The 72,089-nt window shown below is 37.3% G+C and overlaps 1 long non-coding RNA gene across 1 annotated transcript; it reads left to right on the top strand.

The window, feature by feature from the left end:
- Window positions 1-15,432: 15,432 nt before the first annotated feature.
- On the top strand, window positions 15,433-63,338 carry LOC134756709 (uncharacterized). Its single transcript, XR_010129800.1, has 3 exons — window positions 15,433-15,556; window positions 38,203-38,389; window positions 63,227-63,338. It is a non-coding gene; the product is annotated as an uncharacterized lncRNA (long non-coding RNA).
- Window positions 63,339-72,089: the final 8,751 nt, after the last annotated feature.

The raw sequence follows: 72,089 nt of genomic DNA, 5'->3' as shown, positions 1-72,089 counted from the left end.
TCTAGTTTTTAGCTATTACAAATAAAGCTTCCATTCAGCATTCACTTATTAAGTCTTTGTCTAGGCATATGCTTTTGTTTCTCTTGGGTGAATGTATAGAAATGGCATGGCTGGGTCATGCGGTAGGTGTATGTGTAACTTTTTAAGAAACTGTCAAACTGTTTTCAAGTGGTTGTATCATTTTACATGCCCACCAGCAGTGTATGAAAATTCCTGTTGTTCCACATTCTTGTCAACACTTGGTATGAACGGTCTTTTCAATATTAGCCATTGTAAAAGGTATGGTAGTATCACATTATGGTTTAAATTTTCAGCTTCCTAATGACTAATAATGTTGAACATCTTCACGTGCTTTTTGTCATCCATACATCTTTGCTGAAGTGTCTGTTCAAATATTTTGCCCACTAAAATATTAAGTTGTTTGAATTTGAGATTTCTCATTATATTTTAGATTTCAATTCTTTATCAGATATGTGATTTGCAAATATTTTCTTCTGGTCCATGTCTTGTCTTTTCATCATTGCCTTCTGAAGAGCAGAATTTCTTACTTTTCATGAAGTCCAGTTTATCAAATTTTTGTTTAGTGCATCATGTTTTGGTATTATATCTAAGAAAGTTTGACCTAACACGAATTCACAAAGATTTTCTCCTATTCGTTTTCCTACAGGTTTTAGAGTGCCAGGTTTTACATTTAGCTCTGTAATTCATTTCAAGTTAACTTTTGTATACAGTTGTATTGGTTGAGGTTTAGTTTTTGCCAATGAATCGCCCATCTTTTTAACACCATTTGTTGAAAAGATTGTCTTTGCTCTATTTAATTGTCTTTGCACCTTTGTTGAAAATCAATTGACCATATTTATATGGATCTGTTTCTTCTCAGTTATGTTTCAATGATCTGTTTGCCCATGTTGATGTTAATACCACAATCACTCTAATTTTTAGATCAATCTTGATGTTAGGTACTGTAAGTCCTCCAACTTTATCTTTTTGAAAGTTTTCTGGTCTATCTTAGGTCTTTTGTATTTCTTTCTTTTTCTTTTTTTAATTTTATTATTATTATACTTAAAGTTTTAGGGTACATGTGCACAACGTGCAGGTTTGTTACATATGTATACATGTGCCATGTTGGTGTGCTGCACCCATTAACTCGTCATTTAGCATTAGGTATATCTCCTAATGCTATCCCTCCCCCATCCCCCCCACCCCACAACAGTCCCCAGTGTGTGATATTCCCCTTCCTTTGTCCATGTGTTCTCTTTGTTCAATTCCCACCTATGAGTGAGAACATGCAGTGTTTGGTTTTTTGTTCTTGCGATAGTTTACTGAGAATGATGGTTTCCAGTTTCATCCATGTCCCCACAAAGGATATGAACTCATCATTTTTTTATGGCTGCATAGTATTCCATGGTGTATATGTGCCACATTTTCTTAATCCAGTCTATCGTTGTTGGACATTTAGGTTTGTTCCAAGTCTTTGCTATTGTGAATAGTGCCGCTATAAACATATGTGTGCATTGTCTTTGTAGCAGCATGATTTATAGTCCTTTGGGTATATACCCAGTAATGGGATGGCTGGGTCAAATGGTATTTCTAGTTCTAGATCCCTGAGGAATCACCACACTGACTTCCACCATGGTTGAACTAGTTTACAGTCCCACCAACAGTGTAAAAGTGTTCCTATTTCTCCACATCCTCTCCAGCACCTGTTGTTTCCTGACTTTTTAATGATTGCCATTCTAACTGGTGTGAGATGGTATCTCATTGTGTTTTTGATTTGCATTTCTCTGATGGCCAGTGATGATGAGCATTTTTTCATGTGTTTTTTGGCTGCATAAATGTCTTCTTTTGAGAAGTGTCTGTTCATATCCTTCGCCCACTTTTTGATGAGGTTGTTTGTTCTTTTCTTGTAAATTTGTTTGAGTTCATTGTAGATTCTGGATATTAGCCCTTTATCAGATGAGTAGGTTGCAAAAATTTTCTCCCATTCTGTAGGTTGCCTGTTCACTCTGATGGTAGTTTCTTTGGCTGTGCAGAAGCTCTTTAGTTTAATTAGATCCCATTTGTCAATTTTGGCTTTTGTTGCCATTGCTTTTGGTGTTTTAGACATGAAGTCCTTTCCCATGCCTATGTCCTGAATGGTAATGCCTAGGTTTTCTTCTAGGGTTTTTATGGTTTTAGGTCTAACATTTAAGTCTTTAATCCATCTTGACTTAATTTTTGTATAAGGTGTAAGGAAGAGATCCAGTTTCAGCTTTCTACATATGGCTAGCCAGTTTTCCCAGCACCATTTATTAAATAGGGAATCCTTTCCCCATTGCTTGTTTTTGTCAGGTTTGTCAAAGATCAGATAGTTGTAGATATGTGGCATTATTTCTGAGGGCTCTGTTCTGTTCCATTGGTCTGTATCTCTGTTTTGGTACCAGTACCATGGTGTTTTGGTTACTGTAGCCTTGTAGTATAGTTTGAAGTCAGGTAGTATGATGCCTCCAGCTTCGTTCTTTTGGCTTAGGACTGACTTGGCGATGCGGGCTCTTTTTTGGTTCCATATGAACTTTAAAGTAGTTTTTTCCAATTCTGTGAAGAAAGTCATTGGTAGCTTGATGGGGATGGCATTGAATCTATAAATGACCTTGGGCAGTATGGCCATTTTCACGATACTGATTCTTCCTACCCATGAGCATGGAATGTTCTTCCATTTCTTTGTATCCTCTTTTATTTCCTTGAGAAGTGGTTTGTAGTTCTCCTTGAAGAGGTCCTTCGCATCCCTTGTAAGTTGGATTCCTAGGTATTTTATTCTCTTTGAAGCAATTATGAATGGGAGTTCACTCATGATTTGACTCTCTGTTTGTCTGTTATTGGTGTATAAGAATGCTTGTGATTTTTGTACATTGATTTTGTATCCTGAGACTTTGCTGAAGTTGCTTATCCGATTGAAGAGATTTTGGGCTGAGACAATGGGGTTTTCTAGATATACAATCATGTCATCTGCAAACAGGGACAATCTGACTTCCTCTTTTCCTAATTGAATACCCTTTATTTCCTTCTCCTGCCTGATTGCCCTGGCCAGAACTTCCAACACTATGTTGAATAGGAGTGGTGAGAGGGCGCATCCCTGTCTTGTGCTCGTTTTCAAAAGGAGTGCTTCCAGTTTTTGCCCATTCACTGTGTTATTGGCTGTGGGGTTTGTCATAGATAGCTCTTATTATTTTGAGATACGTTCCATCAATACCTAATTTATTGAGAGTTTTTAGCATGAAGCGTTGTTGAATTTTGTCAAAGGCCTTTTCTGCATCTATTGAGATAATCATGTGGTTTTTGTCTTTGGTTCTGTTTATATGCTGAATTACATTTATTGATTTGCGTATGTTGAGCCAGCCTTGCATCCCAGGGATGAAGCCCACTTGATCATGGTGGATAAGCTTTTTGATGTGCTGCTGGATTTGATTTGCCAGTATTTTATTGAGGAATTTTGCATCAGTGTTCATCAAGGATATTGGTGTAAAATTCTCTTTTTTGGTTTTGTTTCTGCCAGGCTTTGGTATCAGGATGATGCTGGCCTCATAAAATGAGTTAGGGAGGATTCCCCCTTTTTCTATTGATTAGAATAGTTTCAGAAGGAATGGTACCAGTTCCTCCTTGTACCTCTGGTAGAATTCGGCTGTGAATCCATCTGGTCCTGGACTTTTTTTGGTTGATAAGCTATTGATTATTGCCTCAATTTCAGAGCCTGTTATTGGTCTATGCAGACATTCAACTTCTTCCTGTTTTAGTCTTGGGAGGATGTATGTGTCGAGGAATTTATTCATTTCTTCTAGATTTTCTAGTTTATTTGCATAGAGGTGTTTATAGTATTCTCTGATGGTAGTTTGTATTTCTGTGGGATCGGTGGTGATATACCCTTTATCATTTTTTATTGCGTCTATTTGATTCTTCTCTCTTTTCTTCTTTATTAGTCTTGCTAGTGGTCTATCACTTTTGTTGATCTTTTCAAAAAACCAGCTCCTGGATTCACTGATTTTTTGAAGGGTTTTTTGTGTCTCTATTTCCTTCAGTTCTGCTCTGATTTTAGTTATTTCTTGCCTTCTGCTAGCTTTTGAAAGTGTTTGCTCTTGCTTTTCTAGTTCTTTTAATTGTGATGTTAGGGTGTCAATTTTAGATCTTTCCTGCTTTCTCTTGTGGGCATTTAGTGCTATAAATTTCCCTCTACACACTGCTTTGAATGTGTCCCAGAGATTCTGATATGTTGTGTCTTTGTTCTCGTTGGTTTCAAAGAACATCTTTATTTCTGCCTTCATTTCGTTATGTACCCAGTAGTCATTCAGGAGCAGGTTTTTCAGTTTCCATGTAGTTGAGCAGTTTTGAGTGAGTTTCTTAATCCTGAGTTCTAGTTTGATTGCACTGTGGTCTGAGAGACAGTTTGTTATAATTTCTGTTGTTTTACATTTGCTGAGGAGTGCTTTACTTCCAACTATGTGGTCAATTTTGGAATAGGTAAATGTTAGGAGGAAACTGCTCCAGAATTCCATTCACATTTGCATACAATACAATGCACATAATCTCTGAAGGTGCACAACAGTGATACTGGCCACCTTGCAAAGATGATACACTTCATTTTAAAGTCTTTTCTTGCCTTATTAAACTGGCCAGAACCTCTAATATTATATTGAGTAGAAGTGTTGAGAGTAGGCATTCTTGTCTTTTTCCTGATAAGTCTTTCAACTGAATAAAACAGTAGCTGCATGGGTCAATCTGTCTTTCCAAAGATCACATTAATCCTGCATTCAGTCACAGCACAGCCAAACCATTGAAATAATGTTGTCTTTTCACATCACAAATCATCCGAATCCTTTATAGGGATATGAATTATTTAAACTGATGATCTCTTTTCAGTACAACCACTGGACAAGAGGTAAATAATATGCATACTATAAGAAGAAATTGTATAGGAAGTTTCCAGCCAGAAAGGGCTCTCAAATATCTCATTTATTTAATTTTTCTTTACAATTTCTAAAAATTCCAATATTTTTATGTTATTTTAAAAAGTAGATACAATGTAGAATAGCAAGATAAAAATATAAAACTAAAAGTTGAAATGGGAATTAAATAGCATATGTCATTTAAGTTTAATTTTGATAATGACCTAAATTACCTTAAAGGTAAGCAGTTGTCAGTAGATGCTTCTTACAGGCAGAATTAAAAAAAGAATTCTCTAAGTGTATAGACTGAAGGCAAAAATCAAGTTGACTAGAGCTGGAATTAAGGTTGATAGTGTTATCCAGAGGAAGGCAGCACCACCAGTGATGAATGATCCATACACACACACACACACACACACACACACACACACACACACACACACACACACACACACACCAAACACAGTTTTATTGAATACTTGCCCAGTCTTACTCTATAATTATACACGATAGTTTCCTAAAGAATACCTCTGAGGGTAAGTGAACTGAGGGCAGGCTCCTTTACTCCCTAAATTAAAAGGCAAACGTGGATCAATCTAACTTTCTACAAAGTAATTTCATTGGCATTCACTACTTCCTCCATAGATGTTATGACCACCAACCCAATGAGATTGTTAGTAAATAAACTTTCCAAATACCCTGAGGCTCACCACAGTAAGGACTCTATCCCTGTTGTGGGCCCTATCCAATTGATACCCTCTTTAAGTGCTTGTATACATTTCATTTTTTTTCTCTGCAATTTTATTCCTTTCTAGATGGACATAGCTCTTTAGCAGGGGCTGTGGAAGACCCTCTATGGATGGGTGATGAAGTACTTGCTCTTCAGAAATGTGCAGTGTTGTGGGGAAAAATATTTGCATACATGAAAGATCTGCATGTAGTCAAGTGATAGAATTGGATGATATTCTGTAGCCAGTTATACCCACCTGCCTTTACACACAGAAAAGATTCCATTGAATTCCCATTGTGAAAGAATCACATGGCCTGCTTTGTGGAGAATAGATTATAGAGGGACAACTACAGAAAAAAGGAAACTAATTAGGAGGCTTCAATGAGAAGCCAAGGAACAGATGAGGGTGGCTTGGACTAGGGGATAATGGTAGAGAGTATATGTATTTTGGTCTTAACATTCTCTCTCTCTCTCTCTTTCTCTCTCTTTTTTAAACATTGTAGCATCTTTGAAATTGGAATGAGTCTTGTGATTGATGGCTTCTTACTATCACTGCAGAACAGGAGACATAGAGATGTAGTTGCCACTTTTCTGCACATACACATAGTTGGTTTTGCATTTTTATTCTCACTCAATTGCATCACAGGTTCCTGGAGCTTTGCAGCTTCAGTTCAAAATCTGCAGGAAGCAGAGCATTGCATTGCCCACTACTCTTAATGGCACTATGGATGATATTTTGTGGAAAACCATGTACTTGTATGATTCTGAATCGAAAGTAATTAAGAAGCTAGGTTTTGAAATCAATAATCTTTTTGGAAACTTTAACCAACTTATTTCACATACACTTTCCTCATACTGAATAATGATATAAGGCAAGCTTATGTTTACATAAGTGTAGAGGTCTTCAAATACATATAAAATAAAAATTCTAAGCAATAGCACTGGTCACAGATTGCTAGATTATTTTTCTTTTTTAGGGATGGATAAGATAATCATGTACCTCACAATTGCTGGTAGCTTAGATTCTATAAATTACTGTATTTTGAGGGTAGATTTAATGAGAAGAATGAGAGGGAAAGAGTCAAGGATTACTCCAAACCGTTTTGTCAGAGCAACCAATAATCTGGAGCTCCCAGTAACATAGAAAGGGAGAATTGTCCAGGGAGGAGAGTGGGGCAGGAGCCCTTCTTGGGGCATGTAAGATTTGAGATGCTTCTTAGGCATCTGCGTTAGTTTTCTAGGGCTGTTGTGACAAAATACTAAAACTGCATGGCTTAAAATAACAGACATTTATTGCCTTACAGTTGTGGAAGCTAGAAGTCTGAAATAAAGTTGTCATCATGCTCTTTCTGGTGACTCTAAGGAGGAACACTTCCTTGCCTCTTCCAGCTCCTGGGGTTTGCCCACAAGCCTCATCATTCTTTGACTTGTCCATGCATGCCTCCAGGCACATTGCCCTCTTCTCCCTCTGCATCTTCACATCATCTTCTCTCTGTTTGTGTCTGTCTCTGTATCTAAATTTTCCCTTTTATGAGGACACCAGTCATATCAGATCAGGGTCCACCCTAATGACCTCATTTTAACTTGATTACCTCTGTAAACACTTTATTTGCAAATTAAGCCACATTCTGAGGTACTGACACTTCAACATATCTTTCAGGGGTTGGGGAGAGACAAGTCAATCCATAACAACATCCAAGTAAAGAGGTCAAATAGACAGATGTCAACGAGGCAGTCTAAAGTCAGGAGAGAGGTTTGATCTGGAGACAAAAATGTGGGAGTCATCAGCATTCTAAATGGTATAAATAAGACTGGGTGAGATCACCAGAAAGTGAGTGTAAACAGAATGAAATCGGAAGTCATTTAGAAGTTGGGAATTGTGGAAGAAGTGTCAACATGTCATATTGGGAAGATGTGTTCTAGTGCCTCATGTAGGTGGAACTTATAAACCATAGTGAGTCTGCCAACCTCAGAAGAGCTTTGAACTAATTTTTTTAAATGCCTGTTACCGAAGAGAATAGGGCTCAGTAGATATTCCTGAGTCAATTTGTCTAAATAAAAACTACTCTCAAAAACACAGTCAGATAACTGGTGCTAAATTTCAGTAGAACATCCCATTAAAACTCACTAAAGAATAAAAGAAAATAGGCATGGATTCTGCATAGTGCAAAAGAGTCTAACCTTAAGTGGGCAGGCTTTCAGTTACAATATATGAAAATTTTTTGGATTATACAGTCACACAAGTAAGTTTTCCAAAAGTCAAATTTTCTAGTTGTGATGGAATTTAGAGTTGAGTGTGGTTTTCTAACATCCTGCTGACAGACGAGGAAAGGGAGGTCTGGAGCTACCCAAGGACTAACCCAGCTAAGATGGCATACCTAAAAGGACAAGACCCAAGGCCAACCGAGTCCTTTTACTTCCAGTCCAGTGTGCTTTCTAGCACACTGCATCATTACACAATTGGAAGAAAAAACACCAGAGAATTTTATGAGAAGAGTCATAACTTTCAACACAAATCAAAGCCTTATTCCAGTAACAACAAAGTAAAAATGTATAAAGACCACAGTTGCATATCAGAATGCCATGGATATTTTATCACCATTTCATGGATCTTTAGAGTTTCATTGGACAGTAACTTAGCTTGAGAAATTCAGTTTAAATGTTGTTAGAAACAATAATAAGAAAAAGTAAAGCTGCATCCTCCACTTAGGGCAGTTTGGTGTGAAGGCAAAGAGGACACTGAAAAGACTTCCATGAGGCAAATGCTTAAGTCTTGTTCAGTTAGTCTCAATAATTAATAAACATTAAGATTATTTGAGTATGAAAATATGACCATTCTCTCCAAATAATATGATCACCCCTCCTTGTGAATAACCCTTAAACTTTATCAATATCTTTCACTTTCGATTTGGTATAGGCTCAAACTTATAGCACTTCCATAATAAAGGTTAATCTCTCTCTCTCTCTCTCTCTCCTCTCTCTCTCTCTCTCTCTCTCTCTCCATCTCTCTCTCTCTCTGTGTGTGTGTATGTGTCTGAGAAAGAAAGTTCCTCAGTAAAAAGCTACTCACTAAATTAAGTAGTAAAAAAAAGTTGAAGCTTTGCAGTTAGACCTGAATTCATACTTTAGCCTATTACTGATCAGCTATGTGACATTTCCAAGTTTCTTGATTTCTCTGGGGCTCAGACATCCTTAATTTGAGAATTCGGATGATATTACTCACTTGTAAAGATGGCTGTGCAATATAAATGACTTAGTTAAGATATATGAAATCTTAACACAGCACTTGGTACTTACTAAATATCAAAAAATGGCTTCACTGTAAATGTTTGTTTTAGCCATTTTTCTTCCTGTGGACAACATCTCTGCCACTGTTTATTTTCTAGTCTATCCAGATCAGATTGTTTTGTACACCATATTGTCATAGGTAGTAAAAACCAATACAAATATGTTTTATAATGTTGTGTTTCTTTTTATTCAAGAATCATAAACATTTACAATCCTTCAGACACCTTTTTAGTTGATCTCTTTTTGTATTTCTTGATTCCATTCAAGTTACAGAATAAGTAGCTCTTGTTTATGTATCAGCATGTATCTGTTTACTACTTAAGACAAATACTGTTTTCCTTCTATTGAGTAAAAGAAAGAGTTGCTTTTATAGAGTATAAATCTGAATTCATTTCATACCTTTACTTCACCCTAACTGCACAGACACCACCTTAAGGGTATATAGTACACAATCAATTTAGGAAAAAATGATTTTGAAAAAAATCCCATTTCGTTGTGGTTTCTCACATATTTTTAAATGACTTAAGCTATTTTTCAAAAAGCTACTTAAAAGCTTTCTAACAAAAATTTAGATCTTTCTTCTATACAATCACCACCCTGCCTATGACTAACTGATCTTTGAGGTTTAGACAGTAGCTTTGCTTAAGAAATATCTTCTAAATTTTGTCAGAAACATAAATAAAGTGTAATAAAAATGCCCCTTCCATTTGAGGAAGTTTTGTAAAAAAGCGAAGAGGAAATGAAAATGATTTCCAAAAATGTACTATTTTGCTGCATGCTCAAACTTGAGTCCTTTTTGCCTTGTGTTCATTTTAAAAAGAGCCAGTTAGACCAAGATGAGCAGATCACTTGAGGTCAGGAGTTCAAGACCAGCCTGGCCAACATGGTCACATGTCTCCACCAAAAATACAGAAATTAACTAGGCATGGTGGCAGGTGCCTATAATCCCAGCTACTAGGGACGCTACAGCAGGAGAATCGCTTGAACCCAGGAGGCAGAGGTTACAGTGAGCCAGGGTTGCGCCACTGCACTCTAGCCTGGGTGACAGAGCAAGACTCTGTCTCAAATAAATAAATTAAAATGGAAAAAATAAAAAGAACCAGCTGAGGATGATTGGGTACCACAAGTTCAGCACCTTCAGCTTGAGGACTTGAGGTCTTTAACGAGAGTGGGAGCTGGCTGTCGTCTGTATATCTGATGGTTCCGGGAACTTGTCTAGGGAACACTTCATCACCAAAGAAACACTTCCATCACATCAAGTCTAGCACCTTCACATGTACAACTCATTTGACAAGCACCAGATGTAAATAAGTCTGCACTCAGGAGCAGGAATATGTAGAGTCCTAGCACCTTCTGTAAGAATTATAAATTGCCCAATTTCAGGATGGAGTGAGATGCTTTAACAAAAGTTCAGAACAGCGGCAGATCTGGCACCAAATCTATTGCATGCTAATTGTTTCAATGAGATAATTTTGAGGTAATTACACTTCACCAACCCACAAGTAACCTCGCTCAAGCTGTACTTAATCCAGTGTAGCTTGCTATTTCCAAAAGGTCAGGAAATCTCTTTCCTCACCTCTAACTGCTCACCTTTCTTGGGTGCACTATGGGGATGCATAATTCCAATGGAGTGGAAATTCAGTCGGTAAATGAACCCTAGACATAAATATTCATGGCAAAAACTTTTGGAAAAAATTCAAGAAATGAGGCTAAGTAAATCACACCCCACCTCTAGAGGTGACTAAGATATGCTCTGACAATTTGCATGGATTTGCTTAAAATCTTTGCTCTGTTATTTAAGAACTATTTTCATGGCAACTGACACATCCCCTGGGCCAGTATTTGGGCACCACCTTTATGCTTTGGCTTATTGAAGAAGAAAGCAAGTGCATTTGGAGCCTCTCAAATTCTTCTTATTCCTGTGACACTTTATTCCTTCTCTACAGTTCTGGTCCTTAAAATAATTCAAAGATTTAAACGTTTTCTAATGCGGAGAAATATGCCTCAACTAACATGAAATTACTTGGAAGCTTGGAATTTGTTATACACTGTGAAGCCTGCTGTTGAATTCATTCATTGCCAAAATTGGCTAAACAACACTCAAACATTGATTCTAATGTATTCTATAAATTATAAATTCTACTAAGTCAATAACGCTGCTCCCCTTTCCCATCCAAAAATATGTATGTAGGCGTGAGATGTGTTTTATTATTTAAAACAGCCATCCTCTAGTAATAGCAATGGCTTTTCTCTTTATGACTTATATGGTTTGGCTCTGTGTCCCCACCAAATCTCATGTCAACTTGTGATCCCATGTGTGGAATGAGGAACCTAGTAGAAGGTGATTGGATCATGGAGGTAGATTTTCCTCTTGCTGTTCTCATGATAGTGAGTGAGCTCTCCCAAGATCTGGTTGTTTAAAAGTGTGTAGCAATTCCCCCTTTGCTCTCTGTCTCCTGCTCTGCCATGGTAAGACATACTTGCCTCCCCTTCACCTTCTGCCATGATTGTAAGTTTCCTGAGGCCTCCCCAGTCTTACTTCCTGTACAGCCTGCAGAACTGTGAGTCACTTAAACCTGTTTCCTTCATAAATTACCCAGTCTCAGGTAGTTCTTTGTAGCAGTGTGAGAATGGACTGATACAATCACAAACACCAGACTTAATTTTCATACTCTTTAACCCGAAGATGCTCTCAAAAAGGTTACCTTTCCTTCAAGAATCAACACACAGAAAACTCCTGGTGTGACTACAGTTGCAGAAGCAGTATGTAAGGGGAAGACCTTTTATGACACTTTACTTTGTACTTTATCTTCTTATGCCTTGGGAAAATTAGTAACAATTTTCCTTGTCAGGATGAGCTATGCACTAAGAATCATACTGGGAGGAACCAGAAATTTAGTTTTTTTTAGCGTTTGATCATCAAACAGTGCAAGTAGCTATGGCTTGTGGTCTTTTGTTGTTGGACTTTGCTCAGTAGCAGTCAGTGTAAACTTGCCTGTCATAATTAACCAAATTCAGGATAAAGCAGAATTTCTTAATTCTATGCAATTAAAGTTGTTAAAATATTGATATAAAAGTAATTGTTTTGTCTTATTTTTGTTCACTTGTTTATTTGTTGTACCATTGACTAGTGTGGGGAAACCCCTTTAATCCAATGAATTTGGTGATTGGATTTAAGAATTAAAATCACAACTACCAGATAAAACTGTGAGAGTTCTGCTATGATCCCCCTGGTGGCACTCTTTTTTGGCAACACTTTAAGTATAGATTAGCTTAGAAGGAGGCATGTGGCTCTAGTATGCTCCAAACCAAACGCTAGTGGAAGACAAGAATGTTTACCTTGTTCTTTATTGTTTTCTCAATTCTGCTACATGATATAAAAAGAAAAATAATCTTTTTACAAATTCTTGTGGTAATCCTATATGTAATTATATAAATAGCTTTGAAGAAGTCTACTTGATTACCTTCTTGATTAACACACTAAAAGGTCATCTTATCCTTCTACTACCAAATTGTAAAAGAAAGAGGAAGACAGCACATATGTGTTTAGTGGCCTTATAAATGTGATGCCATATCTCTCATTTTTCATGCTCGATTGTGGCAAGACCACAGGGCTGTAGAACAGGACTATGTCGTCCTATGCTTGTTTTATGTGTGACCTTAGGCAAGTTGCTTCCCCTCCTCTTGGACTCAGTTTCCTTACTCTTACAGCTGCTGGTCCAGCAGGTATTCAGGAAACAGTTTGGAAAATGACTCCTTTCTGCCTTAAAATATAATGTTTTAGGTGGGCAAAAATGAATGTTCCTTCTTTGGGATCTGGGCCTTCCATCTTAAAAGATCTATTTCCCATCACATTTTCTATAGTATGTGCTTATGAGCCTCACGTGGAAAAACAAGTAGTTAGCCTTTGGAAGGGCTACAGGTATATGCAACCTTCCTGACATATAAATTGTTTTAAAACGGGTTTGGTGAGACATGAATATACCATTCCAAATTCAAACCCAAACTCAAAATTTTTCTTTTCTGTTTCTTATTTTCCAGGGATTTCCAAGAATAGCCATTTCATAGTTCAGCTGTGAAATAAAATCCTCATATCACCATCCAGGGATGTTGAACCATAACTAAGGGGAGCTAGAAAATGTACAATTTGCTCTAATGGCTTCCACTATGATCTTGTGAGGTTTTTATTATTATTACTATTTTTAGTAATCATCTCAGTGATATAATCAGAGCAAAAAAGATTCTAAAGGCACAAATCAAAGAGGAATCTTAGTTTTCAGTAGGAATAGTTTCTCAGTCAGTCCCGTTTCTTCAATCTTCTGGTTTCGTTTAAGACGTGATGTCATAATTTATGATGTTAAGCTGACTAGTGAAATGTCATTGTAGAAGTGATGTTTTAATTGATGATGTTAGGCTGGTTAGCAAGAAAGTATCAAATGTCACTTTTCTGACATAAACTGGCAGTTACGATTATATAATATCAATTATTCTTTGGAAAACTGCATTAGATCAGTTAGAGCTGAACCAATTTAGTTTAAGCAGGTTCATATTTTTTTTTCTTAGCTGCTCATCCAGTTCTAATTATTAGGAGTAAAATACACTTTGGATGTAGTTTAGACTTTGATAATGTCCTCTTTGGAAAGGTAATAGGTGTCTTACATGGCCTTTGTGTTGCAAAAGAGGTACAAGCAAAGTCTGTAATGACCTTCCTGAAAGGAGGCTGCACCTTGAATTGCTTTAGCAAATCATCCTCCTCCCAAATTACAACTCTTGGAATTATTTTAATTGTTAATTGCAATTTAAGTGAAATATGACATTGTGAAGGAATAGTTTTTAAAAAGTCATAGCTTATTTTGGTTTTCTATGCATGTCAGCTGCTAAGTTAATTTAAATTTAACCATAAAATACTAAGCACACTTGCCTGTGCCCTTTCCTTTGCTTTACTAGTAAAAAGAAAAAAAAAGAAGTGAAGAAACATTTTCTCAGATTCTTTCTCCTTTACTAGGACATCATTTTGAAAATGTGATGAGTTAATTAGAAGGATATAGGAACTCACAACTCAAAAACTGAATGATAAGATTAATATTAATAACAAATACCATGATATCAATAGCTACTATTTGTTGCAATTACTATATGCAGGCACTGTGCTAATCCTGCAGATGCAGTCCCTTATTTATTCCTCACAACAAATCTGTGAACTAGATATGGTTGGTATCATTTTGCATAGGAGAAAAAAGGAGGCTTACAAGTACTTTGGCATGAATCAGAAAATAAACATTTTGTAAATGTTAAGTATTTTCAGGAGTATTAGTATCATTTGGTGGAAGGTAATCATGGGGAAATACATCAATGGAGGGAGTCACCTTTCTCAGCCACTGTCATCATTATACCCAAGGTGAAGCATGGCAGCTGAATCCCAGTGTGAAGGTTCAGTGCTAGCAGAAAGAAGAGCAAGGAGAAGTTGGTGAAGCTGGGGCAAAGTGAGGATATGTGTGCGTGCAGGTGTGTATGTTTGTACATAAATTTGCATGTGCATGTTTGTGTGCATGTATGTATGCACAGGTGTGTGCAAATGTAGACTTGTATGTACACGTTTGTGCACATGTACGTACATGTGTGTGCACCTATGTTTGGGGAGTGGGAACCAGGATGGGGAGGAAGTATAGAGTAGTGCCAATACAGGAGTGATATCAGCCTCCTTGAACATATCTAGTGCAACCTGACCATCTGGTACAGATTTAAAAACAGGCCATCCCTCTAGAGCAGAGTCCAGGAGGTGCCATGTTGAGCTTGGCATTAACTGTCCAATTTCTGGATTTCGGGCTGGTCCAGCAGGGTAGACTTATGGGAGAGGGGTCAGAGGGACTAAGGCAGGAGGAAGGCTCTGAGGGGGTGGTGTATACTTACCACATGGCACAGCTATATTTCAAAAACTGCATAGCAGATACGGTCCTACCATTCAAAGCTGAGGACATAAACTCATAGATTATTGGCCTTCTCTTGTCCCTCCCCTATCTCCTATTTCCAGTTCTATCCACAATTACTCCAAAATGAGCTGTCTTCTTTCCACTGCTATAGAAGGGATTTCCTCCAAAACATTGAGCTCATAGATCTTTTTCGAACACTTCAATTCTACAGGAGTGCTTTCCTTCTTACAGGTATTATGCCTTTTTGTGGGTGTGTGTGTGTGAAAACTAGAAAAAATTCAAACCTGGGGCTGAATGTGTCCATTGGAATCACAGAGGAATGTCAAGTTGTAAGACAATATCAGACATTCTAGAACTTGGGTGAAAGGTTTTCACATTCCCTCTCAGGCTCTGTCAAACCACATAAGAAAAATAAATTAATCAATAAACGTGTCAAATGAGAAAACATCACATTCTTGTCCTTGGCAGCATTGTATGGCTTCATGATACTTCTTCATGGCAGATTATTGTATGTGCCTCGGTCCAAGTCTCTTCCCTTTGTTCTCTTCTCCTTCTCTACCTTGGTTTCACCTTGGTTTAGGAGCAAAGCCAAACTATTTCATTTGGAATCTGATGAAAAGACAGAAATGGTTCCTGGGATTTTGAACTTTCCTCTCTTACTCCAACCTACAAGATAGGCAACTCCGGAGGAGGTAGGACAAATAACAACTAACACTTGTCTAGTGCTTTGTGATTTTGCAAAGTGCTTTTATGGATAAACTCACTGTTTCTTACAACAGCTTTGTAACATCATGATTATTGTTTCCCCTGACAGAAAACAAAATGTCTCAAATAAGTTAAGCAAACAGCTTATAGGTTTTCTGAGATACCATGATGTCTCCAATGTAATGTGGGATTTTTTAACCTATCTTCACTCTGGTTATTAGGAGAAATCCTCAGCACCCATGCCAGGACTCTAAAATCCTGTAGGCTTGAACTTTCCTTGATTTAAATAGTGACCACGACTCTCTTGCTCAATCACTCACTCCAGTTCTAATGGGGACTTGAAGTCAGTGGGTTAATGCTTTTTCCTTTTTCCCTTTTTCTATCCCAGGAAATAAATACCTTTTGAGATATGTTTTATTGAACAAATGCTGATTGAGCATCTATTATGTGCCAAACACTGTCCTGTGGCTTGGAATATGATTGTTAGCCAAATCATGCCTTTCTAGAGTTTGCGTTCTCATGGAGTGAGGCCTAAAAAAATTTTAATAATGAATTGTGGCACTAGGTGTTCTATGACAGTTCTTTTCATTAGAAACAAGTCACTAGGTTTAGCTCACAAACAAGGAGAGAGGATTACACTGGGCATATGTACCAGTAGTTGGTGGTCTTTGGAAGCCATTTTAAAGAGATTTCTATAAAAGGATCTGAGAATGTCTCTCAGAGGCCCAAAATATCCTCCCCCAACAATAACATTCTTAATAAAATCTACAAGCCAACTTCTGCCTTCATATGATTTTCTGTGCCTCATACCTTCAAGTTCTATCTCTTAATTTCTACTATGAAACAAGCAACTAAAGACTTGAGGTGTTACCCTTTTGAGGGTTAATTTCCTCTCCACAAGGGTTTTCCACATCTGAAAATCTTTTTATTAGATAACTCTTAAGCATCATATCTGATCTTCTAAGCCACACATATATCCTGTGGCAGCCACTGTTGCAACCAAGAGTTCTGTGTAGGCTCCAGTCAGTTTCCAGTAGGTATGGTTTTGCTTCAGGCCCAAAATGCACACCTCTTGCCTCCAGCAGGTGTGGAGTTTCTTTACTGATGTCACTGCATTGAGAACTATAGAAACTTAGTGTTCAAGAATATGCATCCTGAAAGTGAGAGTGCTTAATACCAGGTTAGAAGAAATGTTCACCAATGGGGACTGGAAGTCAATGGGTAAATGCTTCTTCATTTGACTTTTCCTGCCTCAGGAACATTTTGCAAAGCATTTCATTCTGCTTCTCAGATGAGTTCACAGGACTGAGCAACTGGTCACCCACGGTGATATACTTGCATGGGCTCTCTCTCCTCCCTTGTTTTATTCTGGTTCCCTGGAACTACATTTCCAAATAAATTACTCACACATGGCCTTTTTCTTACACTTTGCTTCTTATGGAATCTAGGTGAAAACAGCCTTTAAGGTTTAATGCTTCAAAAAAGAGTGAAATCAATGCATTACTGATGATGAGATTCTGTGCTATATACAATACACCTAAGCTTCAGTAGTTACAATGGCATTTTATGAGGTATGTAACTTACATGATGTTGCCCGTGCTGGGCACTGGAATATTCATTCTCATAGACAGTTACCACACTGGGCTCATGCATTTCTATTATGGTAGTTAGAGGGTTTTTAAAATTTGAGCCATATAAAATGAAGATGATGATAACAACAAAAACAACGAGTAAGACTCACTCTATAATGATAATCATATGATATTTTGTAAGTATTTATACATATGCACTTATTCTGGGCAAAGTTCTCAGGATGGACACCAGCAATGACATTTGGTACAGGCTGAAACTCAGGGGCAGAAGGGTCAGTAGGTCCTGAGTTCTCTACTCACCCTGCAGGGCTGTGCTTGGCCAGGGAAGCTACTGGATGTACCATGAAGCGATTACTCTATTGAAGGAACCTCAATCTCTACTGCTATCCCTTTTTATAAGGCTACTGTGTGAGAATACTTAGCTTAGGACCAATGTTTTTAAGGATGTTCTGAAAAAAATATAGATGACCAGCATCTGGAAATCTTAGGGTTTCTGGTTACTTAGGAAGTGATTTGGGTGTAGTCTCTCATGCAGTCTCACACCCCACTACCAAAGAAGGAGCCCATTAGTCCCAGCTAAGTCATTTTAAGGGAAGCCAAGGTCATTGTCAGAGAGCTCCAAGGTTATTTATTAGAAAATCCTACCCACCTCTTTACAAAATATAACAGATACACAGTGGGCTTGGGTGATGATTTTCTACTTCCTCACAATTAAGGATTTAGTGATAACCTTTAGCCAGTGTGGTCAAGAGAACATTCCTGAACTGCTCCTCATTCTTTATTTGCCAAATTTGGCTCCTATCCCACATCATTTACACCTCTTGGTTGGACAAGGTATGCTTCTGGTTTCAAAGGCTTTATTATTGAGTGTTATCCTTCCTTAGGCCCTTCACAAGAGCAGAGTCATCAAGTTGAGTCCTCATCAAATGGTTTTCATGGAAAGCTTTGCCTGCATCCATCATCCTCTGTGGACTGCTAGCTGTGGCTGGCTCTAGGAGGTTGCTGTACCTCTCTAGCTCTTAAAGCCATCCTGCGATGTCTGCCTTCTCCATTGCTGGATTAATAGGTTCTCCTATGGACTTTGAAATAGGCTTGCTTGGTGGGTATTGGAGCCATGCAGGAAAAAAAGGACATTAAAACATTTCTTTTACAAAAAAAAAATTTTTTGCTTGCATTTGGAATTGAAAAGAAGTTTTTTCAATTCCAAAATTGAAAACTTTTTGTACTATGACAAGGTGCTTTCTATGAATAACACCATTAAATTCCCTGTCAGCTACCCTGGCATAAGAGGAGATCCAAGGTACTACCATTTCATTTCATTGCTTTATAGGTTTCACTAGGTAACATGATAAACATGTCATGTTAGGGCAGCGATATTGTGGGCACCTGAGAGATCTTCTCAGTTCCTTTGGTAGGAAAGCTTCTAAAATGGCCCCAGTGATCTCTGCCTCCTGGCATCTCTGTCCTTCTATAGACTCCTTCCCTGGTATTTGGTCTGAAGCTAGTGACTTGCTTCTAATGCAGAAGTGATGGTGGCTTCCATCTGGAAGGCACCGTCTCTTTTCTCTTCATTTTGCCTTCTTTGATGAAGCAGGCTCCCATATTAGAGCACGTGACATCATATGGCAAAGACTTGAAGGAGGTCTCCAACCAACACCCAGCAAGGAAAGAAACCCCCAGCCCAACAGCCACGAGGAACTGAATCCTGCTGACAACTGAGACAGTCAGCTAGAAAGCACATCTTTTCTGTTAAAGATGAGAGGACCACAGGCCTGGCTGAAAGTTGATTGCCTCCTGAGAGAGACCCTAAAGCCGAAGACCCAGCTCATCCAGCCCAGATTCCTTATCCACAGCTAAATAAATAGTTTTGGGGTACTTCATTACACTGCAATCAGTAACGAATGCAGTCCTGCTCCAGTTACAGGGGTTAGGAGGCTGTCTCTCTTTTGTGAGACATTGCAACAGCATCCTCTGGTCATAATGCCCAGGAAATGTCTGTAATCTATGATCTCCTTTGAGTGCAGGCAGCCATTTTCCACTCCTGGATCACTAAGCAACATTCAACCTGTCAGAAACTAGGGCATACAAATTCTATTATAGCCACTATATTTAACACAGGAGCCTGGATAATAAGGTCAGAGACGTATTTTAGAGCCTTAGCCTGGCATCACATCTTTTCTGGACTAAGGGCATTTTATATGGTTCTGATTGAAAATAGCAGTTATTTTTCCCCCTGATCGGTTACTTTACTGAAAATGTACATTGCTGCCGCTCCTGACAAGGAGGACTTGTATTAGACACCATGGGCTTGCACCTGAATACCCAAGTGATGCATTACATGAATATAATTTACATAATGAGCCAGGCAAAAGGCATGTGTTAGAGTGTACATGCTTGTCAACATTTAAAAATATTGCAGTCTTGACAGAGAGCTGCCTCTTAGAGTGAAGAAAAGAGTGACACTTATCCCTCCAGCCTTCAAACTCTTATCTGTTGCCATGCCACAAATATTACTCATGGAGGAAATTCAGATAATTCACGCCAAGAAATAAACCTGTTATAGGTTCAAATGTTTATAAAACTAGCATATTGGACTTACCTGGCTACCTTAGAGCAGATATTTTTTCTAATTTTTCAATAAATATGAAAGATTAAATTCAAGCACCAAGTGAATTTTATGGTTAAGTCACAATTTATAAGTGGGCATTAATTAACATCAGATAAAAATGAGATTCCTAAGGAATTACATTTTGCCTTCTCATTAGTGGCTGTTTTATCACTATAAACCTTGCTAGAATGAATAATTAAGAAATTATAATAAATAACTATATTATAGGAAGGTCCTGGGATAATGAAAACTACAGTGTTTGGCACAAGTTTTAGTCAATAACCTCTAGATCTGGGTCACATGCCATCTCTTTGGCTACCTTTATAACCTAAAGATTGATTAGGCTGTAACAATTAAACTCGAATTTCAGGATTATTTTAACTTTTTATCAGGTTTGAACTTCTGAGGTCAGGTAAAATGAGCTCTAGAGATTCAGGTGGAGTTTTCAGATTACTGGTAGTTTTTTTGTTTTGTTTTGTTTTGTTTTGTTGTTGTTGTTGTTGTTTGAGACAGGGTCTCACTGTTTCATGCAGGCTGGAGTGCAGTGACACAATCACAGCTCACTGCAGCCTTGACTTCTTGGGCTTAAGTGATCCTCTCACCTCAGCCTCCTGAGTTGCTGGGACTGTAGGCATGCACCACCATGTCTAGCTAATTTTTAAATTTTTTTCTTTTTCTTTTTTTTATAGAAACAGATACTCACTATATTGCCCAGGTTGGTCTCTAACTCTTGGGCTCAATTGATCCTCTCCCACTTTCCACCTCAGCCTTGCAAAGTGCTAGGATTACAGGAGTGAACCACCATGCCCAACCTACTGGTAGTTTTAAATAAACTTGCTAGTGGACTTGAATCAAATGCATACCACATCAGCCGAAAAGTGAAATATTTCCTAGTTTGCTTTTTCCCCCATATTTTGAGATTTAGGGATTTACTGTTATGATATCAAAATATATCTCCTTGATAGAAGAAAACAATATGCAAAAATGGCTATTTTGCTCCTTAAAAATTCCACCCAACTCCATCTCCCCAAGATATACCTTGTTTTTATTAATTCTACCTTTTTAAAAGGCAATACAATTTATAAAATAAACACTTTTATTGTACCTTTAAAATTTTTAGTTCTTGTCCTAAATAAAGTGTTTAGAGGTATCTTTTGATACTGCAAGTACTACTGTTACCTTGATCTAGTCACTAAGTATTAATAAGTGCAGCACCAGACCAGGGGCCACATCATCAGCTTCCCAGGCTGACTCCTGTACCTCAAATAAGGAGGCCAAGAATGCAAAAGGAATAAAAAATTCTGACATGCTGTGGCATTTATTTGCCCTATAACCTACTGACCTAGACAGGTTTTCTGGGGTAGGAAAGCATAAGCCAAATGCTGACCTAAATGGAACCTATCAATCCTGCTCAAATATTAGCCAGCTAGTAATTACCTTACACAGTAACGGTTGAAATGCCAAAAGAATCAAAAGGCCTTTCCTTTTGGAATGAAAGGTGGTCACCGCTACTTTCTGGAGGATGTGGCCCTTACCAGTCTCTGGTGCTATCCTGCAAGTGGACAATGATGGCGTTGATAAGTGGGGCTTCCCCCAGCCTGCTGGCTTTCTCTCTTGACCTTCACTTCCAGTGTCTTCCCACTTCAGGTCCTTGCATTAGAAGTTGCTTTTGCTAGAAGGCTCTTTCTCACTGTTCTTCAGATGATCTTCATTTGGCTGGCCTCTTTCATTTAAGGATCCATTCAAAGGCTACTCTCTGTGATTAACCATTCAAACTTTTCAGTTACCTTTGAGTTTTGGGTGGATGCATTTCTTGAGTCTCAAATCGCAAATCCATTATTTACTAGCTACATAAACTTAGACAACTTATTAAGACTATCTGTACTATAATGGTAGATGGATGTATTTATGTTTATCCTTCATTATTCCAAAAATGATTTAAGATAACAAAGTCTGTTTATATTATTTGGGTGTTTCCCATTTGTAGTACCTTGACATTTCTCTTTTTCTTCTCAATGGCCATAATTCTTCTCAATAACCATAGAAAAAGGGTACTTTTTCTATCTTAATATAGAATGGAGAATAAGAGAATTGAGGCACAGCCTTAACAGGTCTGGTAAAAAGGATGTTCTATCGTTGAACTCTAAAAATATTCATTTACCTTAGATTGCATACCTTTCTCTGAATTAAACAGCCCAATCAGTATGTAGAATACCAAGACAAAAAAATATCTAAACACACAGAGCCAAGAGGTTTCTGGATAACGAAAGAAATGTAGAACTTCTTTTAGGATTAGGATTTTTTTTTTTTAGAAATGCATTGTGATTATGATGTTCAAATTCCCAATTTAAGAAAGATGAGGTAGGTGATACTACTATGTCCTTTGTTAGATAAAGAAAATAGTGACAACAATAAAAGGATTTTATAATTTAGGTTTTAAAATCCCATTGAGATGATATGGTTTTACCTGATAACCTCAGCTACATATCTGACCAGCTGCAATTATCTATTTCATATGAGTAAATACATTCCTTCTTTACATTTGTCCCATGTAAGAAATCCCCACCCACTAGAATGATTTTGTGACACAGTGACCTATTGAACAGAGGCTCCCTTTAAAACTGCACATTCCATTGCATGTTTTCAACCTTTATCTAGGGCTGTCATTCTCTTTGTAGACTGCACATTAAAGTTACCTGAGGAGCTTTTAAAATATGTCCATGCCTGAATCCTAACCACAGAAATCCCAATTTAATTGTTATGTGGTAGAATCCAGGCAATGGTATTTTAAGAACACCTCACTAAGGTGCAGCCAGGTTGTGCAACATTTTGTGCACAGCCAGGTTGATGATTTTATTTTCGCACAGCCAGGTTGATGATTTTATTTCTCTTTCTCTCATGGCAATTGTTGAGCACATTCATAGGACCAGATAGTCTCAACCATGTTCAAGTTCACATGTGGGGCTTACGCAACAGGGAGATCACCTAAGACCCCAAGTTCTTTCCATCACAACTCTTTACTCAGCATGAAGAGGAGAGGAGTCTGAAGAGCGTTTCCTTTTAGCAGGCTTGGCTTCTCTGTGTTGGCAAGGTGCCCCGGGAGAACTAGCTTTCAGGCATGCACGCAATGGAATGCAATATGGACCTTGACATTAATCAGACTGTGTTTTTTACTCTTCTCTGCAAAAGCACAGCACAACCATAAGGTGAAAAGATGGGGCAGTTTCCTCCTGGCTGGATTCCCCTCTCTCTCTCTGTTGTTGGGGAACATGAAGCCCTGAACTTCAAGCACTTATAATAATGTTTAACAACAAGCAAAGAGCTCTGGTCAAATTTCTGGAGGGAAAAGCAGTGAGAGGTTGGAAGTCACCATTTTCTTCCTGTTTAGGAAATGAAGCTTTTAATTATTTCTAGCTATGCTATCTCTACTGAGTTTTATGTCAGGAAATATGCACCTGGTGATAGCCTGTTGCTGAAGTAAACTTCAGGCTTTTTTCCCTCTCTTCCTCTTTCTGGTTTCCTCCTGCAACTTGGGTTCATGACAGCTTGTTGTTGGGCAGGGCATTAGCCTTTTGTAATTTATTGCTTTTAGATTAAATCTGGGGAAACTCAATATTGCAGTTGAATGATTAGAGCAATACCCCTTGGAGTAATAAATTTTCTTTGGTGCTGTGCATCTCCAGATCATGTTTCCCTTCTAATTACATTTACATAAATGATATTCTGTAAAATTAAATTAACATTCAAACGGTTACACTGGCAGGGAGATACAAAAATTAGTTACCAAGTTGCATCTCTTAAAAAAAAATCTAGTTCTTTTCGTAATATGAATCACTACCCACTCTCAAGTGTCAGCAATCAGCACAACCTCGGTGCCAGAACTGCACAGGGATGTTTGTCACCAGTTAATGGAGATGTTTTGTTTCTTTCTTGGAGATTTAGACTGTAAAGCCTCATTAGACAGTGAGTATAGTGACTTTTTAAACTTGGCTGCTAATGAATTGCTAATTTTTCTTCAAGCTTCTTGCCTTGAAATTCTGCAGTGATCATGGGGAATGTCCAAATTGAATATGCACACAGAACTTTGTTACGGTCTTTGCCTTCCTCGCCACCCACCCAGAATCTTTTTCAAGCTTTGGTTTTCCAGCCTAGGCATTAACAGAAGGCCTGTCACGGGTGACATCAGGATCTCCCTACTCTTTTATTATCTATTTACCACTTCGGGATGTTTCCATTATAAAGAGTTTGGGTTTCTTTAGAAGTTGCACTACTTCGAGGGTTTGAATCAGAATAGTCAGAAAATCTACAGCTTCCTTGACTTGGCTAAGAATGTTACCTCCACCATGTTTATCCTCAGAACAACTTCAGAACCATATCCATTGTGACTTTCAGTAAAACTAATCAGTGCCATGTCTAAATGGATGATCCATCCATTTTACAGCTTGTTGATTGATACAAAATCTCATTTTATTTATGTTAAAACATATACATCTATCTATAGGAAGATGTTTACCAAAACATTAGCAGTAGCATCCCTGAGCAGTGCATTTTTCTTATTTATTATTGCTTGTATTGTTTGAATTGGCTATGTACTATTTTTATTAAAAAACCAAAACAAAACAGTAAGTTACTGCAAAAGAAGCATCTCTTCATGTCCTTGAAGTTCAGGTGAAGAGATGCTTACATGGAGTGCTGGTGGCACGGGCTGCAGCTGCTTTTTTCTCCCTGTTAAGCACCAGAACCTGTGATTCCTCATTACCTGGATTTGGCAAGACTTTGGCCACAATTATACCCCTAGATCATAATTACATGCATTGAAATGCCTGATAAAATGTGACTGTCAGGAGTCCACTCTCACAATAACCTTTTAGTGACCATCATTGTAACATAAGATGATGCAATTAAAAGAAGAAAACAAATACCTCTTTTCAAAGAAGCCTGTCCTTCCCAGATCCTCGCCCAGATCAGTCTACCTGGACTCCACCACGTCTAACAGGATTTCTCATAATCTCCTCTTTCTTGGGCTTACATTCACTTAAGACTCAATTATTCATTTCACATGCTTGTATTGAGCACCAGCAATGTGCCAAGTACTGTGATTGTCACTGGAGATAAAATGGGAAGCAAAAACATATGTAGACTAGGCATGGTGGCTCACACCTGTAATCCCACACTTTGGGAGGCCAAGGCGGGTAGATCACTTGAGGTGAAGAGTTCGAGACAAACCTGGCCAACATAGTTATACCCTCTCTCTGCTAAAAATACAAGAAAAATTAGCTGGGTGTGGTGGCATGCGCCTGTAGTCCTAGCTAACCGGGAGACTGAGGCAGGAGAATTACTGGAACCCAGGAGGTGGAAGTTGCAGTAAACTGAGATTGGGTCACTGCACTCCAGCCTGAGCGAAAGAGCAAGACTGTCTAAAATAAAATAAAATAAAATAAAATAAAATAAAATAAAATAAAATAAAATAAAATAAAATAAATGTAGCTCTTGTTTTCATAGAGATTACAATCTGCATGGAAAGACAGATGTATAGATGTTAAATAATCATATTGATAAATGTTTAATTACAAACTGAGAATAAACACAGTCCTAAGGAAAACATAAACTCAGAGACTGTATCTGAAACTGAAGATGAGGGGTGATGCTTGAGATCAGAGAAGCCTTTCTAAGCAAGTGAGACTTTAGTTGAACTGAGATGTCAAAAATGGGTCTAGGTGAGCCAGGAGTCATGGAGGGTAGTCCCAGGAGGGAGGAGGTGACTTTGCCAGTTCAAAAAAACAGCATGAGCTCATGCCCTGCACCAGGAGGGAGCCTGCCATGTTTGATACCAAAGGAGGGCCATTGTGGTTGGATTAAAGGAAGCTTGGGGAGAAAGGTAATGAGGTTAGCGAGACAGGTTAAGTGAGATATACAGCAAGACCTGAGGTCATGCTAATGATTTTGGTTTTCTTATCAGAGCAACATGAAACCATGGAAATGTCATAACCATGGGGGTAACATAGTCATATTTCCATTTTTAAAGATCACTCAGTATGGGAAATGGATTGTGGAGTAATCAGAGTGGCTGTGGGGAGACCTCTTAGGAAGAAATTACAGTTCAGTATTCTAAATAGGAGGAGTAGCCACAGAGATGGGAAAAAAGTGAATGAAGTCAAAACATAATTCAGAGGTAAGTTTGGTAATAGTTTGTGGTGGGAGAAGGATAAGCCAGTGGCAAGAATGTCTCTTGGGTGTCTCGCTTTATAAATAAATGAGTAATGGATGATGGAACGATTAGGGAACATGAGAACAGACCTTCCATGCGTGACATTGTAGGAAAACTTCACATACTCCTTTTACCCTGCCATTGATAACGACTTGCTGAACTTACCATTTCAGCTCCCTCTTCCATCAGCTGCCACAGTCCCATTGTCTTGACTCTTGAGAAGAGCTATGAAGCTATCAAAGATGATGCTTAACTTGAAACTCAGTTCTTCTATCTGGGCTTTATCTGGGAAAAAGGGCTTCCTGCCTTCTAATTGATTTGTTCATTATTTCTGTTTGTATCAAGAGTTGATTTATAGTATATCCAAATACATATACTAATGAACCATGTCATAATGGAGTTCTACACTGTGCAAATGCATGTAATTCATTTTATACCTCTCATGCAGCACTTATATTATGCCATAAATCACAGCTATTTTCATACTTGCTTTATCTCCCCTATAAGAATTCAAGCTCCTTGAAGACAGGGAGGTTGCTTTGTTTAGTTTTATGCCTTGCATAGTACCTAACATAGTGTGACTCACATAACTAAATATCAATATTTATTCACTGATTCTGTCTTCAATGACCAGGGGCTGTGGGCTCCCTAGGAAAAGCAATTGCAGTTATCCAGGTATAGGGTGATAAGAAATTGAGGTAGAAAATAAAGGAATACCAATATCTAGCATGGAGTAAATATCCAATATATATTTGTTGATTGATTGAATTTTAAGAAGAATTGACAGGTAAAGAGGGAAAAGGTCAAAGTGAAGGATGGGAAATATACACATAGTTAATAAAAAATGCCACTCTCCTTCATACCTTACCTCGGGTGTATGCTGTTCCTTTGCCTGCAACTCAATAGCATTGCTTCCTCTGCTTCCTATGGTATTCAGCCCAGTGGTCACACTGTGAATAGCCCTTCCCTCATTGGCTTGTCAGAGATGGCAGTATCTTCCTTTACAATCTCATTGATCGTACAGACTATTCTGTCATTCAACACCTTTTTTCCTATTTGACGTATACACCTCTCTGTTCTCATGGGACTTCACAGGGTCGGCTTCCAGCACAGAAGAGGTACAATAACAGGACAGATGGGTAGAAGGATAGAGGGCTGAATAGGGATCAACACATAGTTGAGCTTAATTTCAGCAGTACTTACGATACTATCCTACCTCTAAAATACATAAATGTGATTTTTTACCTGCCTGACATTCCTTTTTAAAGAAAAAATAACTTTCAAAAAATTATAGAATTACTTTATTCTAGAATTACAGAGTTCAGGTTAAATGTAGCTACAGCTGGGATATGAGTCAGAAAACAAGAATTCTACATTTTGTGTCTAAAAGCTCAATGGCTTTGGACAAACCACCTAAACAATGGTTTTAGTGCTATTTTCTTTAAAATAGGCATAATAGTCTATCAGGCAATGCGTGTGGAAGCAAATTATCAGCCGGGACTGGACAGACATAATGGAGTGTCACACCAGTACTGGTTGCTGCTGCTGATGTGAGGGAGGTCAGTGGTAGTGACCATCAATCTGTCATTCATCCCATACATGATTACTGGGTGCATAGCATGCCCCTGGTATGGTGCTAGGTGCTTTGGAAAGGAGGAGAAGTTTTAGAAGATGTGGTTCATGTTCTCAAATTATTTTTGATACAGATAACAGAAAAAAACTCAAGCAAATTAAAGACAAAATATGTGCAAGTGCAGGATCACATACAATCAGATCATTTGTGCCACTGCAGTTTTCATAAGGAAGTGGGTGAATGAGGGTATGCTTTCATTTTTATACCAGGAGAGGCCTCCCTTCCTTTGCTCTTCATAGCCACCTTTGGATTTGTGAGCCCTCACATCAGGATCTACTAACAGGTACTTCCCTTCTTTGTCATTCACCTACTTTTTTCACTGCAACTCAGTTCTGAATACCCCATGCACCTGAGACCTTCGGCTCACTCCCTCCCAACACCATCTGCATGCTATGAAGGACCAAATGTTTCTGCAGCCCTGGCTTTCCCAGGTGGGATGCTGAGTGCAGCTCTCAGAGCTGGATCCAGCCTGCTGGCCTCTCAACTGCCTCCATCTGGGCCTGCTATTAGTGGATGGATGCCCAAAGCATGGGCTCACCCACCCGAGGTGAACAAATGGGACCAGTGCTCCAGAGCTCCTTGGGGAGAGCTATGAAGACTGGTCACTGGAACCCTTCATTGCCTGTGACTTATACACCAGGGAAAGTTAGAGAAATTTATGAGTGGGCACCATATGCCAGCCCAACATCTGCTTCCTCATATGGGGCATGAATACAAGACAGTGCTAAGTACATTAAAGATGAGCCTCAGGCATGTACACAGAAAATGCACTTTAACTGCTTAGGGGAATGAAGATTCCAAGGCACTATTAGGAGGAGTTTTCATACTCATTTTTTCAAATTGTAGAACACAAAATATAAATATAGGTAATGCTGTTCTCTTTAAGGGTGCTGAGAGTCCCTGAATCCTTTCCTTAGTCTTCTTCCAGGGGTCCCTGAGCTACTCCCATCAGTGCTGTGATTCTAAAAGACACAGTTTCAAAACAACTCTTTTGGTTGGTTGAGAAAGGAGAGCTGACTTTTTTTTCTTTCAGTATTTTCTGCATTAAACCCTGGGGAAAGACATTTAAACATAAAATGTTTGGATGAGAGGTCATCACAGATTGGACCTTGTTTATCAGTATCTCAATGAAGTCAGTTATGAAATTGAAGTAAACAATCAACATTCTTTTGATAAGCTGAATGCTTTGCAGAAGAGAGGGAAGTACAGTGCTGGTATCTTGATGTTGTTCTTTAAACTTTCCAAATCTACTGGACAGCAAAGTCGTGTTTCTACTATACTATTGCTCAGAGCCAGGTTGTAATATCCAAGTCTTTGTTGATAGTGTCACGCAGGCAGTCATGAGAGCAGGAGGAAAGTGGTGAACTACAGTGATAGTGTCACCCTCAGATTTTGCCGCTTCGGTTTTAAAAATGATGATGATGGATGTCACTTTGGAGCCTAGATTTTCTCAGGACTGTACATGACAGGGTTCTTTGGAGTAATATTATTTAAATATTTGTCTGAAAGGAATAAAAGTCATTGTAATATTTTAGCCAATAAAAACACATATTCTGACAACCCACTGTTACATAATTTGGATTTGGTTAGAATTTGAAAATTTCTTTTTGAGGGTAAAATGACGAGGTAATAGTAAATGTCCAGGCTCTTTCACTTGTGTGCCGTTGGACAAATTGCTTCTCTGGTCCTAAGTTTCTTCATCTCTGAAAGGGGAATAATACAGGGATATGGTTTGGCTGTGTCCCCACCCAAATCTCATCTTGAACTGTAGCTCCCATAATTGTCACATATTGTAGGAGGGACTTAGTGGGAGATAATTGAATCATGGGGACAGTTTCCCCCATACTTTTCTCATAGTAGTGAATAAGTGTCACAAAATCTGATGGTATAAGGGGTTCCCCCTTTTGCTTGATTCTCATTCTCTCTCGACTGTCACCATATAAGACGTGCCTTTCACCTTCCACCATGATTATGAGGTCTCCCAAGCCACATGGAACTTTGAGTCTATTAAACCTCTTTGTCAGTCACCCAGTCTCGAGTATGTCTTTATCAGCAGTGTGAAAATGAACTAATACATACAGTAATATAACTCAACTTATAGGGTAGTTGGAATGATTAAACCCAAACTTATGAAGCACTTGGAAAAGTGGCACTCAAAAAAAATTGCAATTATGAATCATTTTTTAAAGGAAGTCACTGTTCAGGCAGCATGGCATAGTGAATTATATTATGAATCAGGCATGTGAGTTCTAATCCCAGTTCTACCACTAAATGTGTCTGTTAATGCCTTGGGACTTTGGTCCCTTGACCTGTAAAAAGGCGTGTTTGGGCCAGTTGAATTTGAAGGTACTTCTGATTCTAACAGTCTACAGAGTTCTGAACGATTTTGGTCAATGGATTGCTAAGAATTTTGGCTTTTGAACTGATTGATAGTCAGCATATGACACTTTGACATAAAATGGTGTGCTAATTTCCTCCCTTTTTGACATCTCACTTCCTCTATTTATTCCTGTTGTCCATGAATTCCACCACTTAAAGGAAAATTAAGAAGTAGTTTCACTTGCAATAGAGAAATAGTGAATTTTCTTAAAAAGTTTCATTTTTCTGCTATTCTATTTTTTAAAAATTAGTAGCTTAAAGATATGTATCTGATGAGAGGAATAGAAAAAATGGTCAGTTTCCCAGCTCTTCCTAAATTAAGATTTCACAATATTATTTTATTAGTTTGAAGTGAATTTCTAGAATTTTAGGCATCTTTATAGTATAAATGTTAGGTTGAAAACATTCTAAAACAAAATATGATGTGTTTTGCCATTTTGATGACTTTTTATTCATTTTTTAATGTTTCTCTTCTATTGATTTGGAAATTCCAAAAATAACAGAGTTTGAAGTTATACTATGGGTTTGAGGTGTTATATGACAGTATCATCCACTTCAGGACACTTTATTTGTTGGAGTCAATATTAAATCTTCTATTTATATGTTTTTTTATCTGATTATACTGTTATAATTCTGTATATGCTTTATAAAGAACATGATATATTATTGTTATGTACAGTAGTACCTGTGGCACTGCCTGCTCAAACATTATTTTGGTTGGGGATCTAATGGAAAAGGTTTGGAGGCCACCTCTTTGGATAAATATAGCATGCAACACTGGTCCCAAAGGGCTGCAATTTTGATCAAATAGTTTGATGTTCATAAATTCAGAAATTGAGTGTTTATTGAGCACATGCTGTGTGCCTGATACCATGCTAAGCACTTGCTGTTCATATGATTTTTTTTATAAGTTGCGCTTCTTAAACTGGAAGTGGTAAGTTTATATGGCACATTGTTGGGAAAGATCAAACACATGGCCATAGGATAGAGTTTATTTGCATCAGATTGTCCTCTCTTTACTTGAGTGGCTTTAATCTTTTACCTCCACTCTTCATGCATGCATGTTTGGCAAATTGATAAGTGTGAGACAATCATACGCAATGTGTATGTCTGAAAACAAATGACAAGAGACCTTCTCACAGGACTGACAGGGGGAAAGTTCATGCCTGCAAAGTTTGGCACTTTGTGGTTGGCTGGCTGACTGCTAGGAGAAGGAAGATTAAAGAATATTGAAAAGAGGCTGGCTGGAATCAGAAATAATGGGCTAAGTTTTAGAAGCCAGCTGGAGGCGGTTCAGTGTTCCAGCTATTCAGCTACTCTCCCAAGACAGTGTAACGTGCCATCATTAAGGCTTAGAATTCATAAGAGAAAGAGTTAAAGTTTAGGGTATCTTAGGACCCCAAATTAATTATACATTTCTTATATGAGGTAGAATGTGTATATGACTTTTCCCAAGGCAGCATGTGGGCTCCTAAACTTACAACGTACATCTATCTTTAGGGAGCTTGTATTTTATTGGAAACATGGTCCTGAAGGGCTGCTGATGCATGTGAACAAGTACAGTCTTGAATTTGGAGTCTAAACCATCTTAAACAAGGTTGGTGGAATTTGTAGGGAAGGTTAGAAAGAGAGAAATAGGAAGGCTAACGAGGAATAGCTTACCTGATTCAGAGCTCAAAAATGCAAGTCATGCACAGATACAATGATTGAGTTACCCATATGATTTAGACCAATATCAAATACTGTCATGGAGCTCAGGTCAGACTAGGAGTTTGTTCAGTGCATCCATTAGATAAAAACATACTGAGCACCTGCCACATGCTGGGCATTGTTGTTAATCCTTGGGATACATAAGGGAACAAAATGATAACAAAGAAAAAAGAAAATTGTTAAAATCCTTAACATTTTGTAGCTCATATCCAGTGAGGTGTCAATGAAGGTGACAATATATTCGTGACATTTTAGGACAGAGTAAACATGAGTCATAGGTGAGAATTAGCAATGTGACAGTCCACTCACTCTATGTGGTACCTCACCATGACGCTGTGAGTTCTCTTCAGAACCATCGATGGTAAGAGAGGAAGAGCCAGGTGTAGACAGAGAAATGGTATCAGAAAAATCTATATTCAAATCTTGGCTCTATCATTTATTAGTAGTCTAATATTGGTCAAGGAATAAAACTCTTTGCTTTAGATTCTTCATCTGTAAAATGAGGATGAGAACACCCATCTCACTTGTCTGTGGTACAGATTAAGAAACCATACACAAAATGCTCCACAGGAGGTGACTTATAGTAAAAACTTAATAATTTATATATTTCCCTTTAACTTCAGACAAACCTAGTTATCTATGACATTAGATAACTTTCTCCCATACTCTTAAGAATGGTATATAGGCCATGTTATTACCTTTTTTGCATTTGAGGTAAACCAAGGCAAAGAGCAGTTGGGTGAATGTTTTGACCATGAATAATTCTGATCTCTGTTCATCAGACAGCCTTCTGTAATAATCTTGATTAATCTGCCTTTTTCTTTCCATTTTAGTCAACCATTTGAGGTTGACCATTGAGGTTTCTGCCATTGGCAATCTTTTTATATTTTTCTATTCATTTTGATCAAAATGCTTCTTAGTGGAATGGTTGAAATGAAACGACCACAAAGACTTATGTGCAAAATGTGGAAGGAGACAGTGAGGGTCTGATGTTCTTAAGTATGTCTCTGCAACTCTGCAGGCAAAAAAGTAGGTCCTACCTCTGGGATAGTAGGACCTCTGTGGGTTCAAAGTTCCAGCTCAAGGTGAGAAGACTTGAGTAACTTCATAGGGATGATGGGACTGTTGAAGGAAGTAACATCTAGAATGTCAAGCATTTTGCTTGACACATAGTAGGTACTGGCTTTTCCTTCCTCTGTGCCTGGCAACACCATAAAATAAAACTCGGCTTTCATGAGATTATATGGTAGATGAAGCAACTTTGAATATACATTGTTCTATACCAAGGTAGGAAACATGGTAACTTCATATGAAAATGAGGAATTTATAGAACAAAAGAACTACGTTCTTCAGTAACACTGGTATTCTTGCAGCTGGAAAGACATTTTTCTTAAGTGGTTGGAGCTTGTCATTTGGCTAGATACATCCTATTTATGGTGACTTTCTCTAAAGCTCATGATTAATGTGGGTTTTTAAAAATTGTTTTTCTTTGTGTTATGTTTCTCTCCAGTATGCCTGAATGTTGGTTTTAATTAAATTTAGGAAGGAAGAGAAGGGGGGTTGGGTAGCCTGACAAAGTTGAAGAGCATCAATGAAAATCACATTTATGTTTTGGAGCATGGAATTTGAAAATGGAATAAATAATACGAAAGAGAGGACTTCTCCAAATGGGAAAATAATGAATATGCTTAAACTCTTTTGTACAATTCTCATTTTGGCTGAAGATGGGATTCTTCATTTGGGAAAAAGTTTTTTTATTTAATCATTAACTCTATGTATTTTATACATACCACCCCAAGAATCACCTTTCTTTTTGTTTTATTTTTCTCCAGAATAAGTCATTATTTTGTAGAAGTGAATTTTGCTCTTTAATTAATCATATGTTTACTCATGCGACTTTAGCTATAATGTAATTGAAACTTGGAGCAAGGCTATTCTGCACTGGGCTAAGGTTAATTATGCGGTGATGAAACTATATTACTTTTGGCTAAAATTTACCTTTACTCAGCATACTGTTTTGTTTTTTTTTTTAACAAAAAAGTACAAAGTAGTAGCATAAATAAGATTACTTAGGAAAAAAATTGTTTTCAAGCACTTAAATAACCTACCTTCATTTATAACGGCTATGCTAATTAGAAACTAGTCTCACCTATTTCTCAAAGCAGTTCCTTAAGAACTTTCACTCAGCAATAGCATGAATGGATAGACCTAGACGAGCTGAAATTATTGTGGGTATTTGGGAGTCATAAAACAGTATTTCTTCAAAATATTTCCTTATCTAGATTTTTTAATGGTTTCAGCCTGACCTTCCCCTTGGCTAGTTCAAATAAGTAAAATTGGTCTGCATTCCTAAATCATTCCTGAATGTTCTAAGTTCCAACTTCCAATCAGTGGTGTTTGCCTGGCAGTATACTTCCTTGTGGGCTGCCTTTCACCTGAGGCAGTAACCAAGCTCACAAAGAAGGCTGATTAACCCCCTCTCTGAAATAAGATTAGGGTTTAAAGTGTGCATTTTTTAATGAAAGGGAAAACTCTAAATTTAAGGCAGTCATGCTTCTTGTAGGGAGGTCAAAGAGTGAGTAGATTATGGGGTGCAGGAGATGAAGAAGGGAGGAGGAAGATTTATGTGCTCTGTGGTATTTGAAACCAACTTACGATTGGCCCCTGGAGTCCAGAGATTTACATATTGTGTAGTTTGAAAAAATGGATGTGAAATTTTAGAGTAACACTCAAAAGTGCCTCTTATAAGCTTTCTTGGTCAATAGACTCCCTGATTAATTTTAAAAAGAAAATAAGAAATTGAATATTGAAAAAAATTAATTTGCTTGAATACATAACCATTTATCTGGCAATATTGGGCAATGGTTAAAGGTACAAATTTAAGTATTCATGAAGCTTTGTGAATTTGGGGAAATGTCTTAGCTTATTTATGCCTCACCAATATAAAAAGGGTAATAATAGTAATGAATTAAACCCTACACACTCAGCGTAAAAGAATTCAACGCTATATGTTTGTTAAAAGAGGAGGGAAGAGAACAATAATTTAAATTGCAAGAATGATTCCATCTGCCATTGAACTCAATATGTATTTTGCCTGGTAAACATGAGACAGGAGATATGAATCTGCGTTTTCCTCATTTTGTCTTATTTCCTGAGGTCCTCTTGTGATGTAAGCATTTCAACTAGCTTAGGGTGCTTCTATTGTTTAAAGATACAGTGTACACTTTTGTGCAATAGGATCCTAAATGCATAAGCTGCTATTTATACCTGGGGATCCACTGACCAGTGATGGAGGTCAACTGGCGGGGCCCCTCTTTTTGAGAAATGTTTTATCTGTCATTAACATGATACCTTTCTTCCCTACGCCTTTTCTTTAAGAATATGGATGGCTTATGTTTTCTGCTTTACATGTTGACTTTAGAACTTCGCTAAGTATGATGTAGCTCCACCTTTATGGCTACTCTTAAAAGGTAGTTGGTTCATAGAAACTGAAAGTAGAAGAGTGGTTAGCAAAGGTAGGAGGGAAGGAGAAATGGAAAGTTACTGTTTAATGGGCACAGAGTTTCTGTTTAGGATGATGATAAAGTTTTAGAAATGGATAGTGGTGATGGCTGCATGACATTGTGGATGTACTTAATACCACTGAACTGTATGCTTAAAATTGGTTCAAGTGGTAAATTGTATGTTATGTATATTTTACCACAATAACAACAAAAAAGTAGTTGAGTAATTTCTGTGAGAAAATAATGCATAGCAAGCAATTAGCACAAAGTCATGAAGAGCTAATGCAAATCAACTACAATTATTAAGGGGATAATTTGGTTACTATTACTATTCGGCTATGGTTTATACATCAGGACTATCTACCTGATTTTATGCCTTTTGACTCAGCCTAATTTATACACAAGTAGTGATAGGTTGAAATGTTTCTCCTGGCCCCTAGGTACATTTTGGGACATAAATCTCAGAACTCCTTTCTGGATCCATTAAGTCCTTGCTCTCTCTCTCTCCTGCTGCCCACATCTCCTGTGTTCCTGTGTGTGCCCAGTGTGGGCATGCTTTTTGGGTTTTTGCTTCCACTTCTGTCTCTATAATCACTATTTGGACTTGTCTATGTTTCTCTATTATTCTTTATTCTAAAAATCATTTGGGATTCCTTTTCCCGTTTCCTCTAATTCTTTGCCCAGGATCATTTTCTATGTGATGAGCCTCAGTCCTCAATCCTCAGTGCAATGATTAGCGACTCAACTGAATGACCTATATACCAGGCTCGGTCCCAGCCCTCTTTCAAGATGATCAGACATGGTTTCCAGAGTAGGGACCCAGAGGCCTCAGGAGCTTCCTTTTAGAACCATTTAAGGCTAGTCTTCTAACTGGGACAGAGTCCCTGCGTGTGCCTGGGAAAAGTAAGAAAACAGAGATTGAGGACCTGGTGTGAAGAAGGCCAGGAATTAGAGAAAATGCAAAGGGAGCCAAGGTCAGAAAAAAATAGTGGAATAAGAATGATAGAAGGTGTTGAGAACATAGAGAAACCACACTGAGGTCAAGGAAATGATCAAAGTTCTGTATAGACAACTCTGACCTGGGACTCAGTGGCTAATTACCTCTCTGAGCATAGCCAGCTGTTTAAAGTTGCAGACCAATTCACTCCTCTACCAATCTTCTCCCCTCTTAAAATGGCTGCAGCTGAATCTGCATTACAGTGTGCAGAATCAGAGAGAGAATGTAACTCATTGTCTTATTTTCAGATAAGGCATGACCCAGAAAGGGAAAATGCTCTGATCCAGCTAACCCAGCTGTTCAAGTGTGTGCGGGGGGAGGAGGAGGCAGGGGATCTGGACTTCAACTCAAATCTCACTATTTTGAGTAGTCCCCTTGTGCTGCATGGACTCCCATGGGTGAGGGCCATGATGATGGAGTTGTGTAGAACCATACCGAATATAGCACCATATGCATTGTAGCAGGTAATAAATGCTTCTTGATGGTGGTGGCAATGAAGATGATGATGTTTATGACCATAGAGAAAACTCCATTTAGATGAAATTAAATGATACTGCATGGATGAGAGAGGAAAATGCCAAGCTATTTAATAGCTGACATGTAAGATGAATTTGGTAATGAAGCTCGGGGACTTATCAGGCCAGAAAACTGCATTCTCTCATTATATAGTCCTTAATGACCCACTTATTACTAATATAAAGGGAAAGATATACATATAAACACATGTTCCTGAATGTTTGGCTGCAAGAAATGAAACCAGTACACCAGCTTGAGGGGTTAGCAACAGACGCTGTTTCTGTATGAATGATCAAATTTGCTGTTTTCCAGCTGGAAAATGACAACTGAAGTAAAAGGGTAAAGGATGATGTGACTATACTTATACAAAAGACAGGAGAGAGTAAAGAGAGCAGGTGGAGCTGGCTAACTCTAAGAATTGCTATGGGGAAACTGGAAGAGGAAATAGATTTATTTGGAAGCATGACTTATGTCTTCTTTTGAGATGTGCACTTCTAAAAGTATTCAGCTTTTCACTTATATGGCATTTATTTCTCTGACAAACTGAATTATCCAAGATATCACTGAAAACTATCAGGGAAACCAAAATGGAAGCCACATCTGTTGGCAAAAGCATATGCACTTCATTCTTTAAGAGTTCTTCTTAGGTCCTTGCTCAGAATTCATTCACTCTTATTTGACACCCAGTCTTAAAGAGTTACCTGGTTTCCTATCTCATAGCAAATTATAAGTAGTGCAACATAAGGTGTGAATGGCACATTCTTTAGGAACAGAGCAAGTGACACATGACAACTTGAAAATGAGAGGAAAGAAAGAAAACCAGGAAACAAATAAACAAAAGAAACTTAGAATAAAAAAGACCATAGTGATGTGTTGTCATTTACTGCAGAGAAGTTCCTACATATCACTTTGCTCCTTTGGGGCATTGCTGATTTATATCATAGCCAAAGGGACTTTGTGTCAGTCATGGCATCTGAACATTTAGAGGGTTAGACCAGACAATCTCCAAGGCCCCTCCAAAAAAAAAAAAAAAAAGTTTTCAAAAAAGATTTTGATGCTATCTTCACTGCGAAGACCATATTCAGACATGGTGTAAAAATATGGGCCCCTCCTCCTCCCAAAAATGTTGGCAGTTGAAGCATTAATCTCAGTTATCTGGAAAGGTGTCTTCCTGGGAACACTATACCATGCTGCTGTCCCATTGATGTGGCCTTGTTTTGGCCTTGCCAGAATTAGAATCTCGTGTCTACCATGTATTAGTGAATGACCCTAGGCAAGGTACCACCCATTTCTAATCCCAGGTTCTTCATTTGTAAATTGAAGATTATAATATCTACCACATAGAGCTGTTCTAAGTCTTAGTGGCTTGAACCGATATGTGTCTAGTGCTTAGCTTCGTGGCTAAAACATAGGAAATGATGAATAAATATTTGTTATTGCTGTGTTGTTGGCAGTAATAATAACAACAATTTCCCCTTCTACTTTAGTTTATGTCCATGCTGCAGGTATAAAGGATGAAGTTGTAGGGCAGGAATTCTTATGACACTTGGAGCAGCTACTCAATGGAAATCACAAACAGAATGAGTTTCATCCACATGTCAAGACACTACTACCAACAGAGCTATTTCAGGACACCTTCCTAAATAACTAGCTGTCTCTTCCACTTAAAGCAAGGTCTGTATTAGTTTAACCTTATTCAGCTTATATGGTAATTTTGTAAACTTTATTTCGCTTGGCCTTCACAATAAACTTGTGAAAGAAGTACAGTCCACCCCTTATCACAGATGAGGAATGAGCTATTTAGGATTTAAATAACTTGTCTATATTTAACCAGCTCTAAGACAGAAATAAACTTGAAGTTTACACTCTGACTCTAATGCTGTCTCCTTTTGGTAATGCTGCCCAAATACTACAATTGATAGCTTACAACAGAGTTGTTAATGATTTGGGAAATAATTGGTCTTGGGACTATGTGGGGTTTTTGCTGCTTTAGAGAATACCTTGAAACTGCATAGAATTGGATGAGAAATTCACAGTAATTCAGAGAAAACTGAATCAAAGCTTTATTTTGTCCAACAAATACTTTATCTATAGATAATTTGATAGTACAAATAAACTATGAGAATTTTTTCTCCTTAAATAATTGGAGAGAAAAGGATGTTTTCAAGCATCTTTAAACTTATTTGGAAACATCATTGTCATATAAAAATCCAACTACCAGTTACAAATCAGCCTTGTCTGAGTTGAAGCAAGTCTGCAGAGATCTAAACTGGTGAAGGGCTAAGTGGAATGTATTGGCTTAGTTGGTATGGAGTTTGATATAAAAAAAGCATATTTTATGTAAAATAGTGCATCTTTTCCCTTTTACCTGTTTTCTTATTAAATCAAATAACCCTTTCTCCCAATTAAAAAAGCAGGAAAGAGGTAAGGAAGAGAGGAAATGAATATTTATTGGGCATCTAAACAGAAACATATATTTTAATAGGCACTTTTACATGTTAACTCATTTAATTCTAAAAATAGTCTTCTGCATTAGGTACTGATTATTCTTTGAATTCAAAAAAATACATCTTCAGGAATTTGTACAAGAGATACTCTGAATGTATTTGTGATCGTATGTGAAGGGTTAGAATCAAGTCACACACTTCTCAAATACATGTTTTGTTTGGCCTGCAATATTGCTTTTAAAATTTTGAGCCAATTTCCAGCTTAGAGAAAAGTCAGAAACTCTGGCAACAGTGGGCCTACATCCAGAATTGCACCAAGTGGCTGGAGTACAGCAAGGATGCCCTTTCCACAGCCTGTGATACCTACTTTGCCATAGCCATGCTCTGGCCTGTTCTGCTTGGTGATATTTTCTCCCATGTCTTTGTCAGTGTTTTGATGGAGATCCATAAATGATTAAAATCTTCTGCGTGGATTGTTATTGAAGAGCTTTGAATGTACTTATTTGTTGACCACATATGTCAATTTTCAGATGAGAGCAAAACTGAATGGGGGGCAGTTGTTTGGAGCATCTTCTGAGGACTGCACTGTCTAATGGAAATCACCTTACCTTTTTGTTTCTGCTGCACCTCAATGACACTGGGGCAGATGTTGAAAGCCCCTGCCACCCTCTTCCATTCCTCTCTGCCCATCTTCAGCAAATATTTACAAAGCAGTTGGTGTGTGCTCAGTAGTGTGAGAGAGATACAGAGGTGACTGATGTGTACCTGCCCTCAAGGAACATATAGCCCAGAAGAGGATTAAAACATAAGAGGATATAACTGCAATGTGAGAAGCTCTATCTATAACAGAAGAACAAACAAGGGTCCAACATATACAGGAAAGGCTGATTAATTCAGACTTAGGGGATCTGGGTGGGTTTTTATAGCAAAAGTATTATTTAATTAAGCCAGAAGTCTGAGTAGACATTTTTATAGTGGTAAAATATACGCAATATAAAATTTACCAGTTTAACTATTTTTAAGTGTATAATCAGTGACATTAAATACCCTCAAAATGTTGTACTACCATCACTACCATCCATTGGGTAGGCTTTTGATGGGTAAAGAAAGTGATATTATCAGGTTCAATCACTCACATGCATTTGTAGAACAACATGAACTAATTTACTCATCTGCTGCCGCAACCCAAAGAGGATTTGAGGTATATTATAAGAAAATGTAGCATACAATAAATCCAATCTATAAAGTTTAATAGATAATTAGAGCAAAGAAATGAATTGTAAGGCTAGAAGACAAATTTGTTCACATAAATTTTCTATAAGTTGGAGACAAATTTGTGTCCAAGCTTCATAGCTGTAAAAGCGAAGGGAATCATGATTTAAAAAAAAAATCCTTTAATGTAAAATTGTTATTGTAGAGGTTTTTTTCTGAAATCATTTGTGCTCCTTTCATATATTTGTTTTACCTTATATTTGCACATACTGGGTTGCTTCTGATTTTCTTATTTAAAAGTAGCTGGGGATTTTTAAAAGATATGCTACTTCTTTGAGATATTTCAGAGCTCAGCACCTAAGTAATTTATTTATTTTAAAAGGAAGATTTACATTAATTTTATTTAAAATGATATATTTTATAATTTTTACAGCCACAAGGATAGGATAATAGTAATAGTAATGGTTAAGAAATGCTTGCTATGGGCCAGAAACTGGACTAAATATTTTGCATATATGATTTCATTTTATCCTCACAATGTCTCTATGATGCATGTACTTTTTTCCCCTCTGCAAAGTGAGGCATACAGAAGCTAACCGGGTCTCATGAGAACTCACTATCATGAGAACAGCAAGGGGGAAATCTGCCCCCACGATCAAATCACCTCTCACCAGGCCCCTCCTCCAACACTGGGGATTATAATTCGACATGAGATTTGGGCAAAGACACAAATCCAAACCATATCAGTAACAATAACAATACTCTAGAGCAAGCGGTTGGCAAATATATTTTGCAAAGGGCCAGATAGTAAATATTTTAGGTTTTGTGGACTATATGGTCTTTGTCACAACAACTCAACTCAGTTGTAGAATGAAAGCAGCCATAGACAAAAAAGAAATCAAACCGAGTGGCCGTGTTCCAATAAAACTCTAGAGAACAGTTCACTGGCCCTTTGTAAGAAGGGATCAAGGCTGTATTCACCCACTTCTCTACAGTTTCCTACAGGCCTTTGCAGTCCTCTGGCTTCTTAATCGAGATTGACTGGGGTTTCCAGATCATAAGGTCTTTTTAAACATATGTCATGTAATTCGCATATTACCCCAGTGAATGGATTGTTCCCTGGCTTTATGGATGAGAAACTAATATCAGGCACTTACAGGCCCCTGCTCAAGGCCACTAAGTGACCAAGAAGAAGCGCTAGTGTGAAGCCAGATGTTCTGACTTTGTAGGCAACTTCTCCTGCAATGTGTATCTTTCTATCTGCACAGATCATAACATGAAAAATTAGCCTCATTTTGAATGACTTCGCTGATAGTGCCTATTGGCTACTCATACTTTGGATATGTTGTTTACTTACTTATTCATCCATTAAACCAATATTTATTGAAAGCCTCTTTTATGTCAGAAATGAAGCTAGATCCTAGTGATATAAAATCTGTCAAAAACTTTCTCTTAGAGAATAGCAAAGAAGAAACATTACTCAAATAAGATCAAAAATAAGACATTATTACTATTGTAGTAAAAACTGTGAAGGAGAAATATCTGTGAAGGAGAAGTATTCTAAATGTTTGAAGTCTATTATAGGGATATTTTATTCAGTCTATAGAAGTCAAGGAAGACTCCTCCTAAATAAGGGATAATTAAGAAGTAAAAAGAGAGGAAGGATTTAACAGGGCAACACGAATTGAGGGTGTAAGAGCTAGCTTTCCAGACTGAGGAGCCAGCATGTGTAAAGGCACTGTGGCAGGAGGGATCCAGACCAAGGTCATGTTATGGTTCTGACTGTCATCTTCGAGACCTCCCTGGGAGTACCTCTTTACCATTAAAAACAAAATGTAGTCATTAAAATATTTACACAGAGGAACAATATGATCCCATTTTCATTTTGAGAAGATTGTTTTACTACGGTAGGAAGAGTGGCTTGGACATAAATGGCTTGGTCTCATGCTTATGAGACCTCACTAGGCGTTACGGTGGCAATCACAGTGGATACAGAAGTGGATAGATGCAAGAGATAGCTGGGAGGTAAAATCAGTAGGATCAGTGGTGAACTGAGTAAGAGAGTTGAACTAGTGGAGATACTAAGAATGCCCCCTGGTTTTCTAAACATGGAAGGCTGGTAGCTCACTCACTGAACTGGAAGCATTCTTCTGGGATCTTTTAAGTGGAAGTATGAACCGTGTGATTAGCCTTTCACATTTTGAGTTTGACATGCCTTTGAGACATCAAGGGAAGCCGTCAAATAACACTTATAAGTCTTGACTGTTCAAAGGAATAATCTAGAATGAAAATTTGTGAGGGATGCCTGGTAGCTGAAATCAGCCGAGGTGTATCCATCTTCTCTTCACATATGCTTCAGTTTTGTTAAGTGAGGAGAAAATATTTCTTATAGTCTAATAAAATAAAATCAGTAAGTGATTAAACCAACTCAATGGGGTGGAAACAAAGACTCTCCATCACAAGGGACTTTCTAATGCCTATAGTGCAAAAAATATACTTTTAGGTTTGAGAACAAAACTATATTTTCTTAGTTAAGTGGAGATAAATTTATCCCAACTCACATTTGGAATTCAGGAAAAACCATGAGTAATCACCTAGAGCTTGCTGCAAATCTTTGAGACTGTTGTAGCTGAGAACCAGGGTGAAAATTTTGAAATCTGCATTGTGTAGAAAGGGCTTGTTGCTTGTTTATTGTGCATCTTTCTCTCCTTATGCCTCCTCTTTGCCTGAAGCTACCATCAGGAATGAGACATTGCAGTTGCCATTTTCTGGTGAAGTATGTAAAAATAAACATGAGCTAAATGCACATTTATGCAGCGTTTAGAAGAGAGGCACTGCAACTCTACATCTGATTTTACTTCTTCCTTCTTTGCTTTCTTTGGTTTTTGTCTGCAGTTTCTGCTGCAGCCATGGGTGACTTTCTTTGGTTTTTGTCTGCAGTTTCTGCTGCAGCCGTGGGTGACTGCTGTATGGAATCATTAAAAAAATGGAGTCAGCTAAAAGAGGCAACTGGAAAAAAATAAACACTGCTACCTGGAGGCACAGATATTAATTCTAACTCTTCTATAAACTGTGATCTCGAAAGAAAAATGACTTGATTATTTAATTTCACTATAAAATGCAAAAGGAAGTTGGTTAAAGTATTCCCTAGAATCACGCGTCTCAGAACAAGACACTTAAACCAATCACCCCCTACCAGTGTACCTGGCATCAGAAGGATGCTGGAATGGGGGCTACCCACACTCTTAGAACAGTACCTGGTAGATAGATAGTGGGTCCTCAGTAAATATTTCATAAATGGATGGATGAGTAACAAGTGATCATTGGTCTCTTTGAAGTTCTCCTAGGTCAAAGAACTTATTCAATTTTTCTTTCTTCTTTCATTTTAAGACACCTCTCGCCACATCTTCCTTGTATTAAAGTTCACTCACAGTGTGTCCAGTAAATGTTTGCTGAATTTCTCTTTAGAAGATATCTGAAATCTTTTTCCAGAATTCCTACCAGTTATTACTAAAGCACCTACAAACTCTAATAGTAGGCACTGCCAAGGTACTTTAAAAATAAAATCTTCCCATAGGAATTTCCAGTTTTAAAAAATCTTACAGAATTCTAACATGAGCAGCCCAACTCTCACCCTGGAGATTTTGTCTTCTCTTCCTCCTACATACATCTCTTATTATAGTCACTGCCTATCTTATCCTAGAGTCCTTGGTTAGTGGCATCCATGTAGCAATTCACTCCTCCTCACATTATCCAAGAAGCTTGCTAAACTCTCCTCTGGGGAATCAGCGGCCCTGACTGGGGATTAGGAATACATACAAATGAATTCAACGCAGTCATTCTCCATCCAGCAGTGGGAACAGACCCTAAATAGTCACAGAGTGATGGGAGATGCTATACCAAGTGTCATGCTGCTAAGAGGAGTGGGGTGCTGACTGCCCAGGGAAGCAGTGAAGACAGCTCAGAGAAAGGACACTGGAACAGAGCATGGAAGGACGAGTAGTAGTGGGTCAAGAAAGGAGATGAGGGAGGACACCATGAGTAGAAGGGTGACAGTGGCATGTAAGAACAAGTATATTCTAGTAATAGGGAGAAGCCAAGTATTGTTGAAATCTGGTCTCCCCAGACCACCTCCCCAGGGTGGAAAAGCAATGTCTTCATGCTGAGCTCTGGTTTCCCAAGTTCCTGCTCTAATGCCACCATCTGTACCTGAGCTCTCCTGGCAAGATGCTTTAGGCTACCCTTCACGCTGGGCATAACAGGTGTTACCAGTGGTGCCTATGCCTAAGGTAAAGCTGACAAATATCCCTGTTCATGAGAAAAACGGAAATCATATCTACCTGGTATAATGAATTACATTTCTTGAGGGAAGAGGTTTTTCTTCACACATTTGTGGATTCTCAAGAGATGGCATACGATCACACATTATGGGAAACTCCAAACTCTGTTAGCCTTCTGTCATGTCAGTGCTTATAGAACTTTTTATTTATATTTAACTTATATCATTGAAGTTACCTAAAATTGAACAGGAAAGAAGTTTCTTTTGGAGGCTCCTTATATTGATTTATTTGATTTGGGGGAAGAGAGCATATTGGTTTTTTTCATTCAGTAGAGTTACATCTTAAAGTTTAAAAGTAACATTCCAAATTTGGGGACTCTCATCTTTATAATTGTATGCACTACTTCTTTTTATTGTTTCAAATGGGCAGTCTTTAATTTTTACCAGATTAAATACTTTGATAATTACTGAATTTTAATTTTCATGTAAAACACCATTGCCACACCACTTTTCCCCTGCTTTATTTTTTTCTTTCTAGAATAAAAATGCTAATTTTTTAGCACTCTGGCACTGTAGCCACACAGCCCAGATTTGAGGCTTGACCTTGAAAACACTATAGAGTGACATCAATTTCGCAGTCAAGTTACCATAAGGATAGTTCTAGTGCTGGGCAAAACGGGTATATGTCAGCTCACAGGTGTCTCAGGCACACTCTCTCTGTTTTAGTTACCTTGGGTTCATACCATTACGTTTCCCTTGATGTGTGAATCTGAATTTAAACCAGCCTTATCTTAAGCCAATCCTTCAGCTTCCCTCAGGGAAGACTTCAGCTTGGGTTGAACTGAGCCTTTTCCTTCCCAAGGAGACTTGACGACTGAAAGGCTCCAGTAACTTAGTTCTTTCTGCATTGAGGAATTTGTTAGGATAGTTGCCATATATTTAAACACTGTAATAAAAAGCCTGGAGCATTTCCAATCTATTGAGTCCCTCCAGTTCTTTGTGCCACTGTGCCTCTGAGATTTACCATTTGGTTCTTTAGAAGTTACCTGGACTGGTAATTCTCAAATAAATACCTGGTGCAATGGCTGGTGCTAATGGGCTGCAGAAGAATCTGCTGGGAGTTTGGCAAAAGTAGAGAGCTTCTTGGGCTTTACACAAAGCAATTCTGATTCAGTAAATTTACGCTGAGGCCCAGGAATATGTATTTTTAGAAATCTCCAGGGCTTTCTGGAGTCAAGTTCAGTTGCCAGAATTTTCTGAAGTTCTTCAACTCTTATCAAAGATGTCCTGAAGGTAAATGAATCACGAACTCTTCCAAACCATGAGATGCTTTCGTTTTTCTTCTGCTTATGAGAATCATAATGTGCCTCAAATTGTGATTTGCAATTAATTTCTAGTTTTATTGCATGGTATTAAAAAACAAAACATAAATAATTATTACTTTGAAGAACTTCTTGAGATTTTCTTTGTGACTAGAATGTGATTTTTTTTTGTAAATGTACCCTTGGCACTTGATAACTAAAAGATTCAAAGGTATAAAAATAGTGATGAGATCATTCAAGTCAGTTTATTATTTTATTCCGAGTACTTGTTTTGTGAAAAATTGAGAAAAGTATATTAAAATTTCAGTGTCACTTTTGATTTTCTCTGGTTGAACTTGGATTTCTGTTATTTATGTAAGCATATTAATACCATCATTGAAATTTCACTTGTGTCAAAAATATTTAATTTTTAAAAGATTATATGTTCTATCAATATAAAATTGTGTGCCATTTAATATGCTTTTTCTCAAATGCAACTTTATTTTACATTGGTGTTTCCACCTCTGTATTCTTTTAGTTTGCATCACGTACTTTAAAACTTTTATTATCATTTGTTTTGGGCATGTTTACTTCATTGAGAACTAGGCTCTGAGGTTACACTATGTCTTGGATCTTGATTCTAATACTTACTTGCTATGTGATCTTGGGCAAATTTCTCAATATCTATAAGCAGTTCAATGAGTTTAGGTAAGACCTTCACACATGATACTCAATAAGTATTAGCCATTATATGATAATGGTAATAATAGTAGTAGTCATGGTCGTTGTGTAAAAGAGTAGAAGTAATATCATCCACTATTTCATTGTATGCTATTTTATTATCCTGTCTTCTTCTATTTTTTAAATGTCTTTTACTATTGCTTGTTTGTCCCTTAAGTTTTCTCTAGAGATATGAAATCTATATATTCTTTTTATGCTATTGATTTACATATAGTAATTTAAATTCTACATATTTAAAGTCTGACTTAGCTCCATGTTTTCACCTGTCAAAAATGAAAGGTAGATATCGAGCTTTCTTTTGAGATATCTAAAAATAAATTGCTTTTATATTCTTTAATTTCCTGCCTAATTTACCAGTTTTCTTTTTAAATAATCTTAGATCTAAATGGTTGTTCATTTTTTATATGATGTGTATTCTTTATAAAGAATTATTTTGACATTTATATTGGCTTATAACCATAATAACATTTATTTAAACATTATTTATCTTAAAGACTCATTACTGTTTTTTTTCACATTTTCCTTTCCAGATACTTTATACTTTCACCAGTGAGTTTAAGCTAATCATTAAGTAATGTTTTTACATTTGGATATATGGTTGGAATATCTGTTTTCCTACATGTTTCTGTTAGTATTGCACACACATAAATGATTGTCTGGATTTAGAATTTCTAGGTTATAGTCTTTCCTGTAAATAGATGTAATTCAATTATCTTTGGGCATTTAGTATTTCAAAGAGAAAATCTGATGATAATTTTATATACATATGTGTGTGATATTTACATGTTTATTACAGTTCATATATTTATATACACATATATGGGTGAGCATTATCTATCTATCTATCTATCATCTATATAATCTTTTCTTTGAAGATAACAGAACAGTAATGAGATGTTTTATCTTCAAAAATCAACAGTTTTGCTCAGCAATTGCTAACTGGGGGATTACTTTTCATTAATTTTACCTAATATTTGATGCATCTTGTTGAAATTATTTTTTTATTTTTTTCTAAATCCAGAAAGTTGTCTATTAATTCACTATCTATTGCTTATCCTCCATTTACTATTTCACCTCTTGTAGAATCCTTAGGGAGTTCTTATATCTTCCCTCAGTCACGTATCTTTTATTTCATCATGTAAATATACTCATGTTTTCTCTGATTTTGGGAAGAGTTCCCCCTCTTACCTTCTAATTCTCTTACTCAGCTTTCGGTAGTATTTAATGTGTTGATCACACAATCCTATGTGTTTTAAATTTATGAATCATAATTTTCATCTCCAATGAAACATTCTAGGTAGTAAAATTTTTCTTTTGCATGATTGCCTGCTCTTGAGATATTAAAGCAACATCCTCACAAGTCTTATTAAGAATACCAATTAGTGCCTTTTTAAACTTGATGGTTTCACAGTGAGTAAATGGCAAAGCTATATTTCTGATCCCAAACCCTGAATTCTTAATCCCTATGTTTTACAGTCCCTTGTTTTAATACCTGTAAGTATAAGATCTTTCTTTACTTTAAAAATTTTTTTTAAAAAGGCACATTATGTTCAGATGCTCATAGTTTCATTAAATTTGACTGGTTAATGGTGAGCCTTTTTTTTTACATCTGAAAACTAGGCTCTTTTCCAGTTTAAAAAGGTGTCCTATTACAGCTTGATTATTTCTCTTGTGTATTTGTCTATTTCCTTCTCAAAAAATAGCAGTTGCCCCAGTGCCTTTGCTCAGAATTCTGGGAGCACTTCCTTGGTTAACATCTATCAGTTGATAAGCTTTTCTGTGGCATGGATCTTGCTGATGAGGAATTTCATTTTCATAAAGTTAATCACAGGAAATGAAAGTCACTCTGCATCCTGGAAAGAGTGCTGCTCTGGAAGGAAATGTATCACCTTTCTATGTCCAGTAGATGGGTGCTAATGAGGTACCTCACCTCTCTGTAAGCCTTGGTGGTCTCCTTTCAAAATGGGGAGAATAATAGTTGCCACATCTGCCCACAAGATCAAGGGAAATAAGGCATGGGATAGTGCTGCAGAAGTTGAAAAATACATCCTTAAACGCTCAGAAATTTTAAAAGCTATTTTTAGTGCCAGATCCAGGACAATGATCAATGCATATAAAATATCACTGCTGAAAACAAACTAGTCTGAAACAAGTAGTCCAGGACCATCATGTTACAAATGAGAAAGCTAGGGTCTAAAGAATTTAAGTGACTTGCTCGTGGTATCCCAGTTAGTAATAGACAGAGAGTAAAACCCTGCAACTCTCCAGCAAAGAGATCTGTGTTATTTTTATTTGTGCTTGAGACACATTTTTCACCCAGGAACAATGTGGTAAAAGCCAGGTCACTTGCTTTAAAGGCTCTTTGAGATTTTTCTGAGACTTTTTTTTATATGTAGATGTGTTAGAGAGTTAATCTGGGGTGTAGGAAGTGAACTAGCTTGGCTGGATGCTACAGGCCACTTCCCTGGGTTTTCTGAAATGGTTCTTCCTGGCCTGGCGCGGTGGCTCACGCCTGTAATCCCAGCACTTTGGGAGGCCGAGGAGGGCGGATCACGAGGTCCCGAGATCAAGACCATCCTGGCTAACACGGTGAAACCCCATCTCTACTAAAAATACAAAAAATTAGCCGGGCATGGTGGCGGGCACCTGCAGTCCCACCTACTCGGGAGGCTGAGACAGGAGAATGGCGTGAACCCGGGAGGCGGAGCTTGCAGTGAGCCGAGATCACTGCCACTGCACTCTAGCCTGGGCAACAGAGAGAAACTCTGTCTGGAAAAAAAGAAAAAAAAGAAATGGTTCTTCTTGCTGAAGGATAAGAACAGCTTCCCCAGGGAAAGTACAGTCTTCACAGATGAGTGAGTTCCCTAACTTTTTTCTGGGATGCTCCTGTTAGAGCAAAACTTGAAGTAAAGAAACTAAAAAAAGCAAAATCTTACTCTGTGGAAGAGATAATCAAACAACATAATTTCAGTAATGTTCTAAGATATCCCAAATATTATAACCAGCATTATAACTAACGTGATAGATTAATATGCAACACAAGGGAAGGATGATAAACTACAGCAAGCCCCCACATAAAAACCCACCTTTTCTTCTGGTCGAAACCCCCAGATGTGCACCAAGTGATCAGTTTTTCCATTAAAAGTTCAAAAGATGGAATCCAGATGTTTCTTTCAGCTCTATGCCCTTTGACCTCTCATACATTTACTTGCTCTTGGAGTTTTTGGTCACATGACTCTCTGAACTTTATGTTCTACCTAAATAGCTCTGAAATTTACTCTATGATAATGGAGCATAGAGTTGTTTGGGTTGGGGATCAATTTCATGTCTATGAAGTGTTGCTGAAACTTTAAAGTTTTTTCTTTCAATGTTTTTTCAAAAGACTGTGTTTAAGTCATGTTATCACTAGTCTATCTGGAATTTTAAGTGCTAAACATTTCAAGTGCCAAATGTTTGACCCACTTTGGCAATAAAGGGTTGCAATGGATGAAGGTACTAGTAGAAGATAAATTATCTTTCTTAGTATTGCAAACAGAGCATTCATAGACACATCACTGTGATGAGGTGGACAAAATGTTCTAAGAAACAAATTGCTTAAAAGGTATTTCTTGGCTTTCAATAACCAATCAAAAAACCATCTACACTTACACAACGTAGCAACAAAAATTGCTTTGAAGAAGATAAACAGCTTACCACCCTGGACACAAATGTGTTAGTTCCTAGGCATAGGATGGTAATAGGATCCTTTGAAAATTTAAAACAAAAGCATGTGGAAAATTACACATTTACAGTGGCAACTATTCAATGTGATGTGGAAAGTCAGTTGTAATATATAATGATAACTGAAGAATGCGGCATGTGAACTTATTTTTTCTCTAGCTCTATGAGCAGTTCCCAAATTGATTACAAGTAGTAGTTATAAATTTAGATTCCTGCTGTGGAAAATAACAGTAAAGCCATGTTCATTTTTAACATTTTTCAAAGGTCCTTAGAAATGCCATTTTTCATACCATAAATCTGTGGTAGTTGAATGTTGGGTTGCTTTCTCAAAGGAATGTTGAGAGTACTGTTGCAGTTTGCTGTGGTCAAGCTTGGTGGAAAGAGTCACTAATGGGGACCCAAAAGGATTCTTAGCGTATCTGACCAATGTTGTTTTTGACAAAATCATATTGCTACAACTGAGAAAGATTAGAGAAAAAAAAACAGTTATCTGAGACTAAAATGATTCTTACCAATTATATTTGGCAGGTTTTCCCCCTTTAATATTTTGTTCCTGGAAAGGCCTGTTCTGGAAAAAGAGAGATGCCGGCTTATCCATGTAGGGCAGATCCAACTAGGGAAAGCAAAATAGCACCTCAACATTATTCCTCTCTGAAAATCTAACTTATTCACTAAGTCTTCTGATACACGGTTTGTTTGGATAGGAGGCAACTGATTCCCTGGTTCCCTGGTTCCCATGCCCACCGCGAGGCAAGTTAGTCCACAGAATAGGAAAACCGACCTCCTATTTGTTTCCTGGGACTAGGAAGATGACTTTGCCACTTGAAAAATGAATTATTTTCCTACATTTCTTATCACCTCTGTTATAGGTGACGAATGTAAATTACAAAGTAAAAAATATTTATCTATAGTCTTTAAAGCTATAAAAACAGTTTTTACAGTACTTTTTTTATTTTTAGTGTAATAATTAGGTAACATATATTGCTACTCAATTTACCCACTTTTCATTTCATCTGGCTCTGTGACTTGCATTTATTTCAATGGCATTAACTAATACAGATGGAGTAATATAACAAAATTGACAATTGGCAAATAGATCAATTTCAAGTAAGAGGATTTCTATAGCTAGTGTTCTACTAGCCAGGTAGTAAAATAAGGCAATTATTTGGTAATTTAGGTACAAGTAGAATTCTATTTGTTAAAGAATGGGAATCAAAATGATATGCATAATTGGCTGCATATCTTATTCATTCATTTACTTAATCATTCATTTATTTGACAAATATTTATTAAGTGCCAAAGGATAAAACATAGTTCTTTGTCTTATAGAGCGTATAATGGAGTTAGGATGACTGGATACACATGTAAGCCATCATCTTTACGTGCTTATTGTCACTTGGATCTGGCAGGTTGACTACTGAATAGTACCCGACTGGCACTAATAAAATTGCTAAACTGCTGTATTTCAAGTTACTTCTATTTTGCAACACTTTAATGGAATTATATAATTGTTTGAAATTGACTCAAACATAGTAAAAGTAGATTGATCCATAAATTTATTAATAATTAAATTAGACATTTATACTGTCACCTTTCTTAAAGTAGCAATTCTACTTTTAATGCCTAGTCTGCTTCCCAAAGGACTTTATTGGCCCCTTGTGGGACACCTGTACCTTGTGGGTGCTGAATGTGTCATTGCTCCAGGAGATCATATTGGACAGAACCCAATGCAATGCCACACTGGTCTTCTCTTCCACACCTCCCTCACGTGATTCATGGGAGACACGCTTGCATCTCTTGTCTTGCCAACTCAGAAAGTGAAGGCCAGTCTCTCCGCCACTACCTTCCACCACCAATGCAGGCAGCCAGCCAGCCTTCTCCAGATCACATGAGAGGTGCTGGCGTTCCTGCGATCACAAAGGGCCCTCGGACGCCTGAGGCTGCAGGCAGACCCAAATTCACCATCCCAAGGGTCAGGCATTAGTCAGGGACCCAGCTCGTGTTAAGTAGTTTCCTGAAACTCTGCTCACTTGGTTTATGTGAGTATGAACACCCCCTTCCACTCACCCACAGGAAGGGAAGATGAAATGACAACACTGGAAACTCTCAAAAAAAAAAAAAAAATCCTCCCCACTCTTCTTGAAAAAAATCCTCTTTCCTCTATAATCTATTTTATCTGCTGCATCTGGTTGAGTGGTCAAAGAGCTCTGAAACAGTTTCTGAGATCATTCTTTTTATCAGTCTTTATAAGCACAGGAGAGCGGGGGTCCATCTACCACCCCTTTGTGCATCATATCTATCACATTAGGGTCTCGGTGAAGACTGGGACAGGGAGAGTCCCAGGCCAGCTTTCATTTGTGGTAGTATTTGGAATATAAGAAATGAGTGATTTAATTTTTCTAATATATATGAGGGGCCGCCCTTTCTGAATAAAATAAATCTGCTACTTATATGGTCCTGTCCCTTGGAAGTCTACCTCACATTTAGTCCATTCCTCTATCTCAGATAGGTAGAGACAATTTATTGAACTTTGTAAACCACAGAATTTGAGGTGCGTGGCTTCTAGGTATGGCCCCAAAGCACACTGATGCCTTGGGAAATCCAGATTCTCTGTGACCAGTATGTTCCACGGGCTACCTCAGAGATTCCCGAGTTTAGCAGATTATTTGCCAATAAATAATCAAAACGCTGTTAAGTGTTGAGAGAAAGGGAATGAATTCCAGGCTGAAGTGACCATAGAAGGCTCTCCTCAGATGGGGCTACTTCTTTTTAGCCATTCTTATAGCTCCAGGTAATGAGTCGCAACCAATTAGCAATCCTCCTAGAAGGTCTAGGATAGTCATTCATGATTGACTGTAGCATCAATGAAAGCTTCAGGCCTAAAATCAGCCCAATGCTTAAATTCTTATAAAGAAAAGAAAAATACGGCTTGGATTTTAAATTTTACACTGTTCGGAACTTAAAAAGAGTACTTAAAACACAAGTCACAAGGATTGACCAGGGCAATTCAAAAAAGCTTATTCAAGGGGTGTTGGTGCTTGCAAAAGATCAAATCATTTGTTGATTTCATAAACTGTATAAACTATGTTAACATTGCACAAATACTTTTTGTTAAGACTAGCGATGGACATATCAGGCCTTGCTGCCTTTCCCACATGAAGCAGTGTAAATTAATTGGTCCCAGCTTACACCTCTGTTGTCGAATCAACACGGTCTGGCCGCCTTTTGTGAAATGCCAACTAATGGATCAAAGCCTCTGGAGAATGACCCCTATTTTCCCCCAGATATGTGTGGTTTTCTGGAAATCCATATCTCTCACCTCTTTAAATGTCTGTGGGTTATTGTGAGAAGACAGTTCCCATCATTTTTACTTAGGCCCATCTTGTTCCTAATGCAGCCTGTAAGCCATCTGAGTGTTCCACGCCCATGAAGGTCATGTTTTAGTGGGTTGTCCATGTTTCTGCCCAGTGACGTGCATTCTAATTCTGGCTGTCCCATCTCTGTTTCTAGTTCCATCTGAAGCAAGCCCAGGTTGGTTCTTTGTGGCTGCCTTAACCTTCCTTACTATACATGTCACTGTGCAGACCATCTGTTTCCTAGGAGAAGATGCTAGGAAAGAAAGCACCAGTCAGACATTTCAGCCATATAGGGGCTGAGTTAATATTAATTATTAATATTAACATTAGATTAATATTGTGAATGTACATAATATTTATCCTTTTAGCCATTCATAGGTATACAATTCAGTGGCATTAAGTACAATCACAATGCGCTAGAATCATCACCGTTATCAACACCCAACACTTTTTCATCATCCCCAACAGAAACTCTGTACCATTAAATAGTAACTCCCCTTTACCCACTTTCTTTAATAACAATGAAAGATACCCAGGTGGGAGAGGAGACTGTTGAGTCAGGGTCCTCTTAGCACTGCTTAGAAATTCCCATGTAGACAATGGATGAGAGAGGAAAAATAATAGACTAAAAATCCAAATGCTGTCTCATGTAGTATATAAGGAAAAGCTGGGGAAATGTGCCTTTCTGTTGATTGAAGTCATTTTCAAGATTTCAGTGTTTTGGTTAGCTTTTATTTTCTTTCTTCATATCCAAGCAAATTAAATATAAGCAAAAACTGGAGGAGACACCACTATGGCCCTGACATGGAGGAGAAAGGGGATGTTCTTGACTACCTAACATATGCCTTGCTTTCAAGACAAGCTGCAAAATAGGTTACTTGGGCAGGCAGTGCACTCCAAAGATCCTGGCTCAGGGCAATGGGACCAGATGACAAGTTGATAAAGACCAGGGCTGGCCTCCACCCCCTCTCTGCCTCTCAGGAATGACCCTCCCACCGGCACGGCTGTGCAAAAGGACAATCCATTTTAACAGGCTGAGTAGCTCCAGGGGCTCAACAAAAGCAAATAAGCTCCATGTCCCACAGTAAATCGTCTCTAGCTGAATGATGTCTGGTTCCTTTCTGGAAAGAATGTTCTTCACTGAGTTGTAGTTTGCCAAGGGTCAAATATGACAGAAATGAAGTGTTGCTAATAGTGATTGAAAAGGATTCCTACTGTTTGTGGCCAGTGCTGGGTAGTAGAAAGGCCAAATTTGTGGGCCAGAAAACAGCAGGAGACAGTAAACTTTCCCCGAGACTTACTAAACTTTAAGTCACCTCTGCTCCCCCAGCCATTCTGTCAGCCCTGTTTGGGGGAAACTGATATTATAATTGCTAATCTCAGTAAGGGCCTAACGTGCAACCTGAAGCTTTTTTCGGCCTTTGGTGCAATTAGGGCGGAGGGCAAGGCCCACAGACACCGGCGGGCTCCGCCCCCTCCTCCCAAATTGCCCCACTTGGGTTTCCTCCACACCCTGACATCCTCTGTAGACAGGTAACTGAGTAGTGCTGGCTCCCAGCTTTCAGGGAGAGAAAATTATTCCTGCTCAAGCTGGCTGGGAGCTATTAAAGGTTTAAATGTCACCTCAGAAGAACTCTTTGCTAACCTTTAAGTGGTGGTGTCTCCAGGGCTGTTTGGGGCAGGCTTTGCCCCCTCCCAGGGAGTCTGGAGAGCTGAGAACATTTGTATATGCATTTCCTCCACCCCTCCTTTTCTTTTTCTCCTTTCAGGGAATTATCACTCTACCTTCAAAGGGGGAATTTGTGGGACAACTGGCACCTGCTGGACTGGGCTTCCCAATGAAGGCTCTCTTGGCTGAGTGTATAATTTCATTTAATCCTAAATAGCCCCTTTTACCTACTGTCGACAAATTCCCTTTAATCCTAACCACCACTTACAAGAATATTTACTATCAAAAGGAGACAAATCGCTATTTAAATGTGGATTTACTCAAGTCTGAAACTATGACAGTGACATACAGTAAAATGATAATATGTAAATAACAACTGGAGACAGATTTATCTTCTGAGAAAGCTGGGCAGAGCAGTGGATTAAAGTCATATGTGATCTACTTTGAGTGGACTCAATTCAGACACAGCGTTCAGTTATGACCAACAATGCCATTCATTCTGCTTACTTCAATTCATTTGGCCCTAGTTCTCAATGACCCTCTGTTACCATGCATACACCTCCGATAAGTAGGCCTTGATGTTTACAGCACTTTGGAGAAGAATAAATGCAAACTGCACATTATTTATGGGTGTGCACTCTTAGCTTAAGAGGGATTTGTCAGCAGTGTGAATACAGGTAGAATAAGTAGGTGTGTGTTAGCGCAGATAGCCTGGTTTCCAGAAACTAAGTAGAAAGAAAGGAGCTAAATAAAATATCACCCCAAGACAACAGCTTTCAATTATTGCCCATGATCCTGAATTCCTCCCAATGAATTGAAAGGAAATCTATACCAGATGGCATTTTTCTGAATCAGCCAAGTGCACCAGTCATTCCCTCCTCTTAGTGATGGGCAGCAGTGCCAAGGAAGAGCCGGCCTTTCCTTTTCTGCCTCTGCTCACCAGTCACAGAAAGCAACTTTGCTTTCTAGGGATGAGTTTCCTAATTGCACTGAAATGTAATTAGAACAGTTAGAAATGGAGGGCCTTTTTTTCTAAAAAAGCAGAAATCAAGCAAATTGTGCCCTGTGTTCTTTGGCAGTGGTAGTCTAATGAGTCTAAGCCAGAACTGGGAAAATATAGAACACACATTATGTCACTTATTGACATGGTGATAATCTTCTCAATTGAGAGTAGCTCAAAACATGTAAAGTCACTCACAACTCTTAAATGTATGGAAGGTGGGGCATAAAAATCACTGTATTGTAATGCAGCATTAGAATACATTGTAGTGAGCCCACTCATATATTACAAGGGAGAGCTGGCCTATGTTAATCGCAGTCTCCCTTAAATTATCTTGTCCCAAGACACCAAGTCTGAGAATGAAGACACATATATTCCATTGAAAAAGCCAGAATAGATCTGACACCTCTAACTTGAACAGTACAATATCTGATATTGGAGTGTTTGTAGGTTTCTTTTAGAAAATTGTTCCCTATATAATACCCATAGGGTTGGATCCAGTATATTCTTCATTCACAACTAAATATGAGGAAGCTAAAAAAAAACAGGGGTCCTACATATACTTCCTTCTGCCAAGGAAAATATATTCATGACAAAGAGACAAATATCCAGTTAATTTATTCAACTAATTACTTTTTTAATATATTTTCTCACCATATAGTATAATTTTATTAGTGGATAAATTATTTTATTGTGTTGTTTACTATCTTGGCAACTAAAGTTGATCCTATTTTAAGCATGTGATGATCTGAAACACTTATTGGTGAATAAAGGGCAGAATTTTTTTTTTTTTTTTTTTTTTTTGGCAAAGATTCATCACTGATTTGGAGAAGAAGCAGGAAAGGATGGGGATGAGGAACAAGAGATCAGTAATAAAATGTGATTGACTATGAATGACAGATTTGTTTCCAAGCTATGAAACTCTTCCTCAACATGTTATGTAAAGGTCACTTTGGTTAGACCCAATACCTTGGTGATTCAAATGTACAGCTGTTTGTTTAACAGAAAGTAGAACAAAACACCAATTCAATCTAGGAAGAAACTTGACTGACAGAACAGGCTAAATGTAAATGGTCCATGAAAGATTCTTCTGTTTAACTAAATATAGGTATCCAACAGTTGATGGTTGAGGTAGCCAGGGGCCTCCAGATGGTTGCAAAAAGATAATCTATCAATGTTAACTCAGGGCCTGAGTGTCTTGAAATAATGGGCTTTGGGTCTTATTCTTGTATGGTAGCTTCTAGAAAACATAGACATCTCACTTTATTACTTGAGGGTCCTTTTTTTTTTAAATGAATCGAGTGTAGCTTCGGTTGCACTGTGATAATTTAGTTCACTTCTGAACTTGACAATGTATTCATCAAAAAACGAAGGAGACAGTCTTAGAAGGAAGCATATTTGCTGCTAATGTCCACTTAACCAACAACCATGCATGCTTTGATGACCTTCAAAATGGTTGACAGTTGAAGAAAATGGATCTTGCATTGAAATGTATTACAAAAAAGTTTTAAAACCTATGCCATCTGTGGGTTTGAACTGGATATATCAGTTTTTGTCCCATGCCATCTGTAGGTTTGAACTGGGTATAATATCAATTTTTGTCAGAACAATTTTCATGCATCTTCTGGACTCCAAGTTCAGGGAACAAAATGGTATTAATGACACCATGAAAGTAAAATGAGCATCTTGAAGTTCAAGCTTCTTCCCTAATAAAGTAGCAGAGGGGATCTCTTCCCTCAGTTGCTACTGAGAATCAACAACAACTGATGGCCTGAAGTTAACAAGCTAATATTTCATCCATGGATACCAGAGTGTTAATGGCTAAATGTGCCAGTGGAGGAAAGGAGCACATATGCAGCTATTTGCCTGACACAACTTCTGCTGTCATGGCCTATTAAAACCAGTTTACATGTGCATGTCGAATTTGATGAATATGTATGTGACCCTTTTCAGAGCCATCACTCATTGGGCTATGGCCCCATGGCAGGAAAAACAGCACCTCTCATTAAACACAGCATGAGTTACAGGCATGTTATGTTAATATTTCTTCAGAACTTTAGGGGGTTTTCTTCTTCTTCTAATAAATTGTGTGAAGAAAATAATTTAAAAGTATAATTGATTTAAATTAAAACCTTTTTCTCATTTTCTTCTTAACTATTTGATTTGGTGTGTGGGTTCTGGAAAGCTCTTTCCTCAGGAAGTTGTCGGACATGTTTATGAATTGTGCTTTGTATCACTCATTTGGGACTCCCGAGGTAGGCCCCCTCCTCAGTGCGAAGTTTAGCAAGGCTAAACAGGAGACCTTTCTGTACAGAACTTGAAAACTCAGGAAAGACAGGGCTCCTTTGGGCCATGAATGAATCATCTGTTAACTCACAGTTCTTATCAGTGGGTCTGGCACACAGTAAGTTTTCAACAAATGATAGCTACCCTGATCACTTTTACTATTGTTATTTAAGCTAGAGTTAAAACAATCTTTGTGCTAGGGAAGATAAGAGGCTTTCTGAACATGCTTTCCAAAAAATCTAGGGAAAAAAATCAGAATAGAGTTTACCTTAAGTAAGTACACATGAACTATTGATGCAGTAATTCCAAAGATTTATGCTGAAAACCCTAAAAGGCCAAACAAGTCCAATTCCTCCCATATCCCTCCTACCCCTACTTCTGTCAAAGTCTCACAATATCCTTTTCCACCCACTCTGCTCCTCTGGCCCTTCCCTGGTGTCTGCTCAATGGTTAAAAGCTGCTTGAGGGCAGGGGTGATTCTTGATACTCTTCTGTGGCATCCCAAATATCTAGCTCAGTGTCTGGTAAACAGTGGGTGCTCCGTATCTGTGGGTCCCTTCTCTGCAGATTCAACCAACCTGGAATAGAAAATACTAAAAAATTATAATAATAAGTAATACAACAATAAAAATATACAAATTTGAAAGTACAGTATAACAACTATTTACATAGTATTTACTTTGTACTAGGTATTATAAGTAATCTAGAGATGCTTTAAATTATTAGAGGATGGGCACAGGTTGCATGCAGATAGTATGCCATTTTATATAAGGGACTTGAACATCTGCAGGAGTTCTGGAACAAATCTGCCTCACCCCATTGATAAGAGGAACAACTGTGTGAATTGTAATCACCTCCCAAAATTGATCCCCTAATTCATGACCCCTTTATACCAAAACCTTGAAGACCATCTTCTCTGTATACATGTGCTGATGTACTAGATGATTACTAACCTATGACTCTAAATGCCTGGACAGTTTAGCCACTGTCAAGAGACAGTACCTAGGGAAGAGAGGATTTTGGTGAGGAAAAGAACATCATTTCAAAAGGAGCTACCCTGCTGGAAGGCTGGGCTCCCTAGAGAGCTGCAATACAGGAACATTGAAATAAGAGCTTAGAACTGGGGTTCTAATCTTGACTCTGCTTTTGTCTGGCTGTGAGGCCAAGGAACATGTTTATTTTAGATGTCAGTTTCCTTGTTTGCGAATTATTGCCAAGGTCTTCAAGATCTGAACTGCTCTCCACAAAGAATTTCACTCCACTTTTAAAGAACTGGTCTTGGTCTCTTATCTTCTTATATACTGTGGTGTATCAGAGCATTAGAAAAGATAATTACATACTTAACCTTCCATCATAGGTCTTTTCTCCCTATGGAGAGGAGATGGCACATTCCTGCCATTCTCAAACAAAGATTACAGAGATACTCACGTTTCTTTTCCCCTTTCCAGCATCACCATCTGCAAGCCTAGAATCTGGAGCTGGGCTGCTTCCTGTGCTATCTGGTTGTCCATTTAAAATATCCAGGCAGTACTGAAGATCCCCTTTGAAATTCCTCATTGTGGTCACAGGTCTTCAGATTGACTCCTAGAAGGCAGAAAACCAAACCATGCGAGAAGTGGGAAAGTGCATTTGCTGAACTAATAGTAGCCAAAGTTCAATGCATATTAAGTCGCCATTGGCTATGTCTTGTTCTAAGTGCTTTACATTTTTGCTTCTTATTAACGCATTCAATCTGTACAACTACATCATGAGATAAGTGCTGTTATTATGCTTACTTTAAACAGAGAGAACTGAGAGGCAAAGAGGATTAAAAATGTGTCCGAGGTCACACAGAGCTGGTAAGGGAAGAAGGCTGTATTCAAACTCTGGGCAGTCTGGCCCCAGAATCCTAGCTGGTTTTTCTGTTTGCCATTCTGCCACAGTCTGTATGAAATTTCTTCTCCCAGGTGTATGCCTCCTCTGGATAATACATTTGGAAGCAGATAGAGTAACATCCTCTACAATAGAAAAATACAAACTCAAAAACATATAACAAAACAGACCTAGTTTCTCACCAGAGAAATCTTTTTCTTGCTCCAGCTTTGCTGGAACCAGGTTTTATTAGTAAGGTGTGCACCAGAGAAGAGTGGCTTGAAATTTGGAGACTGCTCCATGTGTGAGGCCAGTCTCATTGGGACCAGCTCTCCAGTCTGAAGTAGGAAGCTGAAGATGCCAGTGGGAGTGCTTAGGTGGAACGCTCTCTCCCAGGATTCACGCCATTACTCTTCCCTCACTTGAGAGGCCCCCAGCTGGCTAAGCAGCAGCCTCAATCGCCAAAGCCATCTCCAACTCGCTGTATAAATCTAGCAGCAGAGCTGCCAACAGACAGTGCTGGATAAAGTCTGTTCTTCTCCCTGCCAACCAAATGGCCCCACAGCATAAGGTTCCAAGTTTTCTCAGTCTCATAAAACTTGGCTGAATGAGGCAGCAGTGCCATGAAATTTGCATTTGTCTTGTGCACCTGACACTTCCCATCATAATGATGGAGTGCTTCCCTCATGTCAGAGTGCTTTTGGCTCTTAGGGAGGACAGGAAAGCAGAGTGGAGGTTGGTTGTGGGATAGGCTAATCAAAGCCAGGAAGAAGAGTAAATCCATAGGCATGAAGAATGAAAAACAAGGTATGGAAGAAATGGAAGACTGGGGAGCACTGGGGGACTTAAGATAAAAGAGGTTTCCAGGGCCCCTTGTGCATTTGGGTCATCAGTCATCTGTGCTTTTCAGGGACACCCTTGCTGGTGACCTCCAGGTCCTGAAGCGCAGCATCCATGCAGCTGCCCCAGGGAAGCTGATCTCCTCTTTCATAGTACATTATTGTGTGCACATTTAGAGCTAGCCTGCAAGAAGATTGACCTACAGGGTCTATAGGTTGTTGTAATGAAATGGTTTTGTTGCATTGGTATTAAGGTTTTGAACGGGAGAGTGGGTGGGGGAGACTTTAGAGTTTCAGCTGAATGTGAGAACAAAAATAAAGAAAAAGGAAAAATAAAACTTGTACTCAAGTGAAAGTTCCCTTATCTGCCTCTTTGTTCATCTTGCTTAAAAGTTCTCAAATTTGTTTTAGTTAAAAAAAAAAAAAAAAGGGAAAAAAAGGCTCAGTGGCTAAAGAGCTTGGACTATACAGCAGAGGTCTAGGTTCAAATCCCAGATCAACCATTTACTGGTGGCCAAAGTCTGAGTCTTTCTTTGCCTCTCTTTCCTCACTGATAAAATAAGGATATTAGAAGGAGTATTTTATAGAGTTGTTTTGAGGTTAAATGAGATAATGTGTGCTATGTACTTGGTGCAGGTGCCTTGTAGGTACCATAGGTGTGGGATAATACTTGACCTCAGGATTTTGGAGGGATGATTCAGGGTTTTAGAAACCATGAATCTCAAGTCTCTCATTTATAACTCCACCATGAAAATTGTTGCCTAATGTAGATCTATTTTTTAATGTCTTAGTAAGATTCATAATGTCTGAATAATTGTTGAAGTTAGGGTTGGTAGAAGGCCACCCATTAAAACAATTATATATTTTCTCTATTGTGCTCTTGTCTATTAGTCAGATTTTTCCCTACTAGATCTGAATTTTTGAGAATAAATTTCCACTACTGCCTCAACTCTTTGCCCCCTTCTCAGAGACAAAATGTGAACTAGGCATTTATGATACTCTTTTTCACTAGAGGAACTGGCCTAGATTCGCCCAACATGACTACATGGATGGTGGGCTTGACATTTCCTGTGCGCTTGGAAATCTAGGGCCATGCAATATTCCTGTGGTCAATGAAAGTTTCTTCGCCATTCTTTGATGACCACCCAGCCTAATTCAAGGCTGAGTGTGGTGGCTCATGCCTGTAATCCCTCCAGATTTTATTAGCAGCAGTAAAGAAAGGCGCCTTCTTTTGGTAAGAAAGCCAAAATTAAGAAATGGAAAACTGATTTTGAAAGTGAATTGTTAACTTGAATCATTCATTCATTTATTCACTTTTTATCAAATATCTATTGTGTGCCAATTTATATTAAACATGATTCTGTTTAATTTTTAAATTGCTTATATCTTCCAGAAAAAAATGTGTGTGTATATATAATATATAAATTTGTATATATATATAAAGTAAGATACATATGTATGTGTGTATATATATATGACATTTAAGTTTATATGTATGTGTATATATACATGAACACACTCATATACACACACATATATATACATATGTATATATATGTGTGTGTATATGTATATATATACACATATACATATACATGTAAAGTTAAATGTTACAGTTTCTGAGCTGGTTCAGTGAACACAAATAAATAAGCATACAAATAAGCAAACAAATGAATAAAAACTCTTTGTTAAATATCCAGTGAATTTCTAGGTTCCAAATTTTTTTAATGAAATAAGCCAAAAATGGCAAGCAAATCTTTTCTGAAATATACATGCTAACAATTACTTTGTCGATTTCCTCATTGTTTAGGAGAGTCTTCTCTTATCTTCAAGAAGAATAAAAAATGAAGCTGACATTACTTGGAAAGAGAATAAACAAAATCTGTCATGAGGACTACAGGGATGAATGACACAAACCAGCCATTTCTTTGAGAGTCAGGAAATATCTAGTTTATACAATAAGCTGATCTACCAATAAAATACTATTGGTGTTGAAATATATGGCTGAGGAAAGTCCTCATGTTTCAAGGTTCAAAGTTATTCCAAAGAAGTCCTCGCTCTACAAATGTAATATTGAGATGACGTATTATATGCTTATCGGAATAAACTAAAGGAACATCAATTCAAAGATATTTTCACTCCAGAAATATATGTATAGGTTTTGTATGTGTTTGAGTATATATGTATATATGTATATTTTGTACATATATATTCATACGTACATAAATATATACATTAATGTTACATTTAGATAATATATACTAAGATAGTATAAAACATTATTACTTCAATGTCATTCATTTATAGTTGTTAAGGCTTTCTTAATTCAAATGTAGAGCATAAATTATAATAAAAGGTGGAATTTATACTAGTATTAGGAAATCATAATTTAGAATATGCCTTTGTGGGCAAAGTGAGAAGAGTTAGTAATTATTTATGAATCCTTTCCTGAGAATAAACACTTATTGCTGCTCTCATGAATTAGACTGATTTCAAACAAAAACCTGTTAGAAGATGTAATAAAAGAAAATGTCCCATTTATAAGAGTAATGAATAAGATAAAATACCAAGGAATAAACAGAACAATAAATGATTCACTCCCACATAAAGAAACATTTTAAATATTACTAACAGCCTCATAAAAGACTTAAACAAAAAGGCATGGCATGTTCTTGGATAGAAAGATTCCAGGCCATAAAGATGTAAAATTTCTCTAAGTTAATTTCTAAATTTAATGTGATCCCAATCAAACTGACATTTTATAAGAAAAAAGAATAAACAAAAATAACAATGAAAACTGTGAGAACAAAGAAGCGTGAGGACAGATTAGCCCTCCCAGATGTTAAAACATATTATAAAGACTCAAATATCAAAATAGTGTGGTGTTGGGGTATAAACAGAAAAATAAACGAGCTAAATGGAAAGTCCAGTAAACAGTGCAAACATATATGGAATTTAATAAATGGTTAAAGTGACATCTTTAATCAATGAGGAAAAGGAGATCGATACAATAAATGATGTTGGAGCAATTGGAAAGCCAAATGAAAAAAATAATCTTGACATATACTTCACATTTTACACCAAGATAAATTTGAAATTGAAGATTTAAATAATAATAAAGCCATAAAAGTTCAAAATAGAAACATGAAGAAATTCCTTCATAATCTTAAAGTAGAGGAGGAATTTGTAACTATAACTCAAAATCTTTAAGTATAAAAGATACTGATGGTTTTGATTATATAATATACTAAGAAATTGATTTATGGCAAAACAATAAAATACCTAGAAATGAAAGACTTGTATGCTAAAAACTACAAAACATTGATGAAAGAAGTTAAAACCCAAAGATGGAAAGATAACCTGTGTTCGAGAGTGAAACACAATATTATTAAGATGGCAATATTCTTCAAAGCCATCTACAGATTCAGTGGAATCTCTATCAAAATTCCAATAGCCTGTTATTTGAAGAAATGAAAAACATCAGTCCTCAAATTTGTTTGAAATTACAAGAGACCCTAAATAACCAAAAAAAGTACTGAAAAAGAACAATGTTGGAGGACAGATATGTTATCAATTTCAAAACTTTCTATAAACTACAGTAATCAAAACAGTGTGGTACTGGCAAAAGGATAAACATGTATCCTTTTATTGGTTTATTCGTGGTTTATTTTATTGCTTTAAATTAAATCAATTTATTGGTTTATTCATGGAAAAACCAGTTTATTGGTTTATTCACGGAAAAACCACCTTCTTGGTTTTATTCATGGAAAAACCAGCTTACTGGTTTATTCATGGAAAAACCAGCTTATTGGTTTATTCATGGAAAAACCAATTGGATATCATTGAGAGTCCAGAAAAAAAAATCCATAAATCTATGGCCAATTTATTTTTTAAATTAATATATAATAATTATATTATGGGGTACATAGTGATGTTTTGATATGATGTATAGTGATCAAATCAGGGTAATTAGCATATCCATCATCTCAAACATTTATCATTTCCTTGTCTTGGGAACATTCAGGATCCTACTTCTAGCTCCTTAAACTGTTTATTATATTATGGTTAACTTTAGTCATCCTACCACTGTAGTATAACTAAAACATTTATTCTACCTACCTGTAATTTTGTATCCTTTAACAAATGTCTCCTTAACTTTCATTTCTCCTTGCCCTTCTCAGCCTCTAATATTGTCTATTTTTAGCTCTATGAGATAGACTTCTTTTCAGTTTCCGCATGAGTGAGAATATGCAGTTTTTAACTTTCTGTTCCTCGCTTATATCACTTAACATAATGTTCTCTAGTTCCATCCATGTTGCTATGAATGACAGAATTTCATTTTTTAATGGCTGAATAATATTTCATTGTACAAATATACACCAATTTTTTTTTTACCCATTTATCTGTTGTTGGACACATAGGTTGATTTCATATCTTGGCTATTGTGAATAGTGCTGCAATAAACGTGTGGGTGCAGATGTTACTTTGATATATTGATTTTCTTTCCTTTGTATAAATTCCCAGGAGTGGAATTCCTGGATCATATGGCAGTGTATTTTGGGGAACCTCCCAAAATACAACCTCTTCATAGTGGCTATACCAGTTTACATTCCCACCAACAATGCATACGAGTTCCCTTTTCTCTACATCTTTTTCAGCATTTGTTATTTTTTGTCTTTTTGATAATAGATATCCTAATTGGGATGAGATGATACCACATTGTGGTATTGATTTGCATTTTCCTGATGTTTAGTGATGTTGAGCATGTTTTCATATATTTGTTGGCCATTCATCTGTCTTCTTCTGTTAAATGTCTGTTGAGATAATTTACCAATTTTTTTTCATTCTGTTGATTGTTTCCTTTGCTGTGCAGAAGCTTTTTAGTTTGATATAATTCCATTTGTTTATTTTTACTTTTATTGCCTATGCTTTTAGGTCTTATTCATAAAATCTTTTCTCAGACCAGTGTCCTGATGTGCTTTCCGTATATTTTCTTCTAATAGTTTCATAGTTTCAGGTTCTACATTTAGGTCTTTAATCCATTGTGAATTGATTTTTTGTATAGGGTGAGAGGAAGGGATCTAGTTTCCTTCATCTGCATATGGATATTCAGTTTTCTCAGCACCATTTATTGAGGAGCCTGTCTTTTCCCTGGTGTTCTTGGTGTCTTTGTCAAAAATCAGTTTGCTGTGGATACACAGATTAATTTCTGGGTTTCCTATTCTGTTCCATTGGTCTATGTGTCTGTTTTTATGGCAGTACCATTGAGTTCCCTCCACTTCAATTAATTTTTGATAAAGTAGCCAAAATTTCTCAATGCAGAAAGAATCGTCTCAAGCAAATAGTGCTGGATCAACTGGATATCTATATGTGAAAGAATGAAGTTGGACCCCTACCTTACATCAGATAAAAATTTAACTGAAAATTGATCAATTACCAAAATATAAGAACCAAAACTAGAAGAAAACATAGGGAAATATATATATATTTTTGCTTCAAATACAACATTAAGAAAGTTAAAAGACAACCTACAGGATGAGAGAAAATATTTGTAAATCATGTATATGATAAGAATCTAGTATCTGAAACAAAAAAAACCTCCTACAGCTCAACAACGAAAAGACAAATAACCCAACAAAAAAGTAGGCAAAGTATTTGAATAAATATTTCTCCAAAAAAGATATACAGTACAAATAGCGAACAAGGACGTGAAAAGATGCTTAACATCATTAGTCATCAGGGACTCAAAACCATGAGATACTACTAGAAAAAAATCAACAACAGTATATAACAAGTGTTGGTGAAGGTGTGGAGAATTTGAAATGTTGGTGGTGGAAATATAAAATGGTGCAGCCACAGTGGAAAACAGTTTGGTAGTTCTTCAAAAATTTAAACAAATGTCCATCAATGGATGATGGAAAAACAAAATATGGTAATACATGCAATAGAATATTAGCCAGAAAAGGGAACAAAGTACTGAGTACTGACACATTCTGCCACATAGATAAATCTCAAAAACATTACACCAAATACAAGAATCCAGAATCAAAGGTCACATTTTGTAGAATTCCGTATATATGAAACATCTAGAATAGGGAAATCCACAGAGACAAAAATCAGATTGGTGGATGCCAGTGTCTGAGAAGACAAGGGAATAGGGAGTGACTGAATAATGGGTATGAGGTTTGTTTTTGGTTGGTGATAGTGTGTTAGGACTAGACAGAGGTGGTGGTTGTACAACACTGGATAAGTTCCACTGAATTATACATTTTAAAATAGTATGAAATATCTACTGTGAAGGATCATTGAAAGATTCAATTGGCCATGTATGTAGAACACTGAGTAAGTGCTTTGTAAATAGTAAATATATCATTTTATATAAAGAAAAATATTGCTTTGCTTATTTCAGTTAACATAATCACTGAGATATTAATGTACAAAAATGTAATCATAATTATTAAAATAGAATAGTATAAAATAAAATAGTAAATTTTATGTTATACAAGTTTCACATCAATAAAAAGTTTTAGCCAAACAAATCAGCATAAAGTATGAACTTCAATTAATAATAATAATAATAATAAAAATGGGCCATACTAATGTAAGATGTTAATAATGGGGAAATCAAGTGTGGGGTATATGGGAATTCATTCACAGAATTTTTTGGAAAAGTAAAACTATACTAAATTAAATTTTCTTAAAAGACAAAAAATTTTTAAAAACAAAATTGAAAAACAAATGACAAAGTTGGAAAAATCTGCAACTCATGACAAACTAAAGGCTAATTTTCTCAACTTTAAGGACTCCTAGAAATTAAGAGAATGTTCACACATCCAATAGGAAAATGGGAAAAGAAAGGTTTATCAAAAGTAAGACAAAGAGTTCATTAAAATATCTCGTTTAAGCATATGAAGAGATGTTTAACTTCTTTTATAAAAAGAAAGAAAGGTACATTGAAAATGACCCTATTGTAACATTGTTACCCACCAGAATGACAAAAATCTAAAAGTTTGACAACATACTCTTTGGTAAGGCTGTATGGAAACAGGCATTCAAAATGATATGTATATAAACTGGTATAACTCTGAAGGACAATTTCTCAATATCCATCAAAATTACAAATGAATATACTCACTAACAATTTCATTTGCAGTAATCTATCTTACAGATACACTACATACATAAGAAATGACATACATACAAGTTTATTCATTTCAGTGGTGTTTTGAATAGTAAAAGACTAGAAAAATCCTGAAAGTCCACTGGGGCTGGACGAATATTATTTATGGTACATTCGTATAATGACATACTATACAGCTTCAAAAAAGAATGAAGTAATTCTCTATGTGCCAGCATAAAATGAATCTGAGATTTAATGTTAAGTGAAAACAGTAGAATAGTATGTATGAATGCTTTTTTTTGTAAAAAAAAAAGGAGATAGAAAAATGACAAATATATTTTCATTCGTGTATGAATCAAGAAACTCTAAAAGATATACAATAACAGTGGTTATACCATTATACCTTGAAAGAGAAGGAGTATTCTTTGGGTGAGTAGGGAGGCATTGGGTAGAATGAATTGAAGGAATGCATTTTATTAAGTACTTAAAAAAAACTTGAACCATGTGAAAGTATTACCTATTGAAAGTTAAACTAAAGAATACTTAAGCAACCAAGTCAGAAAAAATTCGTAATGTAGAGATTGGTGTAGACTTTCTCAGAGGAAGACATTCAACGAAGCCATTGTTTCTGAGGCTTCTTGTTAAAACAAGCTACAGACTTCCACGTGTATGAAAATTGTTATGGAAGACAAAAGTGCCCCAACACCTTGTCTTCTTTGACCTTGAAAAGCAAAACCATTGGTTTTTCAGGGAGTGTTGCTGGGCTAGCCTCATCATTCAGGTGGTCTTGCCTTCCTCACACTCTGCCTCTGGCTCTACCTCCAGTGCCAAGAACAATGCTTGACACCAACTCAGTGCTAGTTAGTATTTATTGAACGATTAAATTTAGGGAGCGCCTATCACTGTGTAAGTAGCTTTAGTCATAGATATTGAATCAGTGGTCAAAGGGGAATGAGAATTTTTTTTTAGTGAAACATCCATTTTAACTTGACAATGTTTTGGAACCTAAAATCAGAAAGAACCTTTTTTTTTTTTTTTTTTTTTTTTTTTTTTTTTTTTTTTTTTTTTTTTTAATCCACCTGGAAATCAGGTGTAGCTCCCTGGGTCAGTTTTATTTTTATTTTTTATTTTTTAGAGATGCGGTCTCCCTGTGTTGCCCAGGCTGGTCTTGAACTCCTGGGCTCAAGTGATCCTTGTGTTTTGGCTGCCTAAAGTGCTGGGATTACAGGTGTGGGGCACTGTGCCCAGCCTTGGGTCAATTTTAGAAAATACTCCCTGTCCATCACAGACTCACCATAAAACAAAAATCATGTTTCTTCCCAGAAGAATGGGAGGAACTACTTGCATGTTTTTTCTATATTCTTTTCAGTGTGCCACATCTCAGGGGCAGGGAAATATTCCTTGAAGAACACATTGACAGTCTCTTGGTGGAGGAGCAAATGAAGGGTTGCTTCTACTGGGTGACTTTTATCCCTGAATAGAGATATATTACTTTAAAAAATTTTTAACATTTGAACAATTTTCATGTTTTTCAAGCCTTGGGAATGCTGAGTATATCAGAATATGAAACTAGAATGAGAGCAGAACAAACAGCCTTCAGATTTCCAAAATGAAAATAGAAAATAGAAGAAAAAGAAGTGTGTCCTTATACAAAAATTAACTCAAGATGGATTAAAGACTTAAATGTAAAACCCGAAACCATAAAAACCCTAGAAGAAAAACTAGGCAGTATGATTTAGGACATAGGCATGGGCAAAGACTTTGTGACTAAAACTCCAAAAGCAATGGCAACAAAAGCCAAAATTGACAAATGGGACCTAATTAAACTAAAGAGCTTCTGCAAGGCAAAAGAAACTACCATCAGAGTGAACAGGCAACCTACAGAATAGGAGAAAATGTTTGCAATCTACCCATCTGACAAAGGGCTAATAACCAGACTCTACAAGGAACTTAAATTTACAAGAAAAAAACAACCCAATCAAAAAGTGTGTGAAGGATATGAACAGACACTTCTCAAAAGAAAACATTTATGTGGCCAACAAACATATGAAAAAAAGCTCATCATCACTGGTCATTAGAGAAATACAAATCAAAACCACAGTGAGATACCATCTCATGCCAGTTAGAATGGCAATTACGAAAAAGTCAGGAAACAACAGATGCTGGTGAGGCTGTGGAGAAATAGGAACACCTTTACACTTGGTGGGAGTGTAAATTAGTTCAACCATTGTGGAAGACAGTGTGGCAATTCCTCAAGGATCTAGAACCGGAAATACCGTTTGACCCAGCAGTCCCATTACTGGGTATATACCCAAAGGATTGTAAATCATTCTGCTATAAAGACACATGTACATGTATGTTTACTGCAGCACTATTTACAATAGCAAAGACTTGGAGCCAACCCAAATATCCGTAAGTGATAGACTCAATAAAAAAAATGTGGCACATATACACCATGGAATACTATGTAACCAAAAAAAGGAATGAGATCATGTCCTTTGCAGGGACATGGATGAAGCTGGAAGCCATCATTATCAGCAAACTAACACAGGAACAGAAAACCAAATACCGCATGTTCTCACTCATAAGTGGGAGCTGAACAATGACAACATATGGACACAGGGAGGGGAACAATACACACCAGGGCCTGTCGGGGCGGGGGTTGGGTAAGGGGAGGGAGAACATTAGGATGAAAAAATAATGCATGTGGGGCTTAAAACCTAGATAACGGGTTGATAGGTGCAGCAAACCACCATGGCATATCTATACATATATAGCAAACCTGCACATTCTGCACATGTATCCCAAAACTTAAAAAAAGAGAAGTGTCTTTGCACTTGGTTTACTATTTCAATTTTAAGCATCTATAAATGTAATGCGTAAATCTCTCCCATTGTCAATTTCCAAGAAAGTACCTTTGGATTTTATATTTAAGCATGGAGACTTATAATTTACCACTAGGTCAAGAGATGGCTGGAAATACTTTTATCATAATTTGTTTACATTAATTATTTTCTCTAATGCTTTGCGGTTTTGTAGCTGAAGGGTTTTACAAAATGTTCTACTTTGGGATGAAAAGACATCTTAAGCAGCACACTTGTCAATGGGAACACACTTCTCTTTCCTTCTCAGAACCGATTTTCTAGGTATGATGAAAAAGTTCTAGGTGGTATCACCTGGGTCTGGATCACTTTGGTCCCCAGAAAAGTTCCAAAATATGTAAGATGTTCAGGTCTCCCAAATCGATATCATAGTCTCTTAGACTTTCAGGCTTTTAAACTGAGATCTCAATCAGACCTTCTGATTTATTTCATTCTGGTCAATATTCACATTCTTACATCTACATTGAAACAAAGTTGGGAGATAAAAAGTAGATTGTATTTGTTTGCCACCTTGCCTCTGAAGTTTATCCACTACTCCCACCTTCATTATGCCTCTCCTCTGGATCCCAGGAGAATTTCTGACTGTGCACTTTGATATTGTCCCATCATATTTGCTGAGCATTGTTACTGTTTCTTTGGTGCGATAATGAGCTCTTCAAGGGCGGAGCCTC

Source organism: Gorilla gorilla, chromosome 12 (genome assembly GCF_029281585.2).
Source record: "Gorilla gorilla gorilla isolate KB3781 chromosome 12, NHGRI_mGorGor1-v2.1_pri, whole genome shotgun sequence".
NCBI lineage: Eukaryota > Metazoa > Chordata > Mammalia > Primates > Hominidae > Gorilla > Gorilla gorilla.
Note: the sequence above shows the minus strand (reverse complement) of the source record. Positions and strands in the feature narration are given on the sequence as shown.